This window comes from Phoenix dactylifera, chromosome 9 (genome assembly GCF_051530095.1).
Source record: "Phoenix dactylifera cultivar Ajwa chromosome 9, Ajwa_hap1_PhDact_Kaust_v1.1, whole genome shotgun sequence".
Taxonomy (NCBI): Eukaryota; Viridiplantae; Streptophyta; class Magnoliopsida; order Arecales; family Arecaceae; genus Phoenix; species Phoenix dactylifera.
Window position 1 is genome coordinate 10,394,502 of NC_143198.1, and position 63,164 is coordinate 10,457,665.

The following is a 63,164-nucleotide window of genomic DNA, read 5'->3' on the forward strand; positions in this document are numbered from 1 at the left end:
CGACCTAATCTCGATAATGTTGTTGTCCTAGTAACAGCATATCATTTGATCACGAACAATTTTAAGGACTTGAAGATAAATCCTCCTTTATCATAAAATAAGTCCTAAGGACTTCATCATATAAAAGTTCATTTGAAGATGTACAATGAAATGATGAATAATGCCAAATAATACTTTATTAATTTGTCAATTCATTTACAAAATTCAATCATCAACATGCTGACGATTGACATTTAGGATACAATTTCCAACATCTCTTTGCTTATTGGACCTTAGCACAGAAATTATGTCTTCATAATTCAGCGTCTCCTTCCCATACAGCAAAGTAGTAACCAAAGGATCATAAGAACCTGGCAGCGAGCAAAGCAAGAGTAGAGATCTATCCTTCTCTTCCATCTTCACCCCAAAGGTCTGCAAGTCATTGCAAACCTAGTCAAACCTCTGAATATGAAGAACAATATCTCCACCTTCATGCATCCGAAGGCTGTAAAATTGTTTCTTCAACATCAACTTGTTGCACATATTCTTTCCCATATACATGGTATGCAACTTTGTCCATAATCCCTTGGGTTTCTTCTCCTCTAGGACGCTATACAAGGCTGAATTCGCCAAGCATCCTCTGATGGCAGCGCAAGCCATTTTCTCTAAAGAAAACCATTCCTTATCTGTCATACCCTCTAGCCCGTCCTCCAAGGCCAAATCCAGATAGTTCTGCACCAAGATATCCTCCACCCAGACCTTCCACATAGAGAAACTTCCCTTTCCATTAAACTTTTCAAACTCCACCTTCATGTTATTGTTCATGGTTGGCCATACCACAATCACAAATAAACACAAATTTGATTTGAGAAATTATCTTGAAGGAAGATGAGCGGACTGCTTTCCTCTTGTTGTCTTTCCTTCGTTTCTTCTTTCCTACGCCAAAATCTTGCTCTGATACCAATTGTTGGTGCTATGCGAAAGCGTGTGGATCCCTGATATCTGCTAACCTAGGGCGTCCCCTAGGGCATCAGGCCGCGTGGGGAAAGAAGGAAGAAAAGATGGAGAATCACAATCACAAACTAGGATTTTCGTGGAGAAGAAGAGGAAGAGAAGAGAGAACATGGGAGAAAGTTTTCTGGCGGCTCCTTTATTGCTCAAGCAATAATCCAAGTGATAACCCTAAAACTGATTACATCAAGCCTTTATATAGGCACCCAATTTTAGTCTAATCATACACCAACTCAATCTCCCCCTAAGCCACATTAGGAAGCACTCAACCCAAGTCCATGACTTACATGCTCTCCCCCTTTGAGCCTAAGAATGACTTAGACCCTTTGAGACTTGAAAAACCTTGACTTGGCTCGCTTCACGCCTGAAAATTCCATGAAAACAGTGCTCGGGTCGACTCCTGCTGTCCTGGGGTCGACCCTTGCTGTCCTGGGGTCGACCCCTGAAGCTGTCCCAGAAAACAGCTCTCGGACTTTTTTCTATCGCTCTTAAGGAGTTGACCCCTGAAGTTCTGGGGTCGACCCCTGCACCGTGCCAAGTCTTCACAGCATGCCGAAGTCGACTCCAAGTCTCCAGGAGTCGACTCCAATATTGTCACAGCCTAGAAACTTGTTGTTTTTCTTTGGATACGCCACACTTGAGCCTACAACCATATGGAGGAAGTGTTTTACTACAGAAAAATCAAGCATTGTCGACACTTTTTTGCATCGGTAGTTTTATTTCTGACGCTTTCTAAAGCATTGCAAAAGCGTCGGCTATGTTACTGTCAAAAGCGTTGGTAATTATAAAATACGCCGATGCTTATAAGCGTCGCTGATCGCCGACGCTTTTTAAAAGCGTTGGCGATGAAGCTTCTTATATCAACAATGCTTATTTGCATTTTTAATTAACGATGTTAATAAGCATCGCTAATATATATTTTAATGACGCTTTAAAGAATCGTAAGAGTTATTTTTTTTATAAAAAAAGATTATTTAAAAAATTTTAAAACTCTGTATATATTTATATACACTAAATACATACACAACAAAAGTCATATAATAACACATGTCACAGTCAAACAGATCATTCAAACTATTCAAATTGTCAAATATGATTACATTTACCTTGTCAATTTATATTTATAATTTGCTTCGAAAAACATAAAATAATATACATATCAAACTTATAAATAAATAATCTAAGAGCTATCATGGGTCGATGGCATCATCATCATCATCATCTCTACGAGTAGAGAAAGTATCATGCATCTACAAAAAAAAAATAGAAACTATAGAAGTTAAAAATACGAAAATTATTAAGCTCATACAAAAATACATAAAAATTATGTAAAATATTCAAATAGATATAGTTATTTACCTAAGGAGGAACAAATCTATGCAACATAGATACAATCTTGTCAAACTAAGCTCTCAAAGATTGTATCTCTGTTTTATGGCTGCGCCTCATCTCCTCCATCTCTGTCTGATGGCTCTGCCTAATTTTCTCCATCGCTATCTTCAGACTACAAACCTCTGCTACAAAAAAGGGGAGAAATGTGAAAAGAATTTCAATCTAAGAAATGAGAAATATGAAAAGAATTCCAATCTAAGAAATGAAAAATATGAAAAGAATTCAGAATTCCAATCTCTACACTAAAGGTAATATATAGGGGGAGATTTAAATTGTAATATACAAATATGGAATGGTAATGATACAGCACTATCAAGAAAAACCTTAAGAAAAGAAGAAGAAAAAGAAGTCTGCATAATTTAAATGTTTGTAACTGATAGGGGGAGATTTTTCTCCTTAACTTGTTAAAATTATGCATAGATCTCTGAATGTCATATTTGCTCTGAACTTCATTATAAAATTCTTATAATTACTTTGAAATTTATTGCAAAATTCTTTTAGACTCAATGGTTTTGTCATCATCAAAAAGGGAAAGATTGTCAACCCTAAAGGATGAATTTTGATGATTACAAAATACTTGAGATAATATTGTGTACTAATGATGTTGGCTTAATTATGAAGTTTTATAAGTCAAGAAAAATCAGAGAAATGAAGCACTGCAAATCATAAGTTCTTCACAAACACTTCATTGGATATGTTCTAAAAGGAAAATGATTTTAATCCAATTCATGGAGATAAAAGATGAAGTCTAAAGTTTTCTGTTTGAAAAACTTGAGTCGACCCCTAAGCAAAAAAGATAAGTTTGAGTTGACTCGGGCATGTTTTCTTCAAGTGGCATAGTCAATGAGTCGACCCCCGCAAAACATGAGTCGACCCTTGTATAGTTCAAATTAAATAAAGAGCTTTTACCGTCTGAGACAAAGTTTGAAGAGTCGACCCTTGTTCCAAATGAGTCGACCCCCAAAATTGAAGAGTCGACCCTTGCGTTTGAAGAGTCGGCCCCAGTTCAGTCTCAGCGTCATACAGAAAAATTATTGATGAGTCGACCCTTGTGTTCAGAAAGGCGACTCCTGAAGAAGATGAGTTGACCCTTGTGTTTAAAGAGGCAACTCCTGAAGAAGATGAGTCGACCCTTAAGGTTAAAGAATCGATCCTTTGAAGTTATCATAGCAAGAACCGCCTCAACATCTAGTAGTGCCGACCCAGAATAAACATGAGTCGACCCCTATACTGTTGGGACCATAATGGGAAGCTTGCAACAACTTTTGTCTTCTTCTGTAATAGAAAAGATTCCCATCAAAACGAAAAAAAAAGTAATTTAAATCCCGCTAAAGAATTTGTCTATAAAATCAAAGGAATCTTAGAAGGAAAACAACAAGGAAAAGAGAGAAATATTCTGTCAAAGAAAGAAAAGTTTCCACAAAAGAAAGGAGGAGAAAAAGCTAAACAGTTCATCATCCTCACCGGTATTCATCTGAAACTTTCTCTTGTGAGAAAATCAGTCGAAGCTTCTCATCACATCAAGAAGAGCTGGTGTTCAAGCATTGGGACACTCTTCCACAGCCAACCTCTTCATCGGCTTCAGCTTTCATTTTTATTGAAACATTCTATATATTCTGAAGTTTTAAGTTTTCTGGTTACAACATTCATTCATTTGGATCAACTGTTGCTGTAACAGTTTCATTCATTTAAAACTTGTAAAGACTCTTCCAAACCTTGATTGGTATTTGCTGAATCAGGAGTATTCAACAAGGTGTAAAGTTTTTGGTTGGTTTGTCTGAAAACCAACTGGGTTGTTTGTGAGCCTGAAAAAACAAACGGTGTAAAGTTATTGGTTGGTTTGTCTGAAAACCAACTGGGTTGTTTATGGGCCTGAAATCCAATGGTTATAGGTTTTCGGTTGGTTGCTTACGAAAACTAACTAGGTTTTTGATTGTGTTCCCGAAAAATAATCAAGCTGTAATCTGCTGGGTTATAGTGAAATCTCAAGCTAGACTTGGAGAGTGGATGTTGGTGCTGGAAGTTCATTGAACCATTATAAATTCTGGTGTTTGTGTGTGTGATTTATTTCTCTTCTTCCATTGCATATTTCTAATTGTTTTCCTCATCTTATCCACTGCTTTATTTGTGCAACTCTAATTCTGCTGCTAAATCTACAAGTTATTGAAAGATAACAGTAACTTATTTTCTTCATGCTATTATTTTTTAAAAGATCCAATTCACCCCCCCCTTCTTGGGCTGTACCTCTAGGCAACAGCCATTATGCTGTCAGTCGTGCTGGGGTCGACTCCAGCTTTTCTAGGGTCGGCTCGAGTTACTGTTATAGGCTGGGGGTTGGCTTAAGCTTTTCTGGGGTTGGCTCCAGCTACAGTGGGGTTGGCCCTCTCAGAGAATCTAGAGACTTGTCTTCTTGATTTTTCAAGCTGGGTCGACTCGAGCTACAGTGGGGTCGGCCCTCTTAGAAAATTCAGAGACTTGTTTTCTTAACGTTTCAAGCTGGGGTCAACTTGAGCTACAGTGCGCTACAGTGCCAATTTTCTCGGGTCAACTTGAGCTGGTCTCGGGTCGACTCGAGCTACAGGGCGCTACAGTGCCAGTTGTGTCAAGTGTGTGCCAGGGTCGGCTCCAAACTTTCTGGGGTTGACTCTAATCCTGATTTTCTGTATCTTAAGGTCTGATTTGCACATTAAACATATAAAAAAAGTAACAACATTGCAAATCATTTCTTTCTCCTTAGGATGCTTGGCACATTAAAGTTTAAGCTCATTAAGTATGTAAATGACAGAATTAAGCTTCAATCAAAAGAACTTGACTCTAAGGTATATTTAAACTCTAAATTAGTTCTTTCCTCAAGTTCTTCCAATATAATTTTTTTTAGATGTGTTCTTAAAAGTTCTTTTAAATATATCGTGCAAAGTGTATAAAGGATGTATCAAATCTTTCCTTCTTACTCACTTTTGTACTAGATCAATTGAATTGAAAGCATTAGTATTTCCATTTGACCTCAATAGCTTTGTAAACATCAAAATCACACTAGGATCCTCAGACACTTATACTCATATCCACTCGAAACATTTCTTAACAGCAAATCGCTCCAAAATAGGTTATGTTCAGTGAAATGTACTCCTACACTTCACCTGTGTAGCATATCAGTATCTCCACACCCCTTGGTTAAGAGAACAACTAATAAATATAGCACACAAGAACCTATACTTGATAATGCCATTGTCCTAGTAATAGCATATTGTTCGGGAATCCCCCTTTATTATTTAAAAGAGTCCAAAGGACTTCATCACATTACATGAGTTCATGAAGATGTATAAAATATGCGGTAAAAAATGCCAAATAATTTTTATTAATTATTAATTCATATACATCTCAATCATCAATAGGTTGACGATTGACTTTTAAGACACATTTTCCAACAAGTCCCATTTGGACTAAAGCCAATCGGTACAGTATTGTATACCCATCTTCGACTTATAATTATTGAACTCCTTCATGCCGAGGACTTTAGTAAATGGGTTAGTCAGATTTTCCTTTTCTTCGATCTTCTAGAGATCTAAGTCATCTCGTTCTATTATCTCACGAATAAGGTGATATCCACGCAGAATGTGCTTGGTCTGCTGATGTGCCTTTTTTTCCTTTGCTTGAGTAATGGCTCCAGTGCTATCACAAAAAAGTAAAACTGGACCATCAATGGAGGGTGCCACTCCAAGTTCGGTAATGAACTTTCGTAACTATACAGCTTCCTTGGCAGCATTGGATGCTGCGATGTACTCTGCCTCGCACACTGAATCAGCCATAGTATGCTGCTTGGAACTTTTCCAATAGACAGCACCACCTTGCAGGATAAAGACATAACCCGACACACTTTTACTATCATCTTGATCTAATTGGAAACTAGAATCAGTATATCCCACTAGTTTCAAGTCAGCATCTCCATAGACAACCCACTGGTCCTTAGTATTTCTCAAATACTTAAGAATGGTTTTCATAACCTTCCAGTGGTTGCTACCTGGATCAGACTGGTATCCACTCACTACCCCTAGTGAGTATGCCAGGTCTGGTCTGGTACATATCATGGCGTACATAATAGATAATATTGCAAAAGCATATGGAATCCTATTCATACACTCTCTCTCTTGAGGAGTTGTCGGACAATCTTTTTTAGAGAGATGAATACCATGGCCTATTGGAAGATAGCTTTTCTTGAAATTCATCATGCTAAGCTTCTTCAGCACGGTATCTATGTACGTGGATTGGGACAACCCAAACAACCTTTTAGATCTATCTTTATAGATCTTCATCCCTAGGATGTAGGATGCTTCTCCCAAATCCTTCATGGAGAATTGTGATGAAAGCCAAACTTTTATTCCCTGTAATGCAGGGATGTCATTTCCGATTAAGAGAATATCATCCACATAAAAAACAAGAAATGCAATCACCGAACCGTTAGCCCATTTATATATGCAAGGTTTTTCTTCATTCTTAATGAAGCCATATGTTCTGATCACTTTATCAAAACGCATGTTGCATCTCCGAGAAGCTTGCTTTAATCCATATATGGACCTTTGAAGCTTGCACACTTTAGATTCACCTGCAGATGTAAAACCTTCATGTTGCATCATATACACTTTTTCTTTCAACTCTCTATTTAAGAAAGTGGTTTTCACATCTATCTACCAGATTTCATAATCTAAATGTGCTGCTATCACAAGCATAATACGAATGGATTTGAGTATTGCCATAGGAGAAAATGTTTCGTCATAATCAATACCATAATGTTGACGGTATCCCTTGGCAACCAGACAAGCTTTGTAGGTCTCCACCTTTCCGTCTGCACCTCTTTTTCTTTTGTAAATCCATTTACACTATATGGGTTTTATCCCTACGGGTGGGTCAACCAATGTCCACACATCATTGACCTTCATGGACTCCATTTCGGACTGCATGGCTTGAAGCCATTTATCGGACTCGTACCTCTGCATGGCATCCATATAGGTGACTAGATCCTCATCATTGTCATTAAGCTCAACAGGATCCCCGTCTCGGACTAAGAAACCATAGTATATGTCCGACTAATGTGGTACTCTACCAGACCGCCTTAAGGATGCTTCTATAATGGGTTCTGGGTTTGATCTAATCAAATTAGACTCTAAATGTTTAGTGGATGGTGTCGGTTTTTCTACATATTGAACTTCTTCAAATTCAACTTTAGAGCCATTAGTTCTTTCTCCAAGAAATTTCTTCTCCAAGAAAATAGCCCTATTGCTGACGAACAACTTTTGTTCTTCACCAAGGTAGAAATAATATCCCTTAGTCTCTTTTGGATATCCAACAAAGAAACATTTGTCAAACCTAGCTTCGCGTTTATCTGCTTTCAAATGCTTGACGTAGGCCGGACACCCGCAAATCCGAAGGTGAGTGAGTACTGGTTTACACCCTTTCCACATCTCATGTGGTGTTTTAGTCACAGACTTACTCGGAACTTTATTAAGAATATAACAAGCCGTTTCGAGTGCATATCCCCAGAAGGATATCGGCAGACTAGCAAAGCCCATCATGGATCGAACTATGTCTAACAAAGTTCGATCCCTATTTTCTGACACTCCATTATATTGCGGTGTCCTAGGAGAGGTCCACTGAGAGAGAATTTTATTCTCTCCTAGATATGTCATGAATTCACTGCTGACACTCCATTATATTGCGGTGTCCTAGGAGAGGTCCACTGAGAGAGAATTTTATTCTCTACTAGATATGTCATGAATTCATTGGTGAGGTATTCACCTTCTCGATGTGACCGAAGAGTTTTAATACTCTTTCCAGTTTGTTTCTCTACTTCATTATGGAATTGTTTGAACATTTTTTATGATCCAGACTTATGTTTCATAAGATAGACATATTCATACCTAGATAGGTCATCCGTAAATATAATGAAATAGGAATATCCCCCTTTGGCTTTTTTTGCTTATGGGCCCGCATAGATCAGAATGCACAAGGCTCAAAATATCATTGGCTCGTTCACCTTTTCCAGTAAAAGGTGACTTGGTCATCTTTCCAAAGAGACAGGATGTGCAGGTGGTCGATGATTCACAATCATCAACTTTTACAATACCCTATTGAGTTAACCTATCTATCCATTTCTTGTTAATGTGACCAAGCCTACGGTGCTAAAGGTAGACAATGGAGACACTATCTATTCTAGGGCGCTTACTTGACGCGTACATTACATTAATAGGTTGTGATAATATATAGATGCCATTGCTCAATCATCCATTCATTACAGTAACACCATTCATAATGATATCACAATAATATTTCTTTATTAAAATTTTATAACCGTTCATGACCAAAAGGCCTACAGAAATCATATTTAATAAGAACGATGGATAATAGTGACAATCACTTAAGACAATTACATGAGAATTGAAAATAAGTTTGAGGCTTCCTAAAGCTAGAACTGAAATAGATCGTCCATCTTCAACATTCAGAAATCTTTCACTATCTCCAAGTCTTTATTGACTTGAAGTCCCTGCAACGAATTGCAAATATTAAACAGACTTCCAGTATCTAATACCTAAGTCGAATTATCACAAATAGAAAAATTACAAGGTGTTATCATATAATTACCTTGATCAGCAACCGATTGCCCTTTTCTCTTGCTTGGTCTGTTCGGGTTAAGTGAGGCAAGGTACTGAGGACAATTACTCTTCCAATGCTCATGTTTCTTGTAATAGAAGCATTCTGCCTGACTCTGGTCAGCCTTGATCTTCTTGGTCTGACTTTGCTGAAATATCTTAACACGTTGCACCTTCCAATTTTTAGTTTTATTTTTCTTCTTCCCTTTCTTAAAGGGATGACGCCCTCCCGAAGATCCTCCCACCGCATGTTAGAAGTATGCCTAGAAGCCCATATGGCTGTCGCATATTTGTAATCTGGAGTATAAATTTGTAATTTGACTCTTATTGATTAATAAGATTGGAAAATTTATTATTCATTCATGTTTGTATGTGTCCATGAATCATCCAAGCAATTAATAAGATAATGACACATATTCTCAAGAAGTTGAAAATTTGAGGCATGTATCATTAGGGATTAATTTCTAAATGCTCCTGATCAATGGATCCATCACGAGGGTGGTGATCAATTGCTGAGATTAGTGAACAGATCACTTAGTCAGATAGATAAGTCTTGAGTCCACAGTGTAGAGACACTGGAGTGATTGTGTGAGTACTTGTTAGAGAACAAGTGTACTGAGCGTGACCAAAGAAAGTAGTCATATGGATGTCTATCCACTCGTCAGTGATTACTTATACTGCAGTTATATGATTGGTCCTTTGACCTACGATGCCTCAGTAATTCACTATGAGGCTACTGTAGTTTGACGAGCATGCGAACTTGGACCCTAGCCATTTGGATCCTTGTGGTGCAGATTGGCTGTGGTAGGTTTATTTTGGAACAGGTTTGCATCTGGATGGGATCTATTGACCTTGATAGATTAGGAGTGATCCTATGTGATTTATGAAACTAAGTTCGATAAATTTCTGGCTAGATATTTTGGAAAAAGAGTTTTCCATATCTCGAACTGGAAGCCGAATAAATTTGACATATGACGGACAATGGGATTTGACGAGTTATCCATAACCTCTGTCCTGTCGGGATCCATGATAGACGGACTTTATCATATGCTAACTGCACCTAGAGGTTTAGACATTCCATTCAGTTGGGTTGCGATTGTGAGCTCGAAGGCATTCACTTGGTGATTAGTGAACCCTAAAAATAGAAATGAAATTGTTTTAGTCCACGAAAAAGAGTTTCAGTGATATTGAGATGGGGATTTCAATATGTCTTACTACCAAACAGAATAGAACCTATGGGATCACACATATAGAGGATTTGATTAGTCAGACTATCATAATTGTGATTTAGAATCACAATTGATGTCAATTATCAATATGATTGGTGATTGAATTAACCCACAAAGTATTAGTGAGTTAACGAAAGAAGAATTAAGTAGAATTGATTGCAATTGGGCTGATTTGATGAGCCAAATAAGATTGGGTTAGACCCAAATTGGATTGGGTTCATAATTGGGTCAACCTTGATTAGATAAAGGATTAAATTAAATGCCTTAAGTCATGTTCACACTATGCGGAGTTTAAAGTCTACATGTCATCGTAGGATGAAAAATGGATTAAGTCGTGTTCACACAATGCGGACTCTAAAGTCCACATGGCATTCCATGATGCATGGCACCATACCCTCTCTCCTAATGTGATTAGGATTGGGTTTGGGTTCATCTTTATCCTCTAATCCATGGACACTTGTCATGCAATGGTTGCATGGCACCATGGACATATGGATTGAACACTTGTCACCCAATGGTTGCATGGCGCCATGGATGCATGGATTGAACACTTGTCATGCAATGGTTGCATGGAGCCATGGACACTTGGCATTGATCCAATTGTGGGTGGTTATGAAGAGTTTATCTTTAGTCATGATAAACCTAGGAAAAACCCTAAGCTGACATCTATAAAAGGGGCATTGGAGGCATGTGAGATGCATGAATTGGATGCCTCTTCTTCTCCACGCCTTCTCCTCTCCCTCTCCTTCTCTTCTCCCAAGGCAGCAAGAGGGGTCTTCCTCCTCTTCTCCCACAGAAGCAAGGAGTCTTCCTTCTTCCTCTTCAAAGGTTGCATTGGAAGCAAGAGAAGAGAACCAAAGAAGGGGGCCAACATGCCAAGGAAAGAAGGGGTTTTTTCCTTTCCATGCCAAAGCTTCTTCTTCCTTCTCCATGGCAGCAAGAGGGCCTCTTCATCCTCTTCTTCCACGGTAGCAAGGTAAGGAAGATCCACGTGTCATCCTTCCTTTTCCTCCATTGCGAGCAAAGTTGAAGAAAAAAGAGTTCTTCTTCAAGGAGGTATGTTGCTGATTTTCTTCCAATCTCATTGATAGTCATGAGAGGTCTTTACAAGAAGCTAGCACTCCTGTAAGATATGATCTCAGATGATTGAGTCCTCATGTGGATACCTGTAGAGGCTGAACACATGTGCGACTCAAACAGAAACCTATAAAGATCATCAGGCTGCGGTATCTTTCCACCCGCACAAAGTTTGAAGATGGAATCTTCAAATTTTTGTTTCTAATTTTTGTTTCAGTTTATATAATATTTAATCAACTTCCTTCAGATCCTAATCTCCCGTCCCTCATAAGTTCAAAGATCTTCTGGATTTGGATCTAGAAAATTTTTTAAACTCTACGATCTGCGGCGCGTTCATATGACGAATGATGTCCCGTGCGAGATTCTGCTGCGATCGTTGCATCGCACGGGGCCTAACTCAACAATGGTATCAGAGCCACATTTTTGGGAGTAAGATTAGGATTTAAGAATTGATTAAACACGTTTTTAGTTCTGATTTTAATATATTATGCTTGCTGAATTTTCTGCGTGCTGAAATTTCAGGTTGCTGAAATTTTCAGCATGCAGATTTCATACTACATACCTTGTCTTTGACATAGCACCTAGTATGAAAGATGTTCTCCCGCTGCACTTTTTCAACTTCTTTTGCATGCAAGCTTAGGAGTCTTGTTGACGCCAACAATTCACCTTGGACCGCATATTCTTCATCATCCATGTCCTCCAATGGTGGCATAGAGTCGGTATCGGACTCGTCGTCGGTTTCGATCTCTCCTACCCCTTATCACGATGACTCTTTTGTTTGGGCATTGACTTGTTATGTGACCCCTTCCCTGACATTTAAAACACTTAATGTCACGATTTCGAGAAGTGGAAGAGTCAGATTTACCTTAAGTGCCATGGTTGGTTGTCTCTTATTTTGGCTTGAATTTGGATTTTGCAGCTGGTTTCTCCTCTTTCTTCACATAACTCGGTTTCCATGGGGAAAAACCCGAATTATGCGATGCACGTGTACCACCCCTTCTCTTGAGTTGTTGCTCTACCTTAATGGCCATGTGCACCATATCCTCCAATTCCACATAATGCTGCATCTCCACCCTATCATGAATTTCTTGATTCAAGCCATTCAAGAACCTAGCCATAGTAGCCTCTCGGTCTTCTTCGATATTAGCCCGGATCATAGCAATCTCTATCTCTTGATGATAATCCTCCACACTCCAGTTACCTTGTCTGAGCGTTTGCAATTTATTGTACAACTCCCGGTGGTAATGGCTGGGCACAAACTGTTTCCTCATCACTATTTTCATCTCTTCCCACGTCTCTACCGGTCGTTCCCTATTTCGCTGCCTGTTCAACACTAACTGATCCCACCACACGATAGCATAGTCAGAAAATTTAATGGCAGCAAGTTTTACCTTCTTCATTTCGGAGTAGTTGTGGCAATCGAACACTAACTCTACCTTTTTTCCCACTCAAGATAAGCCTCGGGGTCGTTTCTTCCTTGAAACGCTGGAATTTTCATCTTAATACTACCCAAGTTGTTATCTTCCTGATTCCTATCTTCTCTAAACATACTCTAAACCACCCTCCATATCTCCTATTACCAACAACCGAATCCCGCTCTTCTTCTTCATCAAAACCAGCCCCATAATACTCTCCATCTTCATCTCTCACTCCCTGATGTTGGACTCTTTCCCTCCTACGCAAATTAGGAGCGTTTTGTGGCTACTCCAAACGTGTATTCTCCATCCGATCCATCCGCTCAAAACCTGCTCTAACTCCAACCTCATTATATGCCTCATCTCGCCCATCATTGCCTCCATAAATAGCTTTGGATCAGCCACTCCCGTAGCACCTTCGGCACTATTGTGAGACATGATTCCACTCTTTCCTTTTTTCCACTCGATAATCCTCTTTCCAGCAACAATTCACCAAGAACTCACCAAGGGAATTCAAGTTCAAAAGTAAGAAAACAAGGGATATGGGTGAAATCAAACAAAAAAATTAGAACAAAAATCAAACAAAAATTTTTTTGTCGAGTCTTTTTACTCTTTTTTTTTTTTTGATGATCAGATTTTTTCTTTCGTTAATAACAGAACAAGATTTCAAACTAAAATTAGAACAAACAGATTACGATCGAAATGGGTAAAGAAAGAAATTCGGCTAAACTATGATATGTCAAACAGAATTTGGAAAGCTAAAGAACACAGAATTAAGGCACAAGAAAACAACAAAATTCAAACTTAGGGCTAAAACCAATTCGGCCACAACAGATTCAGCCAGATAAGAAAAAGGAAACTAAATTTAAATGGGATAGGCAAACCTGAGATGAGAAATCCTTGGCTCTAATACCAAATGATGCGAACCCCATCAAGAATAACGAGACCCGTCAAACAATAGGGAAACCTAAGAACGCCCATGATCAGGTTTGGTTGGGAGACCTCGACCCATTGCTTCAACAAAAACAAGAACCTTAGTATATTTGACCTCAACCCGTTGTTTAATGCGAAACAAGAACCTTGGTATAAGGAAGATGCCACAAATGGTAGTGGGAATCCGCTTGATAAGTCGATGATGAATGCCACGAAAAATTCCGATAAGTTCGAATAGTCCTTCAAAGAACCAAAGAGAATAAAAACTCACCAATTTTCTAAAAAAATATGATATGCCTCTTCGAATAAGCCAAAGGCTTTTTAAAAACAAAAGGTCCACAAATTTACAGCTGCGAAAAAAGAAAACCCCAAAATAGGCTGCCTTAAATTCGCCTAAACAACTAAAAAGGAAATAAGAAATTTTCTGATACCTTTCTTCTTACTCCGAAATTATGAACCTAAAATATCAAATAAGAAAAGTAAATGAGCTGTCTTGAAAACTTGAAATTGCAGCCACTTATTCTCCTTAATGAGCCACAATGGGAAAGCAACCAAGGATGGAAACTAAGCCCCAATAACACGTGATATGATCCAGCTCAAGGCCTTTGACAAGGACAAAGAAGATGCTCAAGATAATGTGGAGATTTCAATTGGGCCAATCACAAGAGCTCGGGCTAAGAAACTTCAAGAAGCTGTCCAAACTTTGTTAACTCAAGCCCAAGGAGAAGGTTCTAGCCCACATGAAGATTTGGACTTGAAGATGGTTAATATGTGGCAAGTCCATTTCGACAATATCCAGCCCAATTATTTATTTAACATGGAAAAGAAGAGTCTAAACCTTTCAAATTCGGACTCCTCTTTATGGTGCATTTATCATAGGCTTTTGGAAGGCTAAAGGATATTTTGAGGCTTGCAAATGAAGGATGAACCTAGTCAAAATAGTTAAAAGTTTTGTTGCAACTTCCCAAGGTTAATTAATTGCTGCTAAGACTTTAAGTAGTATTAATTCCTTTCATCTTCACTAACTTTCATTTAATGTTTGTCTAGCGGGTTCAATGCACCCAAGGCTTGTTTTGCCTATAAATATTTGGTGTTTTCACTTTTAATCAAGCAATTTCGAAATATAATCTTCTTGTGAGAATTTTCTCTCTATTGTTCTTGTGTAGAACTTACGGTAGTTTCAAGTACAACCACTTGAACCTCCAACCCTTGATAATATTGGTTTCTGACTCTCTATAGTCATGGGGTCAATATTCGTAATCCTTTGATAATATAGGTTTCTTGCTTTTTATAGCAACGGGGTCTATATTCCTTTCCTTTTAACCTTTTTTGGTCGATCTGGAATAGATTTTCCAAATTATTGTTGTTGGGTCTCACGGCAGGTTCGTTGAGGTTTGCATCATTTGGTATCAGAGCCTAGGTTTCCAATCAGGTTACCGATCCTTTATTTGCTTTTATATTCTATCATTTATATTTTTCCATCCTTTTGCATCGTTTGATATCATTTCATCCATAACCATTTCATTTCTATTCTCTACTATTTCTTTTTGTGCTTCATCTTTGTTGATATTGCTATTGGTTCTATTATCGAAAAGAAAACATAGCAAGAGGAGACTGAAGTTGTAAAAAAAAAGAAAAAAAAAAGAAAAAAAAGAAAAAAAAAGAGAAGGAGATCAAAAGGAGTTAGAAGGTCAAATGTTTTGAAAGAAAAGAAGAAGGAGAAGTTTACCTTTTATTATCATCTATTTCTCATATTTCATCTCTATATATCCATCATTCAACTTTTCATATCCATTTGCTTTCTTTTCATATTCTTTGCTTTTCTTTTCATATTTGTTTATGTTCCTAAATTTCATATCCACTTGTTGCTTCCATATTGACTCCACTCAAAAATCTGTATTTTGAAGTGTGTTGGTTTTTTATTTGCTTTGCTTTGAAATTTACCTTAGTTTTTTCAAGAACTTTTAAGAGAAAATCGAGTAGTAAAAGGCAAGAGTGTGTGAGATCATCAAAGGGAAAAGCCAAATCATTGTGTGCAAAGACGAGTGATTGAGTGAAATATATTTGAGTGAAACACGTGAGGGAGTGGTGAGGTTCTTTTCATTTTTTTTACATGTCTCAAGGCGGAAGTGAGGAAGCACCAATAGACACCAAACTGTTCATTCAAGCTATACAACAATAATTCCAGCGGATGAATGCCCAACTTGAAGAGATCCGAGAACGTTTAGATCATGATGACCAACAAGTGAATCAAATACAGCAAGGCACTATGCCACGACGGAGAAGGCAAAACAGACGTCCCTCCATTCCTCCAACTGATCATGTTGATACTTATGAAGGTGAAAATGAAGAATTTGATGAGGAAACCTCCATAGCTTCCATACGAAGACAAAGAGATCATAGACCAATATGACATCGCCAGCACATGCATCAAAATAGCGATGTTATCGATCGCAACACAGGTTCGATTAAACTTTCTCTCCCACCTTTTCAAGGTAAAAATGATCCTGATGCTTACATTGAATGGGAAAGACAAATGGAACTTGTTTTCGATCGTCATAACTATTCGGAGGAAAAGAAAGTTAAGCTTGCAGCTGTTTCTTTTACTGACTATGCAATTGTTTGGTGGGACCAATTGGTTCTAAGTTGAAAAAGAAACCGAGAGATTCCAATTGACAATTGGGATGATATGAAAGCTGCCATGAGGAGAAGGTTTGTTCCTTCACACTATTATCGAGACTTACATTTGAAGTTGCAAAATCTTAAACAAGGAACAAAATCTATTGAAGAATACCATAAGGAGATGGAAATAACCATGATTTGTGCCAATGTTGAAGAAGATAGAGAGGCAACAATAGCTAGATTCATTTGTGGTCTCAACCGTGAGATTGCGAATGTTGTGGAACTACAACATTATGTGAAAATTGAAGATGTGGTCCACATGGCTATGAAAGTTAAGAGGCAACTTAAAAGAGGAGGAAGATCATCATCTGAGCATGAAGCTGCTGGTTCATCTAATTGGAAGTCCAAATGGAGTCCTACTCCAAAACAAGAAGAAAAACCTACTTCTGGGCCTAAAGAAGAGAAAACTATGGCCAAACGTTCTGAAAAAGGTACTTCTTCCAACCAAACTCAAAGAAATCATAATATTAAATGCTTCCGATGTCAAGGCTTTGGTCATATTTCTTCTCAAAGCCCAAACAAGAGAACCATGATCTTGCTAGATAATGGGGATATTGTTTCTAAAGAAGAAAATGATAAAGAGTCTATGCCACAACTTGAAGATGCTAGTGATACAGAACAGGCTGTTGTTGGTGAAGCCTTAGTTGTTCTTAGAGCTCTCCATGTTCAAGCTCAAACAGACAATGATGAACAACAACGTGAGAATATCTTTTACACTCGCTGCCATGTCAAAGAAAGAGTTTGTGGTTTGATAATTGATGGTGGAAGTTGTGTGAATGTGGCAAGCAAGCTGATGGTGGACAAGCTAGGGTTGAAGACTCAAAAGCACCCTCATCCATATCGACTTCAATGGCTTAATGATAGTGGAGAATTAAAAGTCACAAAACAGGTACTTCTAACTTTTTCCATTGGAAGATATTCTGATGAAGTCCTTTGTGATGTGGTTCCAATGCAAGCAAGTCACATATTTTTTGGAAGACCTTGGCAATTCGATAGGCGTACCCTCCATGACGGTTACAAAAATAAGTACAGCTTTACAAAGAATGGCAGAAACATCACTTTGGCTCCTTTACCCCCTCATCAAGTTCTTGAAAAGCAAAATCAAATTAAGAAATCTGTAGCAACCAGTGCTAAACAAAGTAAGGATGAAAATGAGAGTTCAAAAGAAATTGTGAGTAAAGAATCTGATAAGGAAAGTGAGAAAAAGAAAGAGGGAAAAAAAGTGATTTTCTATACAAAAGAAAGAGAGATTAAGAGAGCTATGGTTTCACAAAAGCCAATGATGTTGATCTTGTGCAAAGAAGCTTACCTCTCAACCACTAACCTTGACGATTCTTTGCCTAAAACTGCCATATTTCTTCAGGAATTTCAAGATGTTTTTCTAGAAGAGATGCCACCAGGATTGCCACCAATTAGAGGCATTGAACATCAAATTGACCTAGTTCTGGGTGCCCAAATTCCAAATAGACCAGTTTATAGATGCAACCCTAAAGAAGCATAAGAATTGCAAAGACAAGTTGAAGAGTTGATGAACAAAGGTCATGTTAGAGAGAGCATGAGCCCATGTGCTGTTCCAGTTTTGCTAGTTCCCAAGAAAGATGGAACTTGGAGGATGTGCATTGACGGTCGTACTATCAACAAAATAATGGTAAAGTATCGTTATCCTATTCCCCATCTTGATGACATGCTTGATGAACTCCATGGTTCTACTATTTTTTCTAAAATTGATTTGAAATCTGGATATCATCAAATTCGAATGAAAGAGGGAGATGAGTGGAAAACTGCTTTTAAAACAAAACATGGACTTTATGAGTGGTTAGTTATGCCCTTTGGATTAACTAATGCACCCAGCACTTTTATGCGCTTAATGAATCACGTCTTGCGTAAGTTTATTGAAAAATTTGTGGTTGTCTACTTTGATGACATATTGATTTACAGCAAAACTTGCATGAACACTTAGGGCATTTAAAGAATGTTTTACTTGTGCTAAGAAAAGAGCAATTGTATGCTAACCTTAAAAAGTGTACATTTTGTTTGGACAAAGTTGTATTTCTGGGCTTTGTTGTAAGTGTTAGAGGTGTAAAAGTTGATGAAGAGAGAAGGTAAAGGCGATCAAAGACTGGCCTACACCAACTACCAACACCGAAGTTAGGAGCTTCCTTCCATGGCTTGGCGGGATTCTACCGAAGGTTTGTTCCAAACTTTAGCACTATAGCTGCTCCATTGATAGAAATGATCAAGAAAAGTGTTGAATTCAAAAGAAGCATAAGAGAAAGCATTCAACACTTTGAAAGAAAAGCTAAGCTCTACCCCTTTATTACTTTTACCAGATTTCTCTAAAACTTTTGAAATCGAATGTGATGCTTCGGGTATTGGTATAGGTGCTGTCCTAATACAAGACAAGAGACCCTTGGCTTACTTTAGTGGGAAGTTGAGCGGAGCTGCCTTGAACTAGTCCACCTATGACAAAGAACTCTATGCATTGGTGAGAGCGTTAGAGATGTGGCAACACTACCTATGGTCAAAGGAGTTTGTTATTCACACCGATCATGAATCTTGAAGCATTTGAAGAGCCAAGGTAAGCTTAATCGAAGGCATGCTCGTTGGGTTGAGTTTATTGAGATGTTCCTATATGTTGTCCAATACAAGCAAGGTAAAAATAATATTGCTGCTGATGCTTTATCAAGAAGGTATATTCTTCTTTCTACTCTTTCAGCAAAGTTTTTGGGGTTTGAACATATCAAGAAGTTGTCCCCACAAGATTCTAAGTTTTCAACAGTTTTTGAAGCTTGTGAAACAAGACCTTTTGAAAAATTTTACAAGCAAGATGGGTACTTATTTCGGGAAAATAAGCTTTGCGTTCCAAAGTATTCTTTACGTGAGCTTCTTGTCAGGGAGTCTCATAGGGGAGGATTAATGGGACATTTTGGTATTTTTAAAACTCTAGAAATTTTGAAAGAACATTTCTTTTGGCCTCACATGAAAAGAGATGTTGACAGAATTTGCAACAATTGTGTCACTTGTAAAAAGGCCAAATCAAGAGTGAAACCTCATGGATTATACAAAGCTTTACCTATTCCTAGTCACCCTTGGACTAATGTTTCTATGGATTTTGTTTTAGGTTTACCTAGAACTAGAAAGGAAAAAGATTCAAGTTTTGTTGTTGTGGACCGATTTTCTAAAATGGCACATTTCATCCCTTGTCATAAAACTAATGATGCCGTTCATATTGCTGAATTGTTCTTTAGGGAAGTTGTTCGTCTTCATGGTCTTCCTAAGACAATTGTTAGTGATAGGGATGTTAAGTTCCTTAGTTATTTTTGGCGAGTTTTGTGGGGTAAGTTGGGAACAACTTTGTTATTTTCTACTACTTGTCACCCTCAAACAGATGGTCAAATAGAGGTTGTGAATCGAACTTTAGGTACTTTGTTGCGTGCTATAATTAAAAAGAATTTGAAGATTTGGGGAAGATTGCATTCCTTTTATTGAATTTGCTTATAATAAAACTATGCATTCTTCTACTTCTTATTCACTATTTGAAGTTGTTTATGGTTTTAACCCATTAACTCCATTGGATTTACTTCCTTTACTTTGTTGCGTGCTATAATTAAAAAGAATTTGAAGATTTGGGGAAGATTGCATTCCTTTTATTGAATTTGCTTATAATAGAACTATGCATTCTTCTACTTCTTATTAACCATTTGAAGTTGTTTATGGTTTTAACCCATTAACTCCATTGGATTTACTTCCTTTACCTGTTAACAAGAATACCAGTTTAGATGGGAAGAAGAAAGCTGAAAAGGTGAAGAAAATCCATGAAGAAGCACGCCAACATATCCTTAAACAAAATGAGCAAGCTACTGCCCATGCCAATAAAGGAAGAAAGGAAGTCATTTTTCAACCAGGAGACTTGGGTTGGGTACATTTTCACAAAGAGAGATTCCCTAGCCAACGAAAATCAAAGCTCAATCCACGTGGGAATGGTCCTTATGAAGTACTGGAAAAGATCAATGACAATGCTTACAAGATTGATCTTAAAGGTGAGTTTGATATTAGTTCTACCTTTAATGTTTCTGATCTTTCTCCCTTTTATGCAGATCTTGATTCGAGGATGAATCCTTTTCAAGAAGGGGGGAATGATATGATCCAGCTCAAGGACTTTGACAAGGACAAAGAAGATGCTCCAGATGATGTGTAGATTCCAATTGGGCCAAATCACAAGAGCTCGGGCCAAGAAACTTCAAGAAGCTGTCCAAACTTTATTAACTCAAGCCCAAAGAGAAGGTTCTAGCCCACATGAATATTTGGACTTGAAGATGGTTGATATGTGGCAAGTCCATTTCGACAATATCCAGCCCAATTAATTATTTAACATGGAAAAGAAGAGTCTAAACCTTTCAAATTCGGACTCCTCTTTATGGTGCATTTATCTTAGGCTTTTGGAAGGCTAAAGGACATTTTGAGGCTTGCAAATGAAGGATGAACCTAGTCAAAATAGTTGGAAGTTTTGCTGCAACCTCCCAAGGTTAATTAATTGCTGCTAAGACTTTAAGTAGTATTAATTCCTTTCATCTTTACCAACTTTCATTTAATGTTTGTCTAGTGGGTTCAATGCACCCAAGGCTTATTTTGCCTATAAATATTTGGTGTTTTCACTTGTAATCAAGCAATTTCGAAATATAATCTTCTTGTGAGAATTTTCTCTCTATTGTTCTTGTGTAGAACTTATGGTAGTTTCAAGTACAACTACTTGAACCTTCAACCCTTGATAATATTGGTTTCTAACTCTCTATAGTCACGGGGTCAATATTCCTAATCCTTTGATAATATAGGTTTCTTGCTTTTTATAGCAATGGGGTCTACATTCCTTTTCTTTTAACCTTTTTTGGTCGATTTAGGAATTGATTTTCTAAACTATTGTTGTTGGGTCTCATGGCAGGTTCGTTGAGGTTTGCATCAACATGCCAATTGTGCTGCAATCTTTGAGGATTTCTTTTGGATTATTCCACAACATGAATTACGGAATTCCATCCTTGTGGAACATGTTCATCACCTTCAATGGACCTCCACAAATTTGCTTGAGCCCAAACTTCTTTAACCAGCCCGTTTAATGCCTCCTTGAACACTTCAGCTGGTGCTCTTGTAACCGGCCCATTTGGAACTTGAACGGGTTCCTTTGTAATCATGCCATTATTTGCATCACCTTTTCTTTCTTGATATGGCCCTCAGCTGTTTTGAGCATATTTAATAGCTCAGGCAAAGAGGTATTCAATTTGTTCATGTGATAGTTCACAACAAACTGAGAGAATGAATCAGGTAGTGATTGCAGGATCAAATCCCGACTGAGCTCACTGTCCATAGAAAAACCTAACTGACTTAATCTTGTTGTCACGGCTCCTCGAATCGGGGCTGGACCGGACGCGGATCAAGGTATAAACCAGATCAGGTCGCTAGATGGGTTCGAGGTCTGACGGTGCTCTCTAGAGATTTGGGCAACCTGGAGACCAAATATGGACCCTAGGATCACCTAGGGAAACGTGTGCAAGATGTAGGAGGAATACCCAAGAGCATGGGGCCGTGGGCACGTGCTCCAAGATGTGTATTGTTGAGAATATATGCTGGTTCATCATTAGGAGGAAAGCTGCTGCAACGAGACTGATTTAGTGTTGCGGGCTTGTCTCGAAGCATGGACTGAATTCGGGAAATTGGGATGCACGGAAATGTGTGCCACTGATGGAGAAACGTGGCATAAGTCTCCAGAAGGCAAGGGACACGTTTTAACACATTTTTATAACTGAAAATATGTATGGTCAGAAGACGTGGCTGTAACGCTGTTTCCACGCGCTTTCACTTTGAGGGGCATTTCGAAAACTCTATAGAAGTCCGTTCAAAGTGAAAAAATAGCAATCGGGAATGACATTTCATCCCGAATCCAACGAATCCAGTTTCATGGTAATCTGAGTTCGTTTGAGGCACGAACTTGACTGTTTTATCTGATTGCGCAGAATCCTGCGGGAATCAGGGTTTTTCTATCTTATCTAGAATTCATCCTTATCTTGTGCATGGGAAGTTGAGTTCGTGAGGGACTTGTAACTGGAGGTTGCTCCTCTATAAGAGGACCTCAAAGGGGAGGGATTGGGATCCGGTAGAGCTGGAGAGGCCAGGAGAGCTTATTGTAATCATTTGAGTGGTTATTCAATAAAGTTCTCTTCCCCTATATTTCTCCTTCTCCTTCGTGGTATTTTCTGGTGTTGTGCTTCGCTGTATTATCGTTGTTAGGCGTGACTTAAGTCATAGAGACTAGGTACCCACGCCAGAAAGGCTGATCGATTATCTTCGGTAGACCGAGCCGCACGTTGTTGGGATTCGCTTTAAAATCCCTTCGTACGTGACACTTGGTATCAGAGCCATACCAGAAACGAAGGAGATGACCTCTGCGGTAACTTCCATGGTGGAAATGGCCGACGCATCATTCTCGACCGTGGATCCCAATCTAGCCTCAGGAGGAGGCACGGCAATGGGTGGAGCACATCCAGTTGATGATTCCCTGTATGGGTTATGTATTGCATCTCCGGTTATCTCCGCCGACAATCGATTACGGAAGTGCGAGGCCCAAATAGCTGAGGTTGAAGGGCGGATGGAGGACCTTGAGGGTAGGGACGCAACCCTCCGAGGTGAAATCGCCGCTCAGCTGAACCAGATTTCCTTCGATATGGAGCGGCGCTATAAGGAAGTGCTGCGGCGTAACGAGGAGTTGGAGATCATGATGAAGGCTCTCCAAAATCAGGTGGTTGACCTTTTAAAGGAGAGTACCACCATAGGTGTATCCTCTTCTCCATTGACAATGGAGGTCGCAAGAGAGACTACGCGCCCCCTGCACAAGCTTGATGTTCCTAAGCCACAGGAGTTCTGCGGACGACGGTCCGCAAAGGAGGTGGATAACTTTCTTTTCGCCGTGGAACAATACCTGCAGGTTACCAACGTGAGGGAGGAAGCCATGAAGGTGAGCACGGTGGCCATGTTCTTGAGGGACGTGGCGATGCTTTGGTGGCGACGTCGGGCCGACGATGTGAAGTGAGGGGCTGTTCCAATCACCACTTGGGTACAGTTCCAAACTGAACTTCGAAAGCAATTCTTCCCCGCGTTTGCTAAGGATGATGCTCGAGCATGACTACAGCGACTCACGCAAAAGGGCGATGTGCGTGAGTATGTGCGAGAGTTCAGCGAATTGTTGTTGGAGGTACCAGACCTCAGCAACGAGGACTCTCTCGTCACTTTCCCTGACGGGCTCAAACCATGGGCAAAGATGGAATTGCAGCGAAGAGGAGTCCAGAGTTTGAACGAGGCGATAGCTCAAGCGGAGGCTCTCATCGAGTTCAAGACTCAACCCACTGCTCCCAAAGCCCAAGCATCGAAATAGGGCAAAGGTGGGGGAGCAAAATCAGGTCACAAAGGAGGTACAAAAGGCTCGAATTTGAGCTCATCGGGTGGAGGGGCTTCCCAAGCGAAGGGCAAAGGGGTGGCGCAAGGTACTAGCACTATCTCATGCTATATTTGCAATGGACCGCACAAGGTGAAGGACTGTCCATTAAGGGGCAAGATAGCATCTATGGCGGTGGAGGAGAAGCAAGAGACCGACCAAAGGATGGGCTCACTTAGTCTCAATACCCTGAAGGCCAAGGGGCCATGAGATCTACTCTATGCACCTATCTGCATTGGTGGTCACACCTTCCAGGCACTCATTGACACGGGTGCCACTGACTTCTTCGTGGGCCTAGCTACGGCAAAGAGGTTAAATCTGAAGATTGAACATGATGAACACACGTTCAAGGCGGTCAACTCCGCAGAAGTGGCTACCAGCGGAACGTCGAAGGATGTTGATATCCAATTCGGCGCATGGACCGGACGGGTGACAGCGGTGGTCGCCCCGATCGACGACTACGAGGTGGTCATCGGCATGTCTTTGCTTACCCAGCTACAAGCCATAATAAAGCCGGATTCAGATGTGGTGGTGGTCCTGAATCTGAGTGGAGCTTGCGTAGTTCCAGGGAAGCAAGTTAAAGGGACTGAGAAGAGGACTTCCAACATATATTGCATCCCTTCAGGAGGAAGAACTACCGGAAGGAGAGGAGATTCCAGTGCCCATCAAGGGTGTTCTCCCTGAATTCGGGGATGTGATGCCCCCCGAGTCACCCAAGCAATTGCCGCTAAAAAGGAAAATCGATCATCGGATTGATTTGGTGCATGGAGTACGTCCACCAGCTCAAGCACCATATTGGATGGCCCCACCTGAACTCTAGGAGCTGAGGAGGCAGCTAACGGAGTTGGTGGACAGCGGGTTTATTCGACCTTCGAAGAGTCCGTATGGAGCACCGGTACTTTTTCAGAAGAAGCACGATGGTTCGTTGAGACTCTGCATCGACTACAGGGCCCTCAACAAGCTCACGGTGAAGAACAAGTACCCCATTCCTCGGATTGATAATTTGTTCGATCAACTTGACAAGGCACAATGAATTTCCAAGTTGGATCTTCGCAGCGGGTACTATCAGGTTCGCGTGGCAGAGGAGGACATTGAGAAGACTGCATGTGTGACAAGGTACGGAAGCTTCGAGTACCTTGTCATGCCTTTCGGCCTCACCAACGCACCAGCAACTTTCTGTGCTTTGATGCAGCATGTACTCCACAACTTCATCGATAAATTCATGGTAGTATACTTGGATGACATTGTTGTGTACAACCAGATGTTGGATGAGCATGTGGCACACCTGAGGCAAGTCTTCTCTACCCTACGGCAGCACCAACTCTTTGTGAAGAGGGAGTGTTGCCCAGAGATGGTCACCCAAGAGGGGGGTGAATTGGGTGTTTTAAAACTTTTTGTCTAATTAAAACAAAACACACAAGTGTATGTGCAAAGGTAAAACTAAAGTTGCAACCACAATCAAATGCAAACACACAAAGGTTTATAGTGGTTCGGAGCTTCCACTGCTCCTACATCCACTCCCCAAACACCTTTGGGAATTTCCACTATAATCAGCGATTACAGTCCGGTAGTTTTGCGAGTGCACTACCCAACTCGTTGTTTTACCCCGGGCTAACAACGAACCCTACAATCCCCCAATTTAACCTAGGCTTGGGACGCCTATCCCTTGTTCCAAGTCCCTTGACTGGAACAAGCACAATAATCAAATGTTTTACAAAGATTTAAAGGCTCTTAAGAAAGCAAATATAACAATAAGAAATATCAAAACTGGAAGAACCCTTTTTGCCGTTGGAAACGTGGGTTATGGTGATTCTTCCGATGTGGATCACGTTGGCTTGAATGCGAGCTTTGAATGCCGAGTGGGAGTGAGTAGTTGAGCACGAAATCAGATGGGAAAGCTTGAATGCACTTGATTTCTCCTCTTGAAAGCACTAACTCCCTTGAACCTCTTTCTCTTTCTTCTCTCTTGAATGATCTTGTGTTTGGTTGGTGAGAAGTTGTTTAAAGGCACTTAAAAGCTCCCTTTTATAGCCCTACAAGCAATAGATCCGTTAGACACAAAGAAATGACCGTTTGAAATTCAAACAAACCTGCAAAAGTGTGTCAGTCGCGTCCCAGGTGCTCCGGACGTCTCCGCTTCAACGCGAGACGTCTCGGCTTTATAAAAATTTTTTTGACGATGTTTGGAGTCGACTCGGCGCCTTACGGGGACGTCTCTGAAGAAGAACAGCTTGAATGCTTGTTTTTGTGTTTTTCTGAGAGAGTCGGCTCGGCCCTTTACGGGGACGTCTCGGGATGTTTGCGCTTTTTGCATGGGGACGACTCCGCGACGTCGGGGACGACTCCGCAGTTTTATCACCGAAAAACAAGTCCTCTGGAATCCCCTGAGAGAGTCGACTCCGCGCTTTCTGGGGACGTCTCGGGAAGTTTGCTTTTTATGCGTGGGGACGACTCCGCGTCCTTCGGAGACGACTCGCGCGCATCCCTTAAAATCGGCCTTTCTGCCGTCTCTGAGAGAGTCGACTCCGCAGAGTCGGAAGTCGACTCCGACCCTGCGAGACGCCTCGCCAGGTGCCGGGGACGTCTCCAGACGTGCCAATTCATCCTCTTCGTGCCAGAGACGTCTCTGGGACAAACCGGAGACGTCTCGGCTGTCCCTGATCTATTTTCTTCATCTCAAAAAATCTTCAAAAAATCCTTGAAAAATATGGGAACATGCCTTAACAATTCTTAACAATATTCTTAGTTAAACACCTGAAATCCTCAAATAAATTGTTAATATAAAGGGAATTATACTCTAGTGTTTTGTATTCATCAAAATCCATTAGGGGGTTAACAATCTCCCCCTTTTTGATGATGACAAAATACTGAGTATATGCAAAATTCGAAATTTAAACATATACACAGTATTTGATCAGATGTACAAGTATTGTGTTTTGGTTAGAGCTAGATACAGTGTGCATAATTCAATATAGTCAACTTTCAGTTCTATCCTTATGCATAAGTATTGATCTTAGTAGCTCTTGAGCAATTTTGGCATATCAACTGAATTTGAATTAAGTTAAAATGTAAATTAATGAAATATTGATGCTAAAGACAATTGAAAGCTAAATACTTTTTGACTCCCCCTTTCTTTTCCAGAAGGGCAATTGTCTTAAAGCCAATATTCTTCAATTTTATCTTTTCTAATTCAACTTTTAAATATTAGTGTAAACTTTGTATTTTGCATTCCATATATTGGTTCTACTCCATATATTGGTTCTACTCCCCCTTTTTGTCATCAACAATGAAGGGGACAAATTTTTCTTAGGTACCTAAAAAACGCAATTCCTATTAGAATTCAGCATATTACCATGAATCACTCAAGGATATTCAAGTTATGCTCCCTCTTTCCAAGTTATTTCTATTAATGAATTCAGCATTCATTTCACTCCCCCTTTGTTTTGGAATTCATTTCAGACCTTTCAAATGCAGTTATTACAGGTTGTGCTCCCCCTTTTTCATATGCATTGTCAAGGTGGGAAAGGAGTAATATTATTGCACATTGTTAAGTTTGATCATTCAAAGCATCAGAATTAGAAACATACACAGAGTTTGATACCACAGAATTAGAAATATACACAAAGTTTCAAAAAGAAAGGTATGACCTTCATATTGTATTACAATCATTTGAAGTCATTACAAGTATTGATTGCTAATACAAAAGAAGTTTCAAATAAGCCTAGGGTTTTACAAAAAGATGAACCCTAGATGTCTACAAAATGTCCCTCACCGGCGACCACGCTCAATAGCCCTAGCCGCAGCCTCTATAAATCCATTTATTGAATCCATTAGGGTTCTAAAGTGATCTCCTTGAGATTGATTGAAGGCTGCCACTAGTGCTTCGAACTCACGGGTTGCCCTGTCAATCCTTCCTCTAAGTTGGGCAGCCACAGTGCCCACATTGCCTCCAGGGCTCGTCAACTCTTGAAGACCATCCGATATGATCTTCAATTCAGCCTGTATCTCGATTGATCTTAAGGTTTGGCTTGTTCCCACATGAACCAATTCTGACGCTGTAGCTTCTATCTGAGCTTTGATTTCCTTCAATTCTTGTAGGAGTGCTTCATGTGAGGTACGGATGGGAGCTAACTCAGCAGAGACTATTGATCTCATCTCTTCCCTCATCTGCTGGCATATCACAGATGCTAGAGTGTGCATCTGCTCATCTGATAGGGACAGTGATCCACTGACTGGAGGAGGAGGCACTGAGGTGGATGGTCCAGCCGAGCTGGAAGGTACATCAGGAAAGGCCATAGGGCTATGTGGAGGAGAGAGGTGGTCAGGCTCCTGATGTGGGATCTCAGGCTCTATGGTTTGGGATTTTCTTTTAGGGGCCTTAACCCAAGACCCGTCTTTCTTGTGAAACTCCATCCTATGTAATGTGCTCTCATTATAGTAGTCAGTGTTTCTCAAAGGTTTTTCTGGCTCATTTTCAGGAATTGGAACCTTAAAATGTTTGAACAGTAGGGTGAAAACCATCCCATATGGTATGCTAAATCTGGAATACCTATGACATATGGAGATGTAGTTCAACATGAGCCTAGGGAGGTTTAGGAGAATCCCTAGCAAGATATGGTGCATAATAGCTAAGTCTCGCTCCGAAACGAAATCGAAGCGACCGGTTTTTGGAAACAAGACCCGGTTAACTATACTCAAAAGCAATCTCATTTCGGCATTGAGGTCTTGGGACTTAACTATGTCAAGAGGGCCGCAGTCCTCTCTTCCTAAAAGTAGGTTTAGGGCAATCTCCCTTTGGGGATGTGAGGTCGGAGCCTCACCGTATTTGGGGATTTGTAACAAGCTAGATAGGATGTCCTCATTGATTTCTATCAATGTGCCTCGGACATATCCGGTGTACCCCGAGTCCCCTAAGGCCATATTGCTAAACATTTCTCTCACTAGCCCGGGATAGGTTGATATATTTAGGGAACATAGGTGTTCCCAACCTTGAGCACGGAGTCTCTCTCCAATAGAGAACCCCTCACTAGCTAGAAACTGGAAATCTATATATCTACCTGTGGTTACTGTGCGATTCGCACAGGAGAGGGTCACAGTTGGCGGAGCAACCGGAGGAGGCGGTGCGGAGGGCTCTTCCCTCCGTTCCTCGTCGTCGTTTGCTACTCTAGGACGCCTCCCACCCGTTCGCCTAGCTTTCTTAGGTGCCATGGATTGGAAACCTAGGGAAATGGGGAGAGATTTTGGTTTGGTTTGTGGTGGAGAGAGGATGGAGGCTAGGGTTTAGGTTTTCGTTGGGGACGAAAGAAGATAGCTCGGGTCGGCTCGAGCTGTTTCGACCTATTTTAAAAACTTTCATTCGGTCTCCGAGACGTCTCCACGACTAATGCGAGACGTCTCGCTGGGCAGACGTCTCTGTGATTTGCCAGAGACGTCTCTGGCACTGAAAAATTTCAGAATGATTTCTATCTTTTTCCAATTTATTTTATTCAACCACAATAATCAGTGTGATTTCTTTTGGTGAATATAGAGTGAGTTTGCTTGTGATCCTTCCCTTCAATAATATATCCTATAAAAGTTTGATAATGATTTTTGAATTATCAATATTGAAATGAGGAATGTTTGACCAAATTTCGAATGCCTATGAAATAGGCTCTGAAAATATCTCCATGAAGAGTCCAAGGGAGGGTAACCATCCTCCGAAAAGTCAAACAATTCGTCATCTAACTTTGATAGATTCATGTTTTCACTTATTTTATACTAGGTTTGCTATTTGTGACCTTGAAGTGTATTATTAGTTTGAGTCGCATTCACATGTATCTCTAGAACTTACAAAGCATTGCATTACAAATTCAATCTATTTGCTAGGATCATAAAGCACAAAGCATTCCTTAAAAAATTGAACCTATTTTTACAAAGGGGCTTTGTAAAGATATCGGCCAATTGATTTTCAGTACATACATACTCAATCATCACATCATTTTTTAGCACATGATCTCTTATAAAGTGATGCCTAATTTCTATGTGTTTTGATTTAGAGTGTTGAACAGAATTTTTTGTTAAATTAATTGCACTTGTATTATCACATCTAATTGGTATGTTGTCCATTTTGATACCGAAATCTTCAAGTTGTTGCTTAATCCAAAGAACTTGGGCACAACAGCTTCCAGCTGCAATGTACTCAGCCTCAGCTATGACAAGGCAACTGAATTCTGTTTCTTGCTAAACCAAGAAACCAAATTAGCACCCAAGAATTGACATGTGCCACTTGTGCTTTTTCTGTCGAGTTTGCACCCGGCAAAATCAGCATCGGAATAAGCAATTAAATTTATATCAGATTGTTTAGAATACCATAAGCCTGCATTAGATGTTCCTACTAGATATCTGAATATTCTTTTAACAGCTTGCAAGTGTGATTCCTTAGGACATGCCTGGTATCTAGCACACATGCAAACACTGAATAATATGTCTGGTCTACTAGCAGTAAGGTAAAGTAAAGAACCTATCATACCTCTGTACAATTTGCAGTCTATACTTTTACCTTTTTCATAAGCTTGCAACTTGAGCCCATGGGTGTGCTGATTTCCTTTGCATCCTTCATCTTGAACTTTTCCAACATTTCCTTGATGTATTTGGACTGACTGATGAAGATGCCTTCCTCTGATTGTTTTATTTGTAGCCCAAGGAAGAAGTTGAGCTCACCCATCATGCTCATTTCAAATTCTCCCTGCATAAGCTTAGCAAACTCTTGACAAAGACTATCATTAGTAGCACCAAAAATTATATCATCCACATAAATTTGCACAAGCAATAAGTCATTCCCTTTTCTTTTAATGAAGAGGGTTTTGTCTACACTTCCTCTCTTAAACTTATTTTCAATTAGGAAATTACTTAATCTTTCATACCATGCCCTAGGGGCTTGCTTAAGTCCATACAATGCTTTATGCAATTTAAAAACATAATCTGGATGTAAGTGGTTCTCAAAACCTGGAGGTTGTCCTACATAAACTTCCTCCATTATATAACCATTTAAAAAGGCACTTTTTACATCCATTTGATAGAGTTTGAAATCCATGAAGCATGCATATGCCAAAAGTAGTCTAATAGCCTCTAACCTAGCAACAGGAGCAAAAGTTTCATCAAAATCTATTCCTTCCTCCTGATTATATCCTTTGGCTACTAGCCTAGCTTTGTTTCTTATTACTATTCCATCTTCATCTAGTTTATTTCTATATACCCACTTCGTGCCTATAATTGAAACATTAGGGCGTCTTTTCATTAGAGTCCAAACTTGATTTTGTTCAATTGGTTTAATTCCTCTTGCATAGCATTCATCCAATTTTCATCTTTTTCGGCTTCTTCTAGTGATTTAGGCTCTATCTGTGAAACGAATGCAAGATAATTACTAGTGTTTCTTAAAGAGGATCTTGTCCTTATCCCTTGTGAAGGATCACCAAGGATTAGATCCCTTGGATGACCATGTGCATACCTCCATTCCTTAGGAAGATCTTGATTTCTCGCTGGAGGTTGATCTTCTTCATCTTGCTGAATTGTATCTTCTTTGATTTTATCTTTATGTTGTTTGTCTTGTATGGAGAATTCCTTCATCCTGTCTTCAAGTATACCTGCATCACCATCTTCTTCTTTTCTAGAAGAATCTCCATTAGCTTCATCAAAAACAACATGAATGGATTCTTCAACAACGAGAGTTCTCTTGTTGAAGACCCTGTATGCTCTACTAGATGAGGAATAACCTAAGAATATCCCCTCATCTGATTTAGCACTAAATTTACTTAGATTGTCCTTTCCATTGTTTAAAATAAAGCAGCGACAACCAAAAACATGAAAATAGCTTATATTAGGCTTCTTATTTTTCAACAACTCATAAGGTGTTTTCTTTAAGATAGATCTAACTAAAGCACGGTTTAAAATATGGCAAGCAGTATTTATTGCTTCAGCCCAAAAGTACTTTGGTAGATCCGATTCGCACAACATGGTACGAGCCATATCTGCTAGTGTGCGATTCTTCCTTTCTACCACCCCATTTTGTTGGGGTGTCCTAGGGGCCGAGAAATTGTGATTGATACTGTTTTCTTCACAAAATTTTTCAAAATGCTGATTTTCAAACTCGGTACCATGATCACTCCTAATTGCTTTTAGTTTAAGATTGAGTTCATTCGAAATCCTATTATGAAACTTGATAAAAGCGGGAAAGGACTCATCTTTGTGTGCAAGAAATGAAACCCATGTAAAACATGAAAAATCATCAACAATTACAAGACCAAACTTCTTACCCCCTAGACTAGCAGTTCTAGTGGGTCCAAATAAATCCATGTGAATTAGTTCTAGGGGTTTTGATGTTGAGACTATGTTCTTAGACTTGAAGGAACTTCTTGTTTGTTTCCCTAGTTGACATGCAGCATAAATTTTGTTCTTTTCAAAGTCTATTTTTGGTAGTCCTTTGACTAGATCTTTTGTAATCAATTTAGAAATTAGATCCATGCTAGCATGCCCTAACCTACGATGCCATAACCAGCTAGTCTCATTGACCTTGGCATCCATGGCTACAAGACATTGGCCATCCTTCATGGTGAGATCATCAAGATCTACCATGTAAACATTTCCACGCCTATGTCCTGTAAGTATGATCTCATTGTCAACTGGACTACTAATTATGCATAGTGAAGATTCAAAAGACACTTTAAAGCCCTTGTCACAAAATTGACTTATACTTAATAAATTATGTTTTAATCCATTAACTAACAATACATTGTCAATAAATGAGGAGGGTGATATGGAGATTTTACCAACGCCAATGATTTGACCTTTAGCATTGTCTCCAAATGTGACTACTCCTCCTTCTTTTGATTTCAAGGTGACGAAAAGGCTCTTGTCACCGGTCATATGCCTTGAGCAACCACTATCAAGATACCACATTCTCTTTTTATTTCCGGCTGCAAGGCATACCTGCAAAATAATCATGTGAAGCTCTTAGGTACCCAAGTTTTCTTGGGTCCTTCTTGGTTAGTATAGTTGGTTCCCTTAGGCACCCACACTTTAGTTGTATTTTTATCCTTTACAAATGTATTCTTGTTAGTTTGAATCTTTCTTTGAATGCAAGAATAGGCTTTATGTCCACTTTTTCCACAATGAAAGCATGTAGGTTTTTCAGTTTTGATATCTTTTGCTTTCACAAAAAAATTCTTCAGATATTTTTGTTGTTTACTAGTTTTGTATCCTAATCCGGCTTTATTAAAAACAGCTCTTTGATTGGATAGAATAAGATTTAATTTTTCAGAGCTATGTGTAAATTTCTCCACAATTGGTTTGTACTTATGTACCTCATTTTTGAGGTCCAAATTTTCTTTAGCCAATTCTTCCTTATCATTTTTAAGGGATTCAATATTTTGTGCAAGTGAGGTATTATTATTGAGTAGGAATTTAACTTTTAGATTTAATTCCTTAATGAGTATTTTTGCCGTTTTATTTTCAATGCTAAGTTTTGAATTTTTATTCTCTAGGTCAATGGTGTTAACATTTTCAAAGCTCTCCTTCTCAATCAATAGGTTTTTAATGTCTTCCTTTAGTTTTTGATTGTAGGCCTTTAATTCTTTATTTTTTGCTCCTAACATACTACAATCACTCATGAGCTCTTGGAAAGCTTCATATAATTCTTCTAAAGTAAAATCTATAGTCGAGCTTTGACATACCTCATCGTCATCGAATGCCATGAAACACAAGTTGGCGGTCTCTTCCTTCTCTTCCTCGGAGGAGGATGTGTCACTATCATCCCAAGTTGCTTTCAACGCCTTCTTCTTCTTCTTTTCATAGTGCTTCTTCTGTTGAGGGCATTCGGAGCGGATGTGTCCCGGTCTCTTGCAATCATAACATATGATTGGGTCTCTTTCTTTTTCTTTTTCCTTTTTCCAATCATTTCTCCCTCCAAACTTCTTTCTTGGGAAGGGTTTCTTTCTTCTCATGAATTTTTTGAACTTCCTTACTATTAAGCCCAAGTCTTCATCTTCACTTTCTTCTTCACTCTCACCGCTTTCTTCTTCACAAACACTTGAAGTAGCCTTGAGTGCGATTGTCTTCTTCTTTGGCACATCTTCTTCATGTTGGTTCATTGTGAGCTCATGCGTCATCAATGAGCCCAATAGTTGTTCAAGTGCCAACGTGTTGAGGTCTTTAGCTTCTACGATCGCCGTGACCTTCGCTTCCCAAGCTTTTGGCAAGGACCTGAGAATTTTACTCACAAGTTCTGGGTTAGTGTAAGATTTACCCAAATTCTTTAGACCATTTATTATATCAGTGAAGCGTGTGAACATGCATGAGATAGTTTCGTTGGGTTCCATCTTAAATAACTCATATTTGTGAACTAGAATGTTCACTTTAGACTCTTTGACTTGATTGGTACCCTCGTGGGTAACTTCAAGCCTATCCCATATTTCCTTGGCGGAACTACAGGTGGATACTCTATTAAACTCATTTACATCTAGAGCACAAAACAATGAGTTCATGGCTCTAGCATTGAGTTGAACCATCCTACTATCATTCTCATCCCAATCCTCTTCAGGCTTGGGAACTTGAATGCCATTAACTATGTGATATGGTTCATGTGGTCCTTTGATTATGACCCTCCACAAGGCATAATCTTGTGCTTGAATAAAAATTCTCATTCTAGTCTTCCAATAGGAATAATTTGTCCCATTGAAGAGTGGAGGTCTATTGGTAGCCTGCCCCTCAGCAGGAACATTGTTGAAGGGTGTTGCCATCTTGATCTTTGGCAAAGACGGTTAGGTCTTCAAGAAATACACAGAGCACCTGCTCTGATACCACTTGTTGCCCAGAGATGGTCACCCAGGAGGGGGGTGAATTGGGTGTTTTAAAACTTTTTGTCTAATTAAAACAAAACACACAAGTGTATGTGCAAAGGTGAAACTAAAGTTGCAACCACAATCAAATGCAAACACACAAAGGTTTATAGTGGTTCGGAGCTTCCACTGCCCCTACATCCACTCCCCAAACACCTTTGGGAATTTTCACTATAATCAACGATTACAGTCCGGTAGTTTTGCGAGTGCACTACCCAACTCGTTGTTTTACCTCGGGCTAACAACGAACCCTACAATCCCCCAATTTAACCTAGGCTTGGGACGCCTATCCCTTGTTCCAAGTCCCTTGACTGGAACAAGCACAATAATCAAATGTTTTACAAAGATTTAAAGGCTCTTAAGAAAGCAAATATAACAATGAGAAATATCAAAACTGGAAGAACCCTTTTTGCCGTTGGAAACGTGGGTTATGGTGATTCTTCCGATGTGGATCACGTTGGCTTGAATGCGAGCTTTGAATGCCGAGTGGGAGTGAGTAGTTGAGCACGAAATCAGATGGAAAAGCTTGAATGCACTTGATTTCTCCTCTTGAAAGCACTAACTCCCTTGAACCTCTTTCTCTTTCTTCTCTCTTGAATGATCTTGTGTTTGGTTGGTGAGAAGTTGTTTAAAGGCACTTAAAAGCTCCCTTTTATAGCCCTACAAGCAATAGATCCGTTAGACACAAAGAAATGACCGTTTGAAATTCAAACAAACCTGCAAAAGTGTGTCAGTCGCGTCCCAGGTGCTCCGAAGACGTCTCCGCTTCAACGCGAGACGTCTCGGCTTTATAAAAATTCTTTTGACGATGTTTGAAGTCGACTCGGCGCTTTACGGGGACGTCTCGGAAGAAGAACAGCTTGAATGCTTGTTTTTCTGTTTTTCTGAGAGAGTCGGCTCGGCCCTTTACGGGGACGTCTCGGGATGTTTGCGCTTTTTGCATGGGGACGACTCCGCGACGTCGGGGACGACTCTGCAGTTTTATCACCGAAAAACAAGTCCTCTGGAATCCCCTGAGAGAGTCAACTCCGCGCTTTCTGGGGACGTCTCGGAAAGTTTGCTTTTTATGCGTGGGGACGACTCCGCGTCCTTCGGAGACGACTCGCGCGCATCCCTTGAAATCGGCCTTTCTGCCGTCTCTGAGAGAGTCGACTCCGCAGAGTCGGAAGTCGACTCCGACCCTGCGAGATGCCTCGCCAGGTGCCGGGGACGTCTCCAGACGTGCCAATTCATCCTCTTCGTGCCAGAGACGTCTCTGGGACAAACCGGAGACGTCTCGGCTGTCCCTGATCTGTTTTCTTCATCTCAAAAAATTTTCAAAAAATCCTTGAAAAATATGGAAACATGCCTTGACAATTCTTAACAATATTCTTAGTTAAACACCTGAAATCCTCAAATAAATTGTTAATATAAAGGGAATTATACTCTAGTGTTTTGTATTCATCAAAATCCATTAGGTGGTCAACAGGGAGAAGTGTGTGTTTGCACAGCAGAGGGTGCCGTTCCTCGGGCACATCATTGGGGATGGAAGGCTCATGATGGATCCCTCAAAAATTTCAGCCATAGCCGAGTGGGAGGTACCTACACGTGTTACACACTTACGCTCTTTTCTTGGCTTGGCAAATTACTATAGGAGGTTCATCACCGGATATTCGAAGTTATGCGCCCCACTGACGGATTTGTTAACGAAGGATCGACCATAGCGGTGGTCAAACCAATATCAGGAGGCATTTGATTGTCTCAAGCAGGCGGTCACAGCAGAGCCGGTCCTCGTGCTACCGGACTTTTCTATTTCTTTTGAAGTCCACACCGATGCATCAAATTTCGCCATTGGAGGGGTGCTCATGCAGGAAGGGCACCCAGTGGCCTACGAGAGTCAGAAGTTGAACGACACCGAGAGTAGGTATACGGTTCATGAAAAGGAGATGATAGAGATCAAGGGGCTGGCCGAATGGTTCAAGCTAATTCCAAAGATCCATTACAAGGAATTGGAGGTCCAATGACTAGAGCAAGGACAAAACAAATGAAAGAAGCTTTATATGGACTAGTCATGGAAATTCAAGAGAAGGAGGCTGCTCTAGAAGACTCTAAGGCTTCACCAAGATTGATCACTTATCTTTACATAGTAAATGCTGAAGAACAAAGCTTGAAGCCATTAAACAAGGCTGATCCACGTGGAGATGCTATTTAGGCCCATTTTTCGTGGGTACTTTTGGGCTTGAGTCTTGTTGTGTTCCTAATTACTTGTACATGAAGTTTTGACTTGTCAACTCGTTTTTCCTAAGTTATTCATGTACTTCGTAGTTAGGAACCTTGAAAGTTGTGTCATTTATTATTTTGAAGTTGTAACTTGGAAGTTGTGACTTGGAAAACGTTTTTTTACTTATTGCCTTGGAAAGGGGATGGTGTCCTTTCCAATAGCTTAGTTTGAAGCCTATATAAAGGCTGCCATATGTAACCAAGGGATTATTATGAATGAATTAAAGTGTTGGCAAGCTTTGCTATGCTCTTTTGTGTTCTTGGATTAGAATACAAAATTCTGACTTATCAAAGGGAGTGATCAACCTTTGTGGCGTCTTCAAGGATTAGGGTTTTAAGGACTTAGTTTCCTTAGAGTTCTAATCTGATCTCCTACAACTTGTTTTTCTAGCGATCTCGGGGCAAGTATAGCAAATTGATTCAAGGGTTCCTAGGGCAGGTCTCCTGGTGGGTTCTTGTCATTTGGTATCAGAGCTTTGGTTCTTGAAATCAGGTTACTTATCCTTTATCATCTTTGTTCCTTTGTTCTTATTTTATTTCTTTAAGTTTCTTTGTTCGTTCTCTTATTTCTGTTTTTTTTTCAGTTCCTTGTGTTTCTTGTTTCCTCTAATCTGTTTTGTTCTTTAATCTTCTGTTACTTAGTTTGATTCAAAAAAAAAAAGACGAAAAAAAAAAACGAAAAAAAAAACGAAAAAAAAAAGAAAAGAAAAGAAAGAAAGAAAGAAAGAAAGAAAGAAGGTTATTGATTAAGGGGCATTAATTACAAGGCTGTTTCACTTGTTGCAAAGCTGAAGACCCCTTGTTGCAAGGTTGTTTCACTTGTTACAAGACCGTTTTACGTATTACAAGGCTGCTTAGCTTGTTCTTATTTCTCCTTGCTTTCTAGTTGTTTCTATTACATATCCTTTACTTCCTTTTGAAGTCTTCTTATGTTCTTGATGCTTTAAGACAATTTTTCTTGTGAGTACCATTTGCCTATCGAAGTCCTTAAAATTCTGATTTTCTTGGAGATTTGCCACCATCCATCTGATCGCTCTTTGTGATTTGTTGATTTTGATTCTTTCAAGAACATAAAGAGGGCTGGCTTGAGTGGTAAAAGGCAAGAGTGTGAGTTCATCATCAAGAAAAAGCCATAAAAGAGTGTCCACCCGAGAGAGGAGTGTGTGAGGACCTATTCTGTTTATACTAATCTTTTGATTGCAGCATACAAAGATGAGTAGTGGAGGTAGTGAACAACCAGATGTTGATATGAAGTTATGGATGAAAGCCATTGCTGATCAACTTACTAAGCTTGGTGCACGAATGGATGATTTGGAATCACCAAGCAGAATCAAACCTTTGAGGGGGCAGATGTTTGAAGATGATGAAGAAGATTTAGATTATGAATCTTACTCTAGAAGGGGAAAGAAGGCCGATGATTCAAAAGATAATAATCTGGGCAGCATCAAGATGAAGATTCCTATCTTTCAAGGAAAGAATGATCCCGAACTTTACTTGGAATGGGAGAGAAAAGTTGAACATGTGTTTGATTGTCACAACTATTCAAATGAGAAAAAGGTGAAATTGGCAGCCGTTGAGTTCACGGATTATGCAAGCATATGGTGGGATCAATTGATGATTAGTCGGCGAAGGATTGGAGAAAGGCCAATTCGGTCATGGGAAGATATGAAATTGGTAATGCGCAAGAGATTTGTACCTAGCCATTACATAGAGATTTACATAGAAAGTTACAAGGGCTGGTTCAAGGCTCCATGAGTGTGGAAGACTATTATAAAGAAATGGAGATGGCAATGATTAAAGCTAATATAGAGGAAGATCGAGAGGCTACCATGGCAAGATTTATTGGAGGCTTAAACAAAGAGGTTGCTGATGTGGTTGAATTGCAACACTATGTGGAGATGGAGGAGCTGTTGCACAAGGCCATCAAAATAGAAAAGCAAATCAAGTCCAAAGGATCCAAATCGGGTTTGGCTTCTAGTTCCACATGGAAGTCTAATTGGAAGGATAACAAATCTGCCTCAAAAACAAAAGAAGATGCAAAGCCAAAAGATTCGGTTGCTATTTCAAAAGGTAAAACCGAAACTAACACTTCTTCTAAATCACGTAATGTTAAGTGTTTTAGGTGCCAAGGATTTGGGCATATTGCTTCCCAATGCCCAAACAAGAGGATTATGATTATGTTGGAGAATGGTGACATTGAAAGTGCTAGTTCAAGTGAGGATGAGATGCCACCCTTAGAAAATTACAGTGATATTGACATTGAAGAACCTGTACATGGAGATATGTTGGTGACAAGAAGAGCACTAAGCATCCAGCCTAAGGATGATGGTGATAAGGAGCAACGTGAACATATTTTCCATACTAGATGTCATGTGAAGGGAAAGGTATGTACCATGATTATTGATAGCGGAAGCTGCACTAATGTTGCTAGTACTTTGTTAGTAGATAAGCTGGAGTTACCCACCATGAAGCATCCTAATCCATACAAGTTGCAATGGTTAAATGAATGTGGAGAAGTGAGGGTAAACAAGCAAGTGCTCGTTTCATTTTCAATTGGCAAATACACAGATGAGATTCTTTGTGATGTGGCACCAATGCATGCTAGTCATATTTTGCTTGGACGACCATGGCAGTTTGATAGGAAGGTTACACACAATGGATACAAAAACCATTATTCTTTTATGTTGAACAACCGCACTGTAGTCCTAACCCCTCTCAAACCTTTGCAAGCTTATGAAGATCAGATTCGGATAGCGAGAGAGTGTAAAAAGAGAGAAGGTGAGTCCGAGAGGAAAAATGCAAATGAAAGGAGTGAGATTGAGAGCAGAGAGAAAAGTATTCAAAAAAAAGAGAAAAGTAAAAAAATGAGTGTGTTTGCTGAAAAAAATGAGGTTAAGAGTGTTATGTTCTCAAGACAGCAACTACTTGTACTTATGTACAAGGATGTTTATCTTTCTACTAACGATCTTAACCCCTCCTTGCCTAGTGTTGTTGTGACTTTATTGCAGGAATTTGAGGACATATTTCCAAAAGAGATTCCTAATGGACTACCACCCTTAAGAGGCATTGAGCATCAAATAGACTTCATGCCCGGTTCTACCATTCCAAACAGACCTGCATATAGAGCTAATCCCGAAGAAACAAAGGAAATCCAAAGGCAAGTGGATGAGCTGGTGAAAAAGGGAATTGTCAGAGAAAGTCTTAGCCCATGTTCGGCTCCTGTCATCCTAGTCCCAAAGAAAGATGGAACATGGCGCATGTGTGTGGATTGCCGAGCCATCAACAAAATAACAGTTAAGTATAGACATCCTATCCCAAGATTAGATGATATGCTTGATGAATTACATGGCTCTTGTTTGTTTTCTAAAATTGATTTGAGAAATGGCTACTATCAAATTCGTATGAAAGAGGGAGATGAATGGAAGACATCATTCAAAACTAAATATGGATTGTATGAGTGGTTAGTGATGCCTTTTGGTTTAACTAATGCACCTAGTACTTTCATGAGATTGATGAATCATGTTTTGCGTGCTTTCATAGGTCAATTTGTGGTAGTTTACTTTGATGATATTTTAGTCTATAGTAAGAACTTGGATGAACATGAACAACATTTGCATGCTGTTTTTAGCAAATTGAGAGAACACCAATTATATGCTAATCTTAAGAAGTGTACATTTTGCATGGAATCTGTTGTATATCTTGGTTTTGTTGTTAGTTCTCAAGGTATTAGCATGGATGAGGAGAAGGTGAAGGCAATCAGGGACTGGCCTACACCTAAGAATGCGAACGAGGTAAGAAGTTTTCATGGTTTAGCAAGTTTTTATCGAAGGTTTGTTAAAAATTTCAGTTCTATTGCTGCACCTTTAAATGAACTTGTTAAAAAGAATATTGTTTTTAAGTGGAATGATCAGCATGAACAAGCTTTCACTGATTTGAAAGATAAGCTAACTAATGCACCTTTGTTAAGTTTGCCTAACTTTGATAAAGCTTTTGAAGTTGAATGTGATGCATCCGGAATTGGAATAGGAGCTGTTTTGATGCAAGATTCCAAACCAATTGCTTATTTTAGTGAAAAGCTAAGTGCGGCAGCCTTGAATTATCCAACATATGACAAAGAACTTTATGCATTAGTGAGAACTCTTCAAACATGGCAGCATTATTTGTGGCCGAGGGAATTCATCATTCATTCTGATCATGAGAGCTTGAAGTTCTTGAAATCCCAGGGTAAGCTTAATAAGAGGCATGCTAAGTGGCTGGAGTTCATAGAAACATTTCCTTATTTCATCAAGTACAAACATGGAAAAGAAAATATCGTTGCTGACGCGTTGTCTCGAAGGTATGCTTTACTTACTACCTTGCAAACTAAGTTACTTGGTTTTGAATTGATTAAGGACTTGTATGCCAATGATTCTGATTTCTGCCAAACATGGAATACATGCAAAAAGAGTGCATCTGGTGAGTATTATAGGCATGACGGATTTCTATTTAAGAAAAATCAGTTGTGTGTGCCTATTTGTTCTATCCGTGAATTGCTTGTCAGAGAAACTCATGGGGGTGGTCTGATGGGACATTTTGGTGTGCAAAAGACTTTAGATATCTTGCATGAACATTTTTATTGGCCTAACATGAAGCATGATGTGCAAGCTGTTTATGATAAATGCATTACATGTAGACAAGCGAAATCTAAAGTTTTACCACATGGCTTGTATACACCTTTACCCGTGCCTAACCAACCTTGGATTGATATTTCTATGGATTTTGTTTTAGGATTACCAAGGTCTCAAAGTGGAAAGGACAGCATATTTGTTGTTGTTGATAGATTTAGCAAAATGGCTCATTTCATTGCATGTTCTAAAACCAATGATGCAATACATATTGCTGACTTGTTCTTTAAAGACATAGTTCGTTTGCATGGTTTGCCTAAGACAATTGTTAGTGATAGAGATGTGAAGTTCCTAAGTCATTTTTGGCGCACCTTGTGGAATAAATTAGGAACTAAACTCTTATTTTCTACTGTTGCACATCCTCAAACGGATGGACAAACTGAAGTAGTTAATAGGACACTCACTACTTTGTTACGTACCATCATTCAAAAGAACTTAAGGCAATGGGAAAAATGTTTACCGCACATTGAGTTTGCATACAACAGAACTGTTCATTCTTCTACTTCATTTTCACCTTTTGAAGTTGTCTATGGCTTTAATCCTTTAACTCCCTTGGATATTCTATCTTTGCCTACTAAAGAACGTGCTAATCTTGATGGAAAGCAAAAGGCAGAATTTGTGAAGGATTTACATGCCAAGGTTCGGGCTAACATTGAAAAGAAGAATGAGCAATATGCTAAGCAAGCCAACAAAGGACGTGTAAAGATTGTTTTTGAACCTGGTGATTGGGTCTGGGTGCATATGAGGAAAGAACGGTTTCTAACACAACGAAAATCCAAACTACAGCCTAGAGGAGATGGACCTTTTCAAGTCTTAGAGAGGATCAATGACAACGCCTACAAGCTGGATTTGCCAAGCAACTATAGTAATATTAGTGCTACTTTTAATGTTGCTGATTTATCCTTATTTGATGTAGGTGATTCGAGGACGAATCCTTTCGAGGAGGGAGGGAATGATAGAGATCAAGGGGCTGGCCGAATGGTTCAAGCTAATTCCAAAGATCCATTACAAGGAATTGGAGGTCCAATGACTAGAGCAAGGGCAAAACAAATGAAAGAAGCTTTATATGGACTAGTCATGGAAATTCAAGAGAAGGAGGCTGCTCTAGAAGACTCTAAGGCTTCACCAAGATTGATCACTTATCTTTACATAGTAAATGCTGAAGAACAAAGCTTGAAGCCATTAAACAAGGCTGATCCACGTGGAGATGCTATTTAGGCCCATTTTTCGTGGGTACTTTTGGGCTTGAGTCTTGTTGTGTTCCTAATTACTTGTACATGAAGTTTTGACTTGTCAACTCGTTTTTCCTAAGTTATTCATGTACTTCGTAGTTAGGAACCTTGAAAGTTGTGTCATTTATTATTTTGAAGTTGTAACTTGGAAGTTGTGACTTGGAAAACGTTTTTTTACTTATTGCCTTGGAAAGGGGATGGTGTCCTTTCCAATAGCTTAGTTTGAAGCCTATATAAAGGCTGCCATATGTAACCAAGGGATTATTATGAATGAATTAAAGTGTTGGCAAGCTTTGCTATGCTCTTTTGTGTTCTTGGATTAGAATACAAAATTCTGACTTATCAAAGGGAGTGATCAACCTTTGTGGCGTCTTCAAGGATTAGGGTTTTAAGGACTTAGTTTCCTTAGAGTTCTAATCTGATCTCCTACAACTTGTTTTTCTAGCGATCTCGGGGCAAGTATAGCAAATTGATTCAAGGGTTCCTAGGGCAGGTCTCCTGGTGGGTTCTTGTCAGGAGATGACTGCAATTGTGCACTGTCTTCGAACCTGGCGTCATTACCTCCTCGGATCTAAGTTTGTGGTGCGCACGGATAATGTGGCCACAAGCTACTTTCAGACCCAACCAAAACTCACCCCCAAGCAGGCGAGATGGTAGCAGTTTCTGGCTAAATTCGATTTCGACATCGAGTACAAGCTAGGCCGAACTAATTCAGTCCCTGATGCTTTGAGTAGGAAGGCACAGCTGGCTGCAGTCTCTTCCTTTTCCAGACCAGCAAGTAACCTAATGGAGAGGATCAAGACCGAGATGGAGAAGGATCAATGGGCCACTTCCATGGGTGAACTCATAAAAGACGGCAAGGCGCGCTGTTTCTGGACCGAAGGAGGGCTGATCTTGACACGAGGGCGACGTGTCTATGTGCCTTCAGACGGAGGGCTGAGGCGCGAGGTGTTGCGAGAACACCATGATTCTATGTGGGCGGGACATCAGGGGGTACATCGAACCCAAGCTCTCATAGAACATAACTACTATTGGCCGAAGATGCGGGATGACATCGAGGAGTATGTTCGCACTTGTCTGCTATGCCAACAAGACAAGGTTGAACATCGACGGCCTGCAGGGTTGTTGGAGCCATTATCTATACCAGAGCGTCCGTGGGAGAGTGTCTCCATGGACTTCATCATCGGGCTACCTCTGGTGGATGGGAATAGCTCTATCATGGCAGTGGTGGATCGCTTCTCGAAGTACGGAGTCTTCATTGCAGCACCTACTACTTGCCATGCGGAGGACGTGGCGCGGTTGTTCTTCACATATGTGGTAAAATATTGGGGGATACCGCGGAGTATCGTTTCTGATCGCGATGCTCGCTTCACGGGGAGGCTCTGGATGGAGTTATTTCGGATACTCGGAACGGAGCTGAAGATGTCCACGGCCTTCCACCCTCAGACCGATGACCAAACAGAGCGAACCAATGCATTATTAGAGATGTATTTGAGGCACTATGTGAGTGCCAACCAGCGAGATTGGGTGCGACTCTTGGACCAAGCCTAATTCAGCTACAACTTACAGCGATCAGAGTCGACAGGTAAATCACCATTCGAGGTGATTACAAGGCTGCAACCAAACACTCCGGGAAGTATTGCAGCGGACTACATGGGACGTAGTCCGACCGCCTACAGGTTCGTGAGGGATCTGAAGGAGGATACAGATTTGGTTCAGGTCTCCTTGTGGAAGGCGACCAAACGGATGAAGAAGTGGGCTGACATAAAGCGGCGGGCAGCCGAATTTCAGGTTGGTGATTGGGTATTGGTGAAGCTTTACCATCACATGAAATTGAAGTCGGGCTACCACAAAGCACTTGTGAGGAGGTATGAAGGTCCCTTCATCATTACACATCAAATTGGAGAGACAGCATACCGATTGTCGCTGCCTTCCAAGCTGAAAGTGCACCCGGTGTTCCACGTGTCCCTGTTGAAACCGTTCAAAGAGGACACAACTGACCCTTCTCGGGCTCAAAGCCGGCGAGCTCCAGTAGCCGTACGAGTTCATTACACCAAGAAGGTTTCTGAAATCAAGGTAGACAGGAAAAAGGGTAATCGTATGCAATACTTAGTCCGATGGAAAGGACTATCAGATTCAGAAGCAAGCTGGGAATATGGTGACGAACTATGGCAGTTCGAGGACATCATCAACGAGTACCGCCTAGCCTCATCGGGGCGACTTCGGCTTAGGTGGGGGAGGGTGTCATAGCTCCTCGAATCGGGGCTGGACCGGATGCGGATCAAGGTATAAATTAGATCAGGTCGCTAGATGGGTTCGAGGTCTGACGGTGCTCTCTAGAGATTTGGGCAACTTGGAGACCAAATCTGGGCCCTAGGATCACCTAGGGAAATGTGTGCAAGATGTAGGAGGAATACCCAAGAGCATGGGGCCGTGGGCACGTGCTCCAAGGCATGTATTGTTGAGAATACATGCTGGTTCATCATTAGGAGGAAAGCTGCTGCAATGAGACTGATTCAGCATTGTGGGCTTATCTCGAAGCATGGACTGAATTCGGGAAATTGGGATGCATGAAAATGTGTGCCACTGATGGAGGAATGTGGCATAAGTCTCCAGAAGGCAAGGGACACGTTTTAATACGTTTTTATAACTGAAAACGTGTATGGTTACAAGACATGGCTGTAACGCTGTTTCCACGCGCTTTTACTTTGAGGGGCATTTTGGAAACTCTATAGAAATCCGTTCAAAGTGAAAAAGGTGCAATCTGGAAGGGTTTTTCATCTCGAATCCAACGAATCCAGTTTCATGGTAATCCGAGTTCGTTTGAGGCACGAACTTGGCTGTTTTATCTGATTGTAGAGAATCCTGCGGGAATCAGGGTTTTTCTATCTTATCTAGAATTCATCCTTATCTTGTGCATGGGAAGTTGAGTTTGCGAGGGACTTGTAACTGGAGGTTGCACCTCTATAAGAGGACCCTCAAAGGGGAGGGATTGGGATCCGGTAGAGCTAGAGAGGCCAGGAGAGTTTATTGTAATCATTTGAGTGGTTATTCAATAAAGTTCTCTTCCCCTATATTTCTCCTACTCCTTTGTGGTATTTTCTGGTGTTGTGCTTTGCTGCATTATCGTTGTTAGGCGTGACCTAAGTCATAGAGACTAGGTACCCACGCTAGGAAGGCTGATCGGTTATCTTCGGTAGACCGAGCCGCACGTTGTTGGGATTCGCTTTAAAATTCCTTCGTACGTGACATTGTGATCAAGTCTATAACCATAAGAACATGGTTTTGCACTGAAGTTCCTTCACTCATCCTAGGAAGGAACAAATGCTTGGATATCTCATATCGAGCAGTCGTGCTTTGCTCTCGATACAACTCTTTTAGATTGAGAAGTATGAATTGAGTGTCCATGTTTTCATGTTGCCTCTGTAACTCATTACTTATAGAGGCAAGCATGACACATTTGACAGTCAAACTGTCATTCTTCCACATCTTACGTGTGGCAACCTCCTCTTATGTAGCATTATCCTCTCCAAGATTAGGGGTTCCAAAAATACAGAAAATTTTCTCCTAAGTGAGAACGATTTTGAGATTCCTCAACCAGTCCACATAACTGGATCCGGTCAACTTGTTGGCATCCAGGATGCCTCTTAGTGATAGTGAAGATACCATTAATGCAAAACTATTTTGCATATATAAAGAACAAAACTAACATACACAGACCAATCATGATGACATTGTAGGCTAGGTCACATTAATGTTGTTCGATTTGCAGTTTTCATTTATATTTTGTCTTCAGAAATTGACCCCTACTCTGCATCAGATTTCAATTGCAAAGTTTTCTTTCTTCCCTTTGTTTATTTTTGATTAGAAAACTAGCTCTGCTTAGTTAGAGATTAATCAAATACCCTCAAGGAATTGTTTTAAAAAGAAAAAAAATATTGCCATGAATCTTAGTAGAGTTTCCGTTCTCTATTTATGTGCTCCAATCGTCTCCCTGTGGATCGACCTCCTACAACCACTATTCATCGAATAGAGGATGGTAAGAGTAACATAGAAATATTTGCTTGTTGGTTGAGATTTTGACAATGACACTCTTTTTAAGTCATCCTTAGGTCTACCAAAAGAAAGCCAACAACAAGTGCCCCTGCTTCTTGCAATAGAAGCACTCTGCCTGACTCTGGTCAGCCTTAATTTTCTTGGTATGACTTTGCTAAGATGTCTTAGCATGTTGTACCTTCTTATTTTTATTTTTATTTTTCTTCTTCCCTTTCTTAAAGGGACGACGCCTTCTGAAGATCCTCCCACCACATGCACCGACTCCTTTTGGAGCTGATGATCCTTCTCAAAGGTCTGCAGCAATCCCAGCAATCCGTGGTAATTCACTGCAGACTTTGTCATTCTAAAATGAGTAAGAAATGGGCGGTAAGATGTAGGCAGGGAATTCAGAATCGCATCCTTTCCCAGCTGATCGTGCCGAAAAAATTCGAATATGTTCAGGCGCTCAATCAACTCGATCATGTACAGTACATGATCAGTAACTGAAGCCCCATCCTTCATTCGGGTGCTGAATATGGCACAACTAGTCTTGTGCCCTTCAACATCGTCGAAAACTTCAAAAGACTCATTCAACATTTGAAGCATGTCTTCTGGCTGGGCATTTTCGAATCTGCGACTGAACTCATCGCTCATTGCAGCCAGCATAATGCGCCGTACTGTGACTCGGTCACTGAATCATTTCTGATAAATTTTTCGTACCGTTCTTCGAGCATTGGGTGCGGGCTACTCAGGTGCCGGATCTGTCAAAACGTACAAAATCCGTTCATGCTCTAAGACTATCTTAAGCTTTCCAAGTCAGTTGTTAAAGTTAGGTTCCGTCAGCTTGTCGCTATCCAATAGCGATCGGAGCGACAAATTTGTGGCCATTTCTGCATAAAAGAAAATCATGAACCTTATTAGTATATAAATTAATTAGTCCCAAAGACTTGAACTTTAGTCTAAGGTTCTCTCACTATTTTATACAAATCGTTAACCTCTACATTCAATTCGAAGAATTATCCTAATCCTTTAGCGGCACTAAAATCTACATGATCGCATATGGGCCCGAGTATGGCTCGGCTAACCCATGTGCATCAATGGATAGGTTCTTAACCAATTGTTTCATCCAAACAATTTCTAGTGTTAATTTTGCCCCAGACACCTCTTCAGCAGGCATGTGGCACCTCCACTGAAAGTCCTGGTTAGGTTCAACCATTAACATGACAGAATTTAATGTAACCCACTAATAAATGACCAAGCCCGAGTGTGGCTCGGCTAACCTGATTACCTATCAAAGAGCACAATCGAATCATCATATTATAGATGATAATTCCAATGGTCGATAAGCAGCAGGCGTGCGGTGCCTCCAATGATTATCAGACCATTGGATCCATTATCATTCAACTTAATGGGAGGCTTTAAGCTAGTTATCTCTATAACTATTTTATTTTAGGGACCTAATAATTTTAGAGGATTTGATTTAATTGAGAAGAGAAGTAAAGAACTAGTTAATCTAGATCCTTCTACTAACTTCATCAAGTTAGATTAATAAGAACTAAATTTAATCCGGTTAAGGAGGCACCAAATCAGTCAGACTGATTTTTCTTAAAGGCATGGGTCAACTCGAATTATGAAGTAATCTAATCAAAAAATGATTGACCAAGTCGGCCAGGTAAGTGAGATCGGTGGGAGGGATATGCCATTAACTCGATAAAGACGAATTAGTACGAGTAACTCCTAATTAAAAACCATCGGTCAAGACTGCCAAACTTACCTTAGACACCGACTGGTTAATTAATTTTGATTTGATTACTCAAATGACTCGGGCTCAACCTCTGAGCCTCAATCAAGTTCCATCTTGGTCTAATCAAAGACATAGAATTTGATCAACTACAACTATTGTATTTGATCTAGAGTTTTCTTGACCTAATCTAGTTACTACTTAATTAGATTTGATCAATTAACTCTAATTAGACCATATTTGATTCTAACCCTAGGTCTAACCTAATCTTAAGAACTTGCTTTGAGCTAACCCAAATACCCCAAGAATTATGCAATGTCATTGAATTAAGTTCATAATTCTAGATCTAGGTTTTCATCATCACTTAATTCTTAATTAAATGTAAGTTTATGAAAATTCAGATCATTGCATTATTCTTAATTACATATTAATTACAAAGTTTCAGTTCTTAAAACTTATTTTCAGATCTGATATTTGTAATTAATCATGTTTAATTTAGATTTAATTCATATCCTTTATATCACATATACATCAACATGAATTTACCTAGATCTCATGCATCACATGCAACTGATTTTCAGATCTGATTAATCATGCAAAATTAGTAACTAAATCATTCATAAATACTCTTTATATCTGATCTAAACACATTTATAAATCTCAGATTTAATTACAAAGATTAAAACAGATTTTAATCTACCTTTTGTTGTTCATCTTCAAGGATCAATCACAGTGGCACCCCTACACGCTATAGGAGATCCCATCGAATGGAAAAAGAGGGTAACGAACCCTTCTTTCTCCTATGAAGTAGTACTCCTACTTCATTCTGGCCAGATAGCAGAAGGCCAGATGTCTTGCAGTGGATTGATGCTCCGAAGGGTTCCTTCTCTATTCGTGGTGTTTGGGAGTCGTTGCGCCCGCGTCATAGTAGAGTGGATTGGTAGAAGCTTCTTTGGCATAGCCAAGCTATTCCAAGGATGTCCTTTATTCTTTGGTTAGCCATCCAGGATGCCTTGTATACTCAAGCTAAGCTTATACGCTTTGGCATTATTCAGGTCGCCCAATGCGTTTTGTGTGGGGGTGGGCATGAGGATGTGGATCATTTATTTTTTGAGTGCCCATTCTCTCAGTGCATCTGGTCCGTTATCTGTGCCAAGTATAATATTTCGTGGGCCTCGCGTAGATGGATGGATACGATCTCTTGGCTTTCTCAAATGGATGGTCGTTCACTCTTGGGTCGAACTGTAAAGCTTATGGTGGCAGCTGCGGTGTACTACATTTGGAGGGAACGTAATGCTCGTTTGCATGGCGATGGCCCTACACATGAGTGTGTCTTTTGAGAGAGATTACTTTTTGTATTGTGACTTGGATTAATCTCACACGGGGTGTGATTCCATCTTCTGCTAATAGATGGCTTCACAGTTCGTGGAAATTCTCTGATGATATCTTTTGATACTCTCATCATTTTGTTCTTACAAGCTTTGTAGTTAGTTGTTGTGGCTAGAGGGGTATGCCCTCCTAGCCTTTGATTTCTGGGGCATGCTCCTGTGCATTTGTACGTTATTTCTTCAATTTGGATATATACACACTTACCTTTATCCAAAAAAAAAAAGATTACTAAACTACTCATATTAATACAAATATTTTAAGCATAAACAGTTTAAACATTCAATAAACCTTGGCTCTGATACCATTGAATGAAACCCTTGCAGGCTGCCCGTATGCATTTATTTTCAAAAAATTACAGCAGAAGCATTTAAAAATTAAACTATTTAATTTTCATGTATGCTAAAGATCATATCTCTACAACAAAAATAAGAATCATGATTTAAATATTTATGTAAAGCATGAAACAATGATTTGATCTCATTAAACCATATTTAAGATCTAATCTTAACTTTAATGAGATCAAATCTCATACCTGATTCCTTGGAGGTCTTGGATAACTTTTTGATCATGCTTTGGAGCTGTACACGCGTCTGGCCTCTATAGATTGTCCACGCAAAACCCTAGGTAGATCGTCTTCCGCAGAAGTACCTAGCTCGCGCAGGAATGCTGCAATGGCTAAAACTTTCTTCTTCGAAATACTCAACCTTTGATTATTCTTCAAGAAGTTGGAGGATGGATGTGAGGAAGAAGGAGGAGAAGGGATGGCGGCCCTCAGGAAATTTTTTCAGAATTTTTTGAAACCTCTAAATATTGTATATTTTGAACCCTAGGTGTGGGGGTCCTTTTATAGCCAAAAGACCCCCCCATGCCTCACATCTAATTTTGCCAATTAATTTGGCTGATAAAATACCCAAAAAAATTATGGTGATTCGGCAGCTAAGAGGAGATAAATATCTTAATTTCATGCATTTTGAATTCCTAAAAGATAGGAATTCATGCGCCCAAAGTTCAGCCGCAGACCACCCTATTTCATGCGCCATGCAATCCCTACAAATTAGGAATTTCATCTTAATCTTTTTAGGAATATTTGAGGTGCTATTTTTATAAAAAAATATAGCCCCACGCCTCCTCTCTTCTCATGCCAATTTTTGGCCAAAAATAAAGAGAATAGGCATGGAGAATTTTGGGGATAAATTAAGGTGTCAGTCTTCTCCAAGAAAGATAAGGTGGGTTCCTAAAATTTAGAAAATTTTCTTCTTATCCAATTCTGATTATTTGGACTCATAATTCTCATCAAATAAGGTCTTCTAATTGATTTGGGTCAAGCCCAATCTAATTGGGTCAAATCCCATCAATTGGGTCAAGCTCAATCCACTTGGGTTAAACCTAATCCAATTAGGTCAAACCCTGATGTAGCTCAAATCGAATCCAATTCAATTTTGCTCAACCCAATTACTCAATCAAATTGAGTTCATTAGCAATCTAATTGCTAATTAATCATCCAATAATTCAATAATTATTTTAATGCAACTTTTGTTTAGGATAATTTGTCAATCGAATTGACCAAATTATCCCAATGATTCTTAATCATCAATCAGTCATTTGATCAACCTAAAAACTTCTATGCGTGTGACCCTATAAGTTCGAACCTAAGCCGGTAGCACAAGAACAACTTCTTGTACTAATCGAAAATGACTATCTAGCAATGGTACCCGACGTCTGGATAGGCCGAATGATTGCAAAGCAACATTCAAGAACCCTTGGACTATGGTTACCGTATAATTCATCCCTATGACTCCAAATGCTCAGGACGACTTTAGAGTTCACTATCAACTCTTTAATCAGTTCATCCATAATGTGTTTCAACTTTACAAATCTTGTGACTTCTCACAAAGATTATCCTGGCCAAGGTTTTGCTAAATTGAATACAAGGGCATTATCTCCTGTCACCAGGAGGGGTCAATTCCATCTTGACTCACACACTGACTTCATAAGTACTTAACTGCATCCAGTAACCTTTCGTCACTGAATTAGAAACTCAGATAGTCCGGTACCAAAGTACAGTGAATTGCTTGCTAGTCACCATGGTGATCTCAGGTCAGAGGGATACATATACCCATATTTATTCGGAACATCTCTTGACAGTAGAGCATTTCGAAACTGGTCACGTTCAGTAAAATGTACTCCTATACTTCACCTGTGTGGCATATCAGTGTCTCTACACTCCTTGGTTAAGAGGACAACCAACGATATAGCACACAACGACCTATTATTTATAATGCTATTGTCCTAGTAATAACATGTCGTTTGGTCACGAACTAGTTTAAGAACTCATAGATAAATCCTCCTTTATCTGTTAAGAGTCCTAAGGACTTCATCACATCACAAGGGTTCAAAAAGATGTACAAAATATATGCGATGAATAATGCCAAATGACCTTTTATTAATTCATTAATTCATATGCAATTCAATCATCAACAGGCCGACGATTGATTTTTAGAACATAATTCCCAACAATAACCGCTTTAGCTAGGCGACTGTGGCCCCTTCCACCCGGCAGCTAGATCTCCCCGAAGTAGGTGGTGGCGGCCTCCAAGCATCGCCCCCAGTGGCTAGGTAGCTATGGACTCTTCCGCTTGGCAGCTGGACCGCCCACCTTCCTCTCTGAAGCAAGAGGTGGCGATAGTGCTTCATGGTCAGGCATCTGTCGTCTCGTCTGTCTGGTAGCTGGACCGCCCACCTTTCCTTCGAAGCAGGAGATGACGGCCTCCATATGGGCTGCCGACATGGGTCTAGGTCGGCTCATCTGGCGGCCCAGGCCTAGTTGTCACAGGGATGGCCCAATCCTTAGGTGACTGAGGTGGTCGCCTAAGGCCCCGACCCAAAGAAAGGCCCACCGCAGTCCAGAGCTATGGTAAAATTGCAAATAGTAAAACTTTGAAAGCAACGGGCTACGGGCTACCTCATGCCTTCAACTTCAAGACGACAGGGCATGGGAAGTCGTCGTCCCAATTCCATCGTAGTCAGGCTTCTTCTTTGGCTCCCTCCTCCCCAAAAACCTCCCTTTCTCCTCCCCTAACCCCAACCCTCACTTTCTCCCCATCTACGCCAAGTTTCGCCCCAGTGCCAACGGGGAGAGAGGAAGCAATTGGCCGCCACCACCGCAATTGGCGACAGAGAAGAAGTCCTTCGTTGTTGCCATGGGCAAAATCTTCCTCAGCCTCGCCTCCTTGCTCCTCCTCACTCCGCAGTAGGAGCTCCACCGCCCCTATCTCGGCGCCGCCTAGCGGCAAGGATTGGGAGGAGGCATACTTCTCAGGAAAAAGGGAGTCGATTGCATTGGTGGTGGAGGACCCGGTGGACTAGGAGGTGATCTGGGAGCCAAGCTTAAAGGATTTAGAGGCCAAGAAGGAGAGGAAGAAGCCAAGAAGGTGACGAGCCTTGGGGAATCTGAAGGTAGATTATCTAAAATGTTGCTCTGGTAAATGATATATGTAAATAGATATTCAATGTTTCTAGGCTCTGGAAATTAATGACTTGGGGCCATGAAACTGTTTTGCATGAAGAACATTGAGTTGAAACGTGCTACACGTTTTCTATCTGGTGCTTCTGTTTAAAGTTTAAATCTTTTTAATAAATGAAAATTAGGCTTCTGTGCTGCATAAATACATTGAGTTTCAGAGCCTCAGCATGCTTACTAAGTGGTGACAATGTATATTTTGGTTCCTTTGTTTAGTTTATAAAAGGAAAAAGGGTAGCGAAGTGATTTACAAATTACACATATGATTTATGGGTACACATTACCAGAGGATTCCACATATGATTTATGAGTACACATTACCAGAGGATTCCACGTATGATGTATAGGTGCAAGGGCTAACATTACCTATTTAACTTAAAATACAAAAATATCCCTTCTAGAATTTAAGTACTAGTTATACATTTTGCCTGTTCATCTCAGCGATAGTCATAATCAAAAGGAATGTTATGGTCTATCTAGAGCACTTATATATGCCATTTTTTTTCTGGATTTTCGTTTACAAATGTTGCCTATGACCTAACCACTAAAAGAAGTAAGGAATACTTTTATCAGAGTCAGATACTAGCGTATTTTATTATCTTTAGTACAATATTGAGCTTATCTTACAAGTCAAGAAACTTAAACACCTCTAATGACTAGCTCTGCTCCAAGTTTCTGGAAATTTGTTTAGTTTAGGATTTGTTGCTAGCAATATTAGACCACACATCTCTTGAATATCATTGGATTTTTTTTTTTTTTTCATGAAACAAATTTTCTAAGAGATGCTTCAGAAAATGAACTTGGCTTGTTGACATATTGATAATGAATCTTAATGAATCTTGAGTACAAAAGTTTGATTAGTAATTTTGTATCCCAAAAGACTAGACAAATTATTTTTTCATTATTTTTCAAAATTTAAAAAAAAACTCTCTTAATGAGTCTGCCTTAGGCCTCCAAATGCATTAGGCCACCCCTATTCGGAGACAACTCCTAAATAGTGAAAACTCATAAACCACTAGAGATGGCTTGGGAACTGCTGGAGATGGCTCCTCCATAGTCTGCAATTTCTTTAGTTCTGAGAGATGCCTCTACTTAAACTAGAGATAGGTTTGGCTGGTTCGCAGTTCTTTCAACTCTAGCAAATGACTCCGCTTAAACTGGAGACAGCTCCTTGCTATGATTTCCCACAACCTTGATGTTTTATCTAAGGCAATCCAAATGAGTTAGCAATTCTCAAATATTTTATTACCATCAAAATTAATCTTTTGGGAACAACACTCTCCAATCATAAATTTTTGTGCTACTTAATTTCATTTAGAAAAACAAGTCGTGTGAGTCCATCTCATTCCTCATATATGTGTTTCGTAGGTACAAATAATTTTCCTACAAATTGGTGATTATAAGATTTCATATATTAAATTCTCGGGTTATGGAGGATGTCTAAACTGAACCATGTACATATAAGTTTCGCTCAACATGAATTAGCATATTATTTTCTCAGTTCTCTTGAGTGCAAGGGGCCTTTTTTTTATTTGCGTCAATTTTATTCCTCCATACTGAAAATTTTTTATGCTCAACACTGTAAGTTATTTATTGTCTCATTAATTTTGTTTGACGTATATGGAGTATTTCTTTAAATTTTTTAATACATATTTTTCTAATTCTTTTGCTCGATTTGCATGTAGGGTCAAGATGATTGTACACTTGGAATCAACAAAGCCTCAACAAATGTATAAAGATCCATGTGTTAGGTTGTACTACACATAAGTTGATGATGGGCTAAACATTAGATATACCAACGGCTTAAAATTAAAAACATATTGAGTAATTGTGAGTTTTGGTGGTTGGAGGTGTTGAAGCAAGAGGATGGAATTAAAGGTGATGTCAAAGGGTTTTTTTCATTGTTTAATACTGCATGCAATTTTTTAACTTAACTACCTTCCATTTAGTAAATTTATTCCATATTTTAGTTGGCAATGAGAGTGATGCAATGTATATTCTAGAAAATGCATTTCAACAAACATGAATCTTGATCAATATACTTATGTTCAATTCAGTTGAGGGCTAGAGTTTTTATAATAAAAAGGGAGGGTGAAGATAAAACGTGTATAACAAATTTTCATAGGATTGCTAGACAGCTTAAGCAAGTTTTATAGAGTTATGATGTTTCAATCAAATTTCAAAAAAAAAAAAAATAATAAATGTTCCAGTTGAAGCTTCTGGACCCATTATGAAAATTTTCCTACTAATGTATTTCAATCAAATTTCAAAAAAAAAAATAAATGTTCCAGTTGAAGCTTCTGGACCCATTATTAATTTCATCAATTTTTATGTTTCAATTTCCCTACTCAAGAAAAAGAGAGGACGAGAGAGGCATTTTAAGTAATAGACGTATTGTTGGCTGAAGGATCCCCGTGGCTCATAGTAGCTCAAGATTGGAGGCCAAGAAAGTCTTCAAGGATTATGCACATGGATTGACAAGGCTGCGGATCTTATGCTTTTACGATCTCTGCATCTCTTGGGATAATAAATTCGACTCTAGAATCACATCACGGCCTATTCAACTCTCTCTAATTTTGTCTCTGGCCTGGTGGGATACCTGCACCATCCTGCCCCCCTCTCTTCGGTTTACCTTTTCTCCGTCTTCTCTCTCGATGAAAGGCTGACAATGTTTACTACTATAATCAAGGCCTTCGACCCTTATAGAGCATCAACTTTGGAGTTCGAACCATGCATCCAATGTAACCATGATGAATCCTATTTAGGCTTTTCTTTTGGACAGAAATCCCTAGTTAGGATTTTGATCACGGGGTATATGAGTCCCTAAATGTTAGGCTACGCTAAGTGTGCTTGGATTTTGGCAACTACGATCTAGAAGTAAATTCAAAATGTCTACCAACTGTGATTCAAAATGGTCTTTGGATATGGAGCCTTGAAAGAGTGTCACACTCTCATGGTTTTTCGGATTTTAGCGATTATAATTAGGAATGAGAAGGAAGTTGTAATATTTTTGATATATCTCTTTTAGGCCACGACTAATCTTATCAAAAGGACTTCTAAATCCGGTTGACTTAGACAGCAAGAATCTCTACGCCTAGCAATTTTATTATAATGTCATATAACCTGATTTAAGATTTATATTGCTTAGTTACATGAATTTAAAAAATATCCTAAATATTTGAAATTGAAATTTATGAAAATTATGTAGACATATTTATGTTTATGTTTAAATTAAATATTATATATGTCTGCATAAAGAATAAATTTTAAAATTTTAGATCAAGCATGAAGTATTTTACTTGAGCATGATGCTTGGATTATATTTCTCTTCTAGTTAATAGAGGGAAAAAGCATGGTAAGGCCCATCTATTTTCTTTTAATTAATGCGTATAAGGCTCCATTTGGCAGAGCTGTTGACAGTAAAGCTTTTTGAAGTAAAGATTTTATAAAAAAATATTTATTATTTGGTAACTACATTTCTAAAGTATTATGAAACTTTAATATGTATTTGGCAAACAAACTAAAGTACTTTTGGTATGACAAGATAATCATAAAAAAAATTTGTATAGTATTATATAATAGAGCATAATAAAATATAATATAATTAATATATAAATTTATGATATAGTATATTATTACTATAATATAATATAATATAATATTATTCTATTATAGTTAATATAATATTGTATGCTATAGCATAATAATATAAAATAATTTGATATTATATAACATAACATATCAATGTATTATGAGATAACATAATATAATATCGTATTTATAGTATAATACAATAGTATATTTATAGTATAATATAATCTTTTGTTTGTTGGCGCTCATGTAGATTCCTTTCTTCATGCATTATGATATAAAGGGACACTTACTGTAATTATATGAATTTATCATGGGTATTTTGGTCTAAAAAAAATTATAAATCTAAAACAGCTTTTCGACGTGTGCTAAAAGTACTTTTCCGAAAAAGCTCCATTTTAGGGCTTCTCCTAAGTGGACGTTTTTAGCTTTCTGGCAAAGCTAAAATGGCTTTCCGATTTTTTTACCAAATACCATTATACCATCCAAAAGTATTTTTGGAGGGCTAAAAAGTATTTTCTGGTCCACCAAAAGCTCTAGCAAACGGTACCTACATATGTGGTATAAGACCTCTATTTATAGTAGTGAGATATGTCATATAGAATTTGGATCGAATTTCAATCCTAGTTAGGGTCAATTTTTTATAGTAGAAAATTATTATAAAAAAATTTAAATTTTGTAGAAGCTACATCTCAACTCTTATATCAACTTTGCTTTCTATCGTATCGCTATATTCATCACCAATTACAAGTTATGACCTCAAACATTCCAATTCGTGATTAAATTGTGAATATGGTAGATCTTACTAGACTCCATCTATGTCTAATCCGAAGTAGCCACATTGGACAGGCTTGGTGATCCTCCTAGATCAGGGCTCTCCCTATTTGGAGAATTTTTAACTCTTGCTAAATAAAAATTCATGATAAAAAAATGCTTGCTTCCCATCTCGTGACCGAACTCTTCTCTTCCTGATTTGTTAGTGAATTCATCCTTTTTTGTGAAATATCCACCACTTTCAACATCAATAGGACAAACTTCTTGCATGTATTAAGCAGCCTTGTTGCTTTTGCAACAGTCATAAAATCAATGTGTTCTTGTGTTCCAGCGGCACTAGTCAAGAACTCCTCTTCAAGATAGAAGTTGCAGGTCTTGAAACTGGAGGCATTAGTTGAGACGCAAACTCACTGAGTTATACAATCTGTATGTTTAGTTGAGGGAGACATCCCTTCACATCATCATCTACTTAGATGCAGCAACCATCTTCGTCTTCACCCTTTGATATACTTCATAAAGGTAAGACCCTAGGCTCAAATGCCAACTTGAACAGAAGAAAAAAGAAATTTGTTCAACCTATTAAACTCAGATGTGCAAAAAAAATTAGAAATTAATAAAAAAATTTAAAAGCATGGTCCTAAGACCTGTTTTTGGGTACAATGACGACTCACACACAACGAATATGGGTACAGCCTATAAGATCAAAAAAGATGAGAGAATACAAGAACGACGGAACCAATGTGTGGTTGTCCCAAATGAACTCTCCGAAATGCTGAGCCGCAAAAGATGCCTTCCAGTCAGCTGCACTATTTGCTTCTCTGTAGGCATGAGTGGCCCGATGGGAGGTGCACTCACCCAAAAATCGTCGGATGTCATGAATCAATCGCATCCCGCCGGCTGCTCGACCCGGATCTTAGATCCACTCGATTACCATGGCAGAATCCCCCTCAAGGACAATACAGTCCGCGTCCAGCACTTGCCTCACGTAGGAGGCACCCTCCCACGCAGCTCTGGCTTCATCATCGGCCACAGTCTGCTCAAAGATCCGTCGACCAAATCTGGCATCCTGATATCTGATGACAAACCCGGCACCACCGCGGCCTCCAACCTCGCTGACGCCGCCGTCAAAGTTCACCCTGAGAAAACTAGGTGGGAGATCCCAGGATACGGATATAGTCCCGAGCGCTACAAGAGCGGATTGAGCCCCAGATTCATCTAAACAACCTCTGGGACGACGAAGCGGCACTGCCAAGGATCTCCGCCGCATGAGTAAGAGCTCGGTCCACCACTAGCCTCGGATGCGCACCTCGGTCCTCAAAAACTTGGACATTTCTATATAACAGCAATGATAAGCCAAATCGGTTGTCCTAATCCCCTGCTTCACATTAGCAGGCCTCCGGGAGGAAACCCGTAAGAAGTCAAAAAATCTTCAGTCGACGACCACCTCTATGTCAGGCCAGAGGAAACTGCCGCACACTCCCAAATCTGAACAACCTGTTGATAGCCAAAAAGAACGTAGAAGATAGACTCCTCCAACTCCAGATAGGCCCAGCAGCCCAGAGAAATACCCACTCTGCATCGAGCCCCACTCCTCTGGTAGGCAAGCATCCTGAAGCCACCTTCCACACAAATAGGGCCACCCATAGGTGGGTGCGCACCGCCAGATCCAACCTTTCTTAATTTGTCGAGCTAACATCCTCCTCACCAACTCCAAGAGGTCCCTGGTCCTTCCCTCCATCTTGCCCGTCCGACCCATCCGGCCCCACACCTTCCTATCCTCGACATCACCCATCGGGAGCGGCACCCCCCAAAACCAGCTCTGCCAATTGCTCGCCAAAGGCCCGTAGAACAAAGGTCTCGTCCTAGCTTCGCTCACTTGGGACCATCAGGTCGCCTACAATACGGCCCTCTAGCCCCCCGAGGTCGAGCAAGATAGGCCACCGACATAACGGCAAATCGGCCACCCAACGATCCCCCAAGACATCCACAGCTCGCCCATCACCAATCTCCCGTCAAATCTCCGGAAGAACTACCGAAGCACGGAAATAGATCTCCCTCCAGATGAATAAACTGCGACGCCCCACCCGAAATGCTGACGGATCCATCGGTTCCCCATACTTGGCTCTCATCAGGGAACCTTATAGACTTGTCGGCTCAAAAATAAATCTGACTGCCAATCTAGTGGCGAAGATCTTCCACCTCTCGACCAAAAAGTGTATCCCCAGACCACCATAGCTAATCGGCTGGCATACCGTGTCCCATGCCACCAGGTGGACACCCCTGCTACTCCCCTGCCTCTGCCAGATGAACTCCCTAAACAGGCGCTCGATGTGATGTAATGCACCGGTGGGTACTGAGGTATTGGACAGAAGATAATCAAGGATCGAGCTGAGCACTGACCACACCAACGTGATCCTCCCCATCATGGACAAGGTGCTCGTCTGCCAGCCGTCCAGCCTCTGCCTGATGCTCTGCTCCAAAGACAATCCACCCTACGGAGACGTTGGCCCGTGATCGAAATCTCCAAATACCTCAAGGTGCCCTCTTGCTCCCCAATCTCCCGGATCTCCATAATAGTCACCTTCAAGCCGCCCCCAACCTTCGGACTAAAATATATAGTTAATTTTGCCAGGTTGACCTGCTGACTAGACACTCTGCAGTACTCCTCCATCACCCTCCGCAACGCCAGGGCCGATCTCTTCGCCGCCCAGGCCAACAAGCAATCGTCCGCGAACAACAGATGAGAGATTAGAGTCGTGTCCAGCATTGGCCTATAGACCTCCACCTCCTGCCTAGGCATGGCTAGCTGGAGTGCCCTAGATAGAAAATCCGTGCCAATAATGAATAGTAGCAGTGACAATGGGCATCCATATCTCAAGCCCACTAATGACACGAAGAACTGCAATGGGGAGCTATTCACCAATAATGCAAAGATTGGGGTGAGAATACAACCCTGAATCCACCTGAACAAGAGAGGGTGGAAGCTAAAGCACTCTAGTGACCGAGCCAAAAAGTCCCATCTCATCCTATCATACACTCTCTCCATATCTAGCTTGACACCCATAAGGCTCCTCCGACCTGGCACCCTCTGAAGGTTAGACATAAACTCCTAAGCGATGAGCACGTTGTCAGAGATGGACCGACCTCCAACAAAAGCCCCTGCTTCGGGCGCTACAACACCTCTATTTATAATAGTGAGGTTTGAATCTTCAAACTTGGGTCGAATTCCTAAGCTAGTTAAAAGAGGTGGAAAGCAGGGTAATGCACTTTTTACTTTCTTCTGTACAAAATTGTGATACAAGCCCTCTAATTATATCGGTAAGGTCTTCTATTTTAAATCCATATTAAATTCCTCTCCTAGTTGGGGTTAAATTTTTCAAAATAGAAAAGAATTATAAAAATTTTCAAATTTGGCAAGTTGCTAGATCTCGATTCCTAAAACAAATTCGCCTTCCATCACATCGCCAAATTCCTTCCATATTAGTTACAACATTCAAATATTTCGATGTATGGTTAAGTCCTGAATATAGCAGATTTTGCTTCCAAACCTCATCCACACCTAACCGAAATGGCTAAATAGATCCACAACAAGTTCGGTTATCCTCCTGGATCAAAGTCTCTAAATGTTGACACCTAACATTAATCATAAAATATATGGCTAAATGGGAGGTGCTACTTAAAACATTCATGACATTGTGGAGCATTGTTCCACAAAGGATGCACATCCCCTAGGTTGATATCCCATAAGCAGAGGAACATGGCCATTGCCTTACCTTTCAGTCACTTTACTTTCATACACATCAAGAAAATCCAACCTTGCTTTGATGCACTAATAGCTGCTCGAGGTGACAAGAAAGAGGAATTTTTATTTGTAAGGCATTTGTCCACTTCATGGGACAATATTCTTACATTTCATTGGTGATGAGAACTTGAAGAGAAGGTGAAACCAATTGATGTAGAATAACCATAGGGAAGCTAATAATTGATGTTATGTAAATATGATAAATTCTAACTCAAATTGGTAGTAAATCCATGAAAGCAAAATTTAAATATGATGCAATCCACTGGTAATCAACAATCTGAATTAAAAATCTGATCTAATTATATGCAGAAATTTAACTACCTATCAATCCTAACACATGATTAATGCATGGTAAAAGCAAATCATGGATGCAAGTGCTGAATTTATTCGATGAAAAGTTAGATAAGAACAATTAAAATACAAACTACAACTAATAAGAACATTAAACTTACTAATATTCTGTTGGAAGATGACAATGATGGTTCTACATTTGCAAGATCTCAAAGGCTGTTGCTGCTGTCCAGAAATGTCCCATACTGCATCTTGCAAGAGATGATATCAATGCTGAAGAGTTGAAGCCTTCCTTTCTTGAAATATGAGACCTCCAAAACCTAAATTACTGACTAGGGTTGTTTGTTTTAGGATTTAGAAGAAGATATCAGTTCTAAAATTGGTCTAACCAAATGCTAGAGTATGGTAAAAATGATATTTGACAGCAGATCAATCTGTTGTTACAGCAGAAATTTGCTTCTGCTGGGGTGTTCAGCAGGCCGTGGCAGATCTCAGAACAGCACTATAGTTATTTGCTGCAAGTTTGTTATGTTCACAGCTACAAGTTGGGGTAGGAAAATTTCAGGATGAAGAAAGTAGCTCATGGAAATAAAAGGCAAAATTAAAAAGAAACAAGTAAAGAAGAAGAAAGGAAAAGAAAACAACTGCACAGTGGCTGGTTGGGAATCACTCCAGGGCCTCACACCAATTCCTCTGCCTCATATGCAGAAGAGATGAGAAGAGAAATCCGATCGGCCTCACACCCAATTCCTATGCCTCATATGCAGAAGGGAAGAGGAAGAGAAATCTGATTTGATTAGTAAAAAAAACCCAAACAAAGAAGCCTTAAATAGCCCTGAAATGTAGCATTAGTGTTTATGCTACAGTATCACAAACAGTAACCTCCCCAACTTTTCTAAAATGCCCTCTTGACTCTCTGATCACATGTGACTAGACTAATCACTTAAATTCTCTCCTTTGCACAATAAACTATATAAAACATGGACCAAAACAACTAAACAGAAAAAATATAATTAAAAAAAAAGCAAATGATACTAAGATCCAGAAACTTGACAAGCTCTAATGATGCTTGATGATGTTTGCGAAGCTCCCATCATAACACATTATCATCCAAGTCAATCCAGATACTTGGAGCCTCCTTGAGATCAAGTATAAA

General features: G+C 39.8%; 2 protein-coding genes across 2 annotated transcripts; both read left to right on the forward strand.

Annotated features, from left to right (window-relative positions):
- Positions 1 to 16,378: 16,378 nt before the first annotated feature.
- On the forward strand, positions 16,379 to 17,860 carry LOC149752829 (uncharacterized). The gene has a single exon (XM_089925477.1). It carries the CDS (start codon positions 16,379 to 16,381, stop codon positions 17,858 to 17,860), a length of 1,482 nt encoding a protein of 493 aa, XP_089781603.1.
- Positions 17,861 to 38,720: 20,860 nt separating this feature from the next.
- LOC149752830 (uncharacterized) lies at positions 38,721 to 40,534 on the forward strand. The gene is made up of 2 exons (XM_089925479.1): positions 38,721 to 40,429; positions 40,510 to 40,534. The coding sequence occupies exons 1-2, from the start codon at positions 38,721 to 38,723 to the stop codon at positions 40,532 to 40,534; spliced, it is 1,734 nt and encodes a 577-aa protein (XP_089781605.1).
- The last annotated feature ends 22,630 nt before the right edge of the window (positions 40,535 to 63,164 follow it).

What these genes read in the sequence shown, in the direction of transcription:
- LOC149752829 (XM_089925477.1), top strand. Translation starts at nt 16,379, where the DNA reads ATGAGGAGAAGGTTTGTTCCTTCACACTATTATCGAGACTTACATTTG.
- LOC149752830 (XM_089925479.1), top strand. Translation starts at nt 38,721, where the DNA reads ATGAGTGTGGAAGACTATTATAAAGAAATGGAGATGGCAATGATTAAA. An exon ending in AAATATGGATTGTATGAGTG is followed by an intron (nt 40,430 to 40,509) that starts GTTAGTGATGCC and finishes GTGCTTTCATAG; the next exon opens with GTCAATTTGTGGTAGTTTAC.